This window comes from Panicum hallii, chromosome 7 (assembly GCF_002211085.1).
Source record: "Panicum hallii strain FIL2 chromosome 7, PHallii_v3.1, whole genome shotgun sequence".
NCBI classification, from domain to species: Eukaryota; Viridiplantae; Streptophyta; class Magnoliopsida; order Poales; family Poaceae; genus Panicum; species Panicum hallii.
Window position 1 is genome coordinate 1,882,303 of NC_038048.1, and position 71,315 is coordinate 1,953,617.

A 71,315-nucleotide genomic window follows, 5' to 3' on the forward strand; every position below is an offset into this window, starting at 1 on the left:
AAGAAGAGCGCGCCATTGGGAGCGCACGAACGATTGCGAAGGCCCTGGAACCCTCCCGTCGCCATCCATCAGCCACCGCCTCGCTTTTGTCCGTCCCTATAAATCCGCCCAGTTGTTCGTCCCACCTGTCAATCGTGACAAGAGAACAAGCATACATCCGGCAATCCATCGCGTTCTCGCAGCGACTGACACCTTCGATTCCCCCCAACTCGAGCAGAGGCAGAGCGATCAGCAATGGCGGCAGCGGACGTGCACATGGCGGGGGGCGCGGAGACGGAGACCTTCGCTTTCCAGGCCGAGATCAACCAGCTGCTCTCCCTCATAATCAACACCTTCTACTCCAACAAGGAGATCTTCCTACGAGAGCTCATCTCGAACTCATCAGATGTACGTTCTAAATTGCTCTGTTTGGATTTCCTCTGTTTTCTAAATTGCTCTGTTTCCTCTGTTTTCCTCCCCTGCACGTGTTCTTGCATAGCTGAAAGTTGTGGTGAATGCAGGCGCTTGACAAGATCCGCTTTGAGAGCCTGACGGACAAGAGCAAGCTGGACGCGCAGCCGGAGCTCTTCATCCGCCTGGTGCCCGACAAGGCCTCCAAGACGCTCTCCATCATCGACTCCGGCGTGGGCATGACCAAGTCCGACCTCGTCAACAACCTCGGCACCATCGCGCGCTCCGGCACCAAGGAGTTCATGGAGGCGCTGGCCGCCGGCGCCACGGACGTCTCCATGATAGGCCAGTTCGGCGTGGGGTTCTACTCCGCCTACCTCGTCGCCGACAAGGTCGTCGTCACCACCAAGCACAACGACGACGAGCAGTACATCTGGGAGTCCCAGGCTGGAGGGTCCTTCACCGTCACGCTCGACACCACCGGAGAGCGCCTCGGCCGGGGAACCAAGATCACGCTCTTCCTCAAGGACGACCAGCTCGAGTACCTCGAGGAGCGCCGCCTCAAGGACCTCGTGAAGAAGCACTCGGAGTTCATCAGCTACCCCATCTACCTCTGGACGGAGAAGACCACAGAGAAGGAGATCAGCGACGACGAGGACGAGGAAAAGGATGACAAGAAGGAGGGCGACGTGGAGGTGGTAGACGACGACGACAAGGGCAAAGACAAGAAGAAAAAGAAGGTTAAGGAGGTGACCCATGAGTGGGTGCAGATCAACAAACAGAAGCCCATCTGGCTGCGCAAGCCTGAGGAAATCACGCGCGAGGAGTACGCCTCCTTCTACAAGTCGCTCACCAACGACTGGGAGGACCACCTCGCTGTGAAGCACTTCTCTGTGGAGGGCCAGCTTGAGTTCAAGGCCATCCTCTTCGTGCCCCGCCGCGCGCCCTTCGACCTCTTCGACACCCGCAAGAAGCTCAACAACATCAAGCTCTACGTGCGCCGCGTCTTCATCATGGACAACTGCGAGGAGCTCATCCCGGAGTGGCTCGGCTTCGTCAAGGGCGTCGTCGACTCCGACGACCTGCCGCTCAACATCTCACGGGAGACGCTGCAGCAGAACAAGATCCTCAAGGTCATCCGCAAGAACCTCGTCAAGAAGTGCATCGAGATGTTCTTCGAGATCGCCGACAACAAGGAGGACTACGCCAAGTTCTACGACGCCTTCTCCAAGAACATCAAGCTGGGCATCCACGAGGACTCGCAGAACCGCGCCAAGCTCGCCGACCTCCTCCGCTACCACTCCACCAAAAGCGGCGACGAGATGACGTCGCTCAAGGACTACGTCACGCGCATGAAGGAGGGGCAGAAGGACATTTACTACATCACCGGCGAGAGCAAGAAGGCCGTCGAGAACTCGCCGTTCCTGGAGCGCCTCAAGAAGAAGGGCTACGAGGTGCTGTTCATGGTGGACGCCATCGACGAGTACGCCGTGGGGCAGCTCAAGGAGTACGACGGCAAGAAGCTGGTGTCGGCGACCAAGGAGGGCCTCAAGCTGGATGAGGAGACTGAGGAAGATAAGAAGCGTCGGGAGGAGCGCAAGAAGCAGTTCGAGGACCTATGCAAGGTGATCAAGGAGATCCTGGGCGACCGTGTCGAGAAGGTGGTGGTGTCGGACCGCATTGTCGACTCACCGTGCTGCCTGGTCACCGGCGAGTACGGGTGGACGGCCAACATGGAGCGGATCATGAAAGCGCAGGCGCTGCGTGACAGCAGCATGAGTGCATACATGTCCTCCAAGAAGACCATGGAGATCAACCCGGACAACGGCATCATGGAGGAGCTTAGGAAGCGTGCCGAGGCCGACAAGAACGACAAGTCCGTCAAGGACCTCGTTATGCTGCTCTTCGAGACGGCGCTGCTCACCTCGGGATTCAGCCTCGATGACCCCAACACGTTCGCGGCCAGGATCCACAGGATGCTCAAGCTCGGCCTCAACATCGACGAGGACGCCACCGTGGATGAGGACGCGGACATGCCCGCGCTCGACGAGGGCGCTGCTGAGGAGAGCAAGATGGAGGAGGTTGACTGAGTGAGGCCATAAGGACCCGTCCAGGTTCCCTTCCGGTTGGTGTGTTCATTTGCTGATGGTGATGCTCCAGTTAGTTGGTGTGTCCCGTGTCCTTGTACTGCATGCATCCTGAGGAGTCGTTCTGTATTCTAGTAGAACACTAGGCCAATGTGTCGTTTTGACCTGAGTGTCAAGCTTGTGCATTGTCTTGGATGTCACACTTTGGGTCATGCGGTGTCTCTCGTGGCATGATGAGAACGATATAAAGGTTTTTTCCTTTATATGAGCTAATACTTACATCTGAAAAAGATGTGTGCCTCAATCCCTTGCTTGATCGATGTTGAATTCGTTCGCATGCTTCATGCCTTGGTATGCTTGACTACTAGAATTTGAGATGTGGAATTGGAATTAAATGGATCAACTGAAGCACGGACTTGTTATGGATTTGAAGATGATCCTTTCTTTAAGAAACGTGGAATTATGCTTTCTGGTCGTCTTTTTAATGAATAAGTACTGAATCTCTGTCATCATGCTTTTTATCGATGTTGAATTCGTTCGCATGCTTCATGCCTTGGTATGCTTGACTACTAGAATTTGAGATGTGGAATCGGAATTAAATGGATCAACTGAAGCACGGACTTGTTATGGATTTGAAGATGATCCTTTCTTTAAGAAACGTGGAATTATGCTTTCTGGTCGTCTTTTTAATGAATAAGTACTGAATCTCTGTCATCATGCTATGTTTCGTCTGAATTACAGTACAGCAGGATAACTGCATGTGCTTGGTACGCTCGCGATTGACGGACATTTCAGAAGTCCAACCGGCAAGGAAACGAATTGGATTCTGTCGTCATTTGCTTCTCCCGGTCATAGAGGAGATCTTCACAGTATTTGAACTATAATCCTTCATCTTTGTAGTAGTTCCTACCATAATTAATATAAAAGTGCTGCCATTCTTCCGTCTGTTAATCCTAAAGCATCTCTAGCTAGATTCCTACTCAGACTCAGGCTTAGGGCCAAGAGTAAAAAATCTACTCCAGCGGAATTCCTGCTCGGATCACTTTAGGAGGCCCTTGCTTCCCCCACCCAAAACCCTTCTCCCACGGGTCCGTAGGGAGGCCCCGACTCGATCCTGTCGTCTCCGCGTTTGCTCGTTCCGCTCCTTCCCTCGTGAGTGCCGCCGCCCGTTCCGCTCCTTCCCCGTGAGTGCTGCCGCTCCATCGACAGCCCCGGTGTGCAGAACAAGCCGACGGCTGCCCTCCGGTCCGCAGCTATCCGAGCTCCTCGTCGCCAAAACTGGAGCCAAAAGCTGCCGCCGCTGCGAGCTGCCCAATGTTCCCCCCTCGCAGGTGTCCTTTCCCACGTGAACTCGAGCCACTCGACGCATCCCTGAACCACCTCCACTGCTCGCGCCACGGTCCACATGCAGCCGTAGATTGAGCAGCATGGGGAAGACCACCAGCAACCTCCTGCTGGTACTGCCACTGCCATTTCTTGCTCCGTCTGGACTTGGGTAGCTGCTTAGCTTCTGGATAAATGTGCGCGGCTGGTTTGGTTGGCTGTGTAGGCCGGCGAGAAGGCAGTGAGCTGGGGCGCCCCGAAGGTGTCCGAAATCCCCGAGCTCTCGGTTCCAAAGGAGCTGCATCTTTTTGGAGCGATGAGTCTTGAAATTCCATTGGTTTGATTTGCCAGGACAATTGATGAGCTTGGACTAGATAGGTAGACTGTTTCAGGACGGGACCATGAATATTCGTGGTCTCAGCTATCATCTTGCACTATTGGAAATGTTTTGTTGCCTAACCAAACCCTACTGGTTCTATAGTAATTACTGGTGGAAGCTGAATGTAAACAAGTATGATTTCTTCTAAATTGTGTATGGTGGTGACAGGCCTTGAGGTCGTTGCCATCCATCCAGACCATTTTCAGCAGAGTACCTTTCTATTGTGTGTGCAACAGGGGACATTTAAAAAAAATTTATTAGTGCCTATACCCTACCCTTGTTAGTTTAACTATGTGTTTTGACTCCATAATTGTTTCGTAGTTTAAACACATTAGTCAACGAATCTATTACTTAGGTGGCAAATTAAAAAGCTCTATTTTTGGCATCAACACAGAAGTGAGATGGAAATACGTTGCAAATCATGGGCTTTATCTATAATGGGTTCAAAGTAGATCTACAATAGGTTCGTAGCAACGCACGGACATTAAGCGCACCATTCCGTTTAGTTTCGTATTTAGTTTTCATTTACTACACAAGAAAAGTTAAAGTTTACCGTTACATATAGACATAATACATATGTTTTTATTTATTTTTTATTGATTTACAAAACTTTTAGCATCTTATGAAGTTTTCGGCGGCCGTGGCAACGCTCAGGTATTATCCTAGTTTGCCTTTGAATTTCCTTTTCACAAGTATTTTTGTCTATTAATCTGCTGCCAGTTTATGGCGTCGGCGTTTGCACAGAGTATTCGAACATCAGGTAGCATGTGCACAAGAGTTTATATGCGAATATCCATCCAAGGGAAGCAGACGGTACCAGCTCTGCACGCTTCATATATAAAATCTAATCATCATCTTGCTATCCGATCGTAAATCAAATAGTGATTCTCAAACTTGGCTATGAGCCAAAATTGTCCTGGTAAGTACAAGCCAGCCTTTTCACCTAGCTGAGCAATATGAGGGCGATCCTAATGACTGAACATACCATTAGCAAGAATAACATCAGCTACATTTGGGTAAGTCACTAAAACCTACAGTACATTTAGACAGGCTGCTGATTAACAAATAATGTACACATCCGGGGGCATCTTCAAAGGGGAAAATGCAAATTCTAACCTTGGTTTGAAGAAAAGCATGCTCTGGCAAGTTTGGTTTCAGAATATTAGTCTAAAGGGGAATTTTAACTATTAGTCTAAAGTAATTTTCTCTCCTATCCATCTCACTCAGATACTACAACACAGTAATGTCATGCTAGCAGATTTGCAAGGAATGGCAAGCATGCACCAAAAAATGCACTGAACATATCTCACAACTTAGCATTCATAATGCAGAAACATTATCTTATGGCATAAAACAAGAAAGTTCACATAAATAGATTTCATCTTGTGGCCCTAAGGAGAGTTTTGGTTCAGCCAGCAAGTTGGAGCAACATATATATAAGCATTTAGCAAGTAGAGATATATAGAATTCTTGTCTAGGTCATATGTCTTTCAAAACAAGAACTGATAAGCATTTGATGCTTTCCTTTCATTTAGCCTAGCACCAGTATGCATATATTACACCACAAAAGGAAGCTGCGATACTAAAGTTTTGCCATACTTTGCCAACTAGGTGAGTAGTACCTTCGTATAAGAAAGCTACCTTATATGAAGCCAAAAGGAAGGGAGCAAAAGGAATAAAAACTCGTCAACTTTGCTCCTCGCTCTGCAGCCAAGCAACGAAAAAGAGTTAATATAACTGGAAGAATATTTGGGAGAACAGGGTAGGGTATTAGTATCTTTTTGTAGGTACTCTTTAATTATATATACAATTATATATATTTCTTTGTTATGGTTAATTCAAGGTGCAACAAGGGGGAGAAAAGATACATACTTTAGGCTAGCCAGACTTTGTTCACACGTTCATAGAGACGAGATTGAGAGGGAGAAAGACGTCTTCTTCTCTTGTGCAGTTCTTTGCATTTTCTTTTTAATGCCTTCACTTTGCTTGAAACTCTCTCAGCTTCGTAACATCTTGAATCTTGAAAAGTAGCATTACTAATGATACTCCTCCTCTCACTCGCGGTTGGCAGCCTACCATTTTGAATCTTAAAAGACGAAAAGAGGTCAATAAGCGTATTCATGTCATGTCTAGACCAAGTGAAATTTGTGTCGATGGAAGATATTGTTAATAGCTCGTTGTCTTTCGATATTTGATAGACCCATTGACGTGGCTACCTTGTTGATGCCCTGGAGCTTTGACCTGTTGACTGCCGCCTTGTTGATATCCGTGTTGATGGTTCGGCGGTTGGTAATGATGGCAGCATGCGGTCCGGACGATGCTTACATTCAGCACATCCATTTGCAGCCGCTTCCTGCGCGCGCCTGTTGAAGCAGTAGATAAAGGAATGGATTAGAGGAAACTATTAGCGCTATGACACAACCAAAAAACAAAAAATAAAAAAAAGACTATTGCGATTGCGATTAGTATATACCCGATCTTTTTATCGCGCAAATGAGCCCGAAAATTTTGAACTACGTCGGAGAAATTGCGACTGCACAAATCACAGCGGACATCCATCCTCGCGGTCGCGGCAGGAGGCGGATGCGGCGGAGCGACGAGGGAGGAGTTGCAGCGGCGACGAGTATCGACTCCGGTGGGGAAAGCGTGCCGGCTCGCTTGGTGAGAATCCGGCTTCTCCTATCGATTACGTTCTCTGGACCGTTGTTGGGAGCGACGAATTCTCACCAAGCGAGCCGGCACGCTTCCCCACCGGAGTCGGTACTCACCGCCGCTGCAACTCCTCCCTCGTCGCTCCGCCGCATCCGCCTCTTGCCGAGACCGCGAGGATGGATGTCCGCTGTGTTTTGTGCAGTCACAATTTCTCCGACGTAGTTCAAAATTTTCGGGCTCATTTGCACGACAAAAAGACCGGGTATATATTAATCGCAATCGCAATAGTCTTTTTTTGTTTTTATTTTTCTTTGTCGTAGCGCTAATAGTTTTCTCTAATCCATTCCTTTATCTACTGCTTCAACAGGCGCGCGCAGGAAGCGGCTGCAAATGGATGTGCTGAATGTGAGCATCGTCTGGGCCGCATGCCGCCATCATTACCAACCGCCGGACCATCAACACGGATATCAACAAGGCGGCAGTCAACAGGTCAAAGCTCCAGGGCATCAATAAGGTCGCCACGTCAATTGGCCTATCAAATGTCGGAAGACAACGAGCCATTAACAATATCTTCCATCGACACAAATTTCACTTGGTCTAGACATGACATGGATACGCTTATTGACCTCTTTTCCTCTTTTAATATTCAAAATGGTAGACTGCCAACCGCGAGTGAGAGGAGGAGTATTATTAGTAATGCTGCTTTTCAAGATCCAAGATGTTACGAAGCTGAGAGAGTTTCAAGCAAAGTGAAGGCATTAAAAAGAAAATGCAAAGAACTGCACAAGAGAAGAAGACACCTTTCTCCCTCTCAATCTCGTCTCTATGAACGTCTCAATAAAGTCTGGCCAGCCTAAAGTATGTATGTTTTCTCCCCCTTGTTGCACCTTGAATTAAGCATAACAAAGAAATATATATAATTGTATATATAATTAAAGAGTGCCTACAAAAAGATACTAATACCCTACCCTGTTCTCCCAAATATTCTCCCAGTTATATTAACTCTTTTTCGTTGCTTTGCTGCAGAGCGAGGAGAAAAGTTGACCAGTTTTTATTCCTTTCGCTCCCTTCCTTTTGGCTTCATATAAGGTAGCTTTCTTATACGAAGGTACTACTCACCTAGTTGGCAAAGTATGGTAAAACTTTAGTATCGCAGCTTCTTTTTATGGTGTAATGTATGCATACTAGTGCTAGGCTAAATGAAAGGAAAGCATCAAATACTTACCAGTCCTTATTTTGAAAGACATATGACCTAGACAAGAATCCTATATATCTCTACTTGCAAAATACTGATATATATGTTGCTCCAACTTGCTGGCTGAACCAAAAACTCTCCTTAGGGCCACAAGATGAAATCTATTTATGTGAACTTTCTTATTTTATGCCATAAGATAATGTTTCTGCATTATGAATGCTAAGTTGTGAGATATGTTCAGTGCATTTTTTGGTGCATGCTTGTCATTCCTTGCAAATCTGCTAGCATGACATTGCTGTGTTGTAGTAACTAAGTGAGATGGATAGGAGAGAAAATTGCTTTAGACTTCCTATACTCACCATTGCACTTCCTACATGCTGACCCTTACCGACATTGTACACCACTGCCATCCCCAAATCCTAGTAATAGGTCAAAATTACAATACGGTATTGGGATGCCAGAAAAAAAATAAAGCATATTAGATAAAAACTCAGTAGGCATACAGCACAACAGCACGTACCTGGTTTCTGCCCATATGGCATTGTGATCTTTGCTTCCCTATCACAGGGTAGTGTCTTAAAGGCGTTCTCAGCCACCCTTTTCACAGCCTTAGGCTACAGTGAACAAGCAAGCTCTCTTAAAGGGTACAGCACATGCCGAAATCCAAGAAACTCATTTAATAAAGGTGCTATATGAGGGGCTAGGGTACATAAGATTCATGTGAATAAACTGATATTAAAGATGCACATAGAGAAAAGTACAACCACCCAACACACCTTTTCAAGTTCCTCCCCTTCCTCCACTGAATCATCTTCAAAACTGAACACATCCTCACTCGTGCCCTGAAAAGTTAAAGGATTTTTATCCATAGATCAAATGTGGCACATCATCCAATGGTAAGTCCACGTACCACTTTGGGCCTAATCATAATGAATCAGCGATCCTAGTTTAATCCTTTAATGGATCATAGCGATCACTTTGAGAGCCGGCTGCAGAGGCTCCTGCTGCTGCTACAGATGCACCGGCAAGCACTATTGCTTGCCATTTGCTCTCTGGCTTTCAGCAAAATCAAAACAATGGTGGAGCAAATGAATATATAGCCCATAACCAAGCAATGAGCAACAACAGGCCAGCAGAAGCAGAGGCCGGCTAGCAGCAATACGCCAATACATACTAGCAGGCAAGCAGGAAGGCACTAGCACTAGCAGAATAGCAGCGAATCCAGTGATAGAGTGAGAAAGGAGCGGGTACTAGTGGCGCAGTGATTTGAAGCTCCAGGCGGAGGAGGGTGGACGCTCAGCGGCAAGAGAGCTTCGGCTTGAGGACTTGAGGTGTGGCGGCTGGCGGACGAGCGCAGGGGGGCAGCAGCCGCCTCTCCTTGCGGCGGCGGACGGGCGGAGGGCAGGCGCCAGACGAGCGCAAGGGTCGCAGCCTGTGGCCTTATCTCTTCCTTGCAGCGGCAGACAGGCGGAGGCCAAACGAGCGCAGGGGCCGCGGCGGCCTCCTCTTCTCCGGGCGGTCGGACGGCCGGAAGGGGCGGCGGCGGCGGACGGCCGGAAGGGGCGGCGGCGGCGGACGGCCTGGCCACACGCAGAAGGGGTGGCGGCGGATCTGGTCGAGCCCGTGCGCTCTCTACGGGACCGTGCCCGTGACCTACGGCCTATCTTTCGTGGTTTCCCCTCTCCCTAAATCGCCCCAAACCAGCGCCTGGAAAACGTCGTCCACCGTATTATAGAGGGTCCTCCATGTGTGCTGCTGCCCTAAGTTACCAAGTCATCTCTTTGCTTGGAGCGCTGAACGCAGAGCGGAGAGAAGAATCGATTCTTTCACCCACTTGCAGTCTTGGATCAAGTGAAGAAGAACTAACTGAACGGAAGAAGAAAAAATGTTGGTTGGTGCTGACCTTGGACGGGAGGAGCGAGGCCTTGAGCAGCGCGAATCTGGAGGGGGATCTGCGCGATGCCGGCGCCGACAGCGCCTGCAGCAGCGGCATCCGGTGCTTCCCCATGGGCGCCGGCGCGGAGGGCGGCGTCACGGACGCGGGCTCCGCCGGCTGCTGCAGGGGCTTGGTCCGGCAGCGCAGGGTCGGCGTCGAGGGGTTGCTGCTGCTGCTGCTGCCGCCCCCGGTGGCGGCGCTCTTGACGGCGGAGAAGAATCCCCCGCCGGCGGAGAAGAATCCCCCGCCGGCGCCAGCGGTGGGCGTGTGTTGCGGGCGGCGCTTCTTGTTCTTGGCGTCGCGGTGGCCGTCGCCGCCGTCGTCCCACTGGACGGACGTGCACAGCGCCCTCCGCCACCCCGTCCCCATCCTTCTGCTCTCACTTCTTGATTGGTCAAGGCGAGAAGAAACCGGAGAAGAAGAAGAAGAAGAAGCAGGGAGGAAGGTGGCGAGCTGCAACTGGCCTGCTGCTGCTGGTGGTTCTCTTAATCGCTACGCGCTGCTGCTGCTGGTGCTGCTAATAATATGCAGGGGAAGGAGGAGCATCACATGGCAATGGCATGGCAAGGGAATCCCGGGAGCCAAGGGAAGCGCTCTCTCTCTCTCTGTCACAGCTACTCAGTCTGTTGGGTGCCCTGTGCTCGACTAGTTAAGCGTGTGTTTGCTTGGTGGAACAAGGAGAGACGGAATGGAGCGGTTCCATTTTTATGTGCGTTTGGTTGAAGAACGGTGGAGCGGAGCCGCTCCCGCAGGGGAATATACCCCCAAGATCCGGAACGAGACCGCTCGGTAAAAATGAGCGGACGCGAGCGATCGCCTTCCACGTGCACTCGAGCCCCGCTGCCCATCACCGCCCGCCCCTCTCCCCTCTGCAGGTGAGTGACCGGGCTCTCCCTCCCCTCCGCCGCGCGGCGCCGCCCCCCCCCCCCCCCGGCGGATCTGCCGCCTACAGCAACCCCCACCCTCGCGGTGGATCTGCGCCCGCGCCCGCGCCGTGCGGCGGCCTGGAGCCACCCCCCCCCCCGCGGCGGCTGGAGCTCCCCCGCGCCCACGCCGTGCCCCCCCCCCGCGACGCCCCTGGAGCGCCCCCCCTCCCCGCGACGCCCCTGGAGCCCGCCCCCCCCCCCCCCCGACGACGCCGCCTGGCTTCGCCCTGTTCTTGTTGATCTTGATCTCTCAGTGATATTTGTCTCTGATTTTGGCAGCTCAGTGATCTTTGTCTCTGATTTTGGCAGCTCGTAGGAGAAATTTGGCTGGAGGAACGAAGGCAGCGTACACGCCTCGGAAGGTAGAAGGTTACGTCTACTGAATATATGCTTTGTGTGATTACTTGAGTATCTAAATAATAAGATATGGAAGAATGATGTAACTTGTGTAAATATGCTTAGACTTAATAGAGCATCTTTTTTCCGATTTTGTAAGCTTTTTAGGGACCAGGGCCTTTTGCAAGACACCATACATTTGTGTGTTGAGCAGCAGGTTGCAATGTTTTTAAACACAGTAGGTCACAGTGTTCGAAATAGGTTAGTTGGCACCAATTTTGATAGGTCCGGTGAAACTGTTAGTCGGTATTTCAACAAAGTAATGCACGCTATTGGAGAGCTACGAAACGACTTCATTACACCACCATCGACATCAACTCCAGCTAAAATTGCAGGAAACCCAAGATGGGATCCTTACTTTAAGGTGTGAGGCCTATCTCCCCTTCATTTTAAGGGTGGAGTTCAGATTGTAATTTCTGATATTATTTCCATTCTAATTGTATAATAGGATTGTATTGGAGCAATAGATGGCACACACGTGCGGGCCTCTGTTCCTAAACACAAGGAGGCTTCCTTTCATGGTAGAAAGAGTTATCCTACTCAAAATGTCATGGCAGCTGTAGATTTTAATCTTCGATTCACATTTGTGTTGGCCGGTTGGGAGGGGACAGCCCATGACGCTCTAGTCTTACGGGATGCTTTAGAGAGGGAAAATGGTCTTCGTGTTCCACAAGGTAAAATAAAACTTGTGTAGCTCATTATTTTAGTTATGAAATTTAATACCTAGCATAGCTTATATACATATCCCTTGTATGCTAGGCAAGTTCTACCTAGTTGATGCCGGATATGGAGCCAAACCTGAATTTCTGCCCCCTTTTCATGGTGTTCGGTACCACTTGAACGAGTGGGGCAACAATCCTATGCAAAATGAGAAGGAATTATTCAATCATAGGCACTCATCGTTGAGAGTCACTGTTGAGCGGGCATTTGGTTCGTTGAAGAGGAGATTTAAAATTCTTGATGATGCTACACCATTCTTTCCCTTCTCTACACAAGTAGAAATTGTGGTTGCTTGTTGTATTATTCACAACTGGGTTGTACAAGATGGAGGTGATGACTTTATCATTGATGCGAGTGAGGAATTGCCTACCATTAATCATCATACATCTTCTCATGGACAAGCATCAGAGCATGCCTTTATGGTTAACTTCAGGCAGGAACTTGCCAATGCCCTGTGGGAAGACTATCATGCAAACAATATATGATAGTTATGTATTTCTTTTAATGTGCCTTCACTTGTATGGACATGTACAACATGAATCTTTTATTTGAGTGCACATGTATCTTTTATTCATATGAACATGTATCTTTTATTCGTATGCACATGTACACTTGTAAGACGTTGAAATATGGACATGTACTTTGGCAAACTTGATGCAATATGGACATGTGCTTTGGCAAACTACCTGAATTTAATGTATTTGATGTCATGATTTATAATGTAGGGGATGGACACGGAGGCAAGCGGTGCAAAAGCTGCTAGTGGACTGTGTCAATGGACTCCAACTCAGTCCACATTTGTGCTCACCTTTCTTAGTAATATTGTAGCTGATGGCACTAAGACCTCTACCGGCTTTAAGAAAGTTCATCTCAACGCTTGTGCTAAGGCTCTCAACGATCATTTTAAACTCACAAGAACAGATGATCAAGTTAGTAATCACTTGAAGACATGGAAAAAGAAGTACGCTAGGATCAACTATCTTAAGAATTTGAGTGCTGCTCTTTGGGATGAAGATGAATTCATTGTCTCTCTAGATCATCACCACTACAAAGGACATATGGCGGTACGAATTTCACTTGCCTTTTCTATTTGATATCACTATATGCTGGATATCGTACTTAATTAGTGTTGCATTCGCTGTTAGGATCCAAAAAATAAAGCTGATGATGAATATTTGAACAAGACTCTTCCATAATATGGTTTTCTAGCTAAAATCTTTGGCAATAGAGTCGCTACCGGTCAGTATGCAAAGAGCTCCAATGACCCAATTGGGACTGATAGAAGTGTGGTGTGAGCCATGGGGGTGATGCCACTGCAGAAAATGATGGGCTGAACCATAGTATTGATAAAAGTGTTGTCAATGATGATATATCTTCATCAGCTAGACCAGCTAAGAGAGCCAAGACTATTGATGATACCGGGAAAAAGACTGATTGCTTGGTTGAAGCATTTCAGTGTGGCACCCAAACGCTAGTAAAGGCAATAGCGCAAGCAAGCAATGCTTTACCAGATGGTTTGTTCGAAGCCGTGGAGAGTCTCCCAGGTTTTGAGCTTCACCACAAGACTCGATACTATCAATACTTGGTTAGGCATCCCAATGATGCCCATGCTTTTGTGAATCTACCGTCCGATTGGAAGCTATCGTGGTTTTCGAGTTTCGTGACTGAGAACTTCTAGCTTATGGGTCATGGTTAGTGTCATGGCGGCTGCTGCCCTTATGTTTGTTAGTTTAGTTATTTCGGTTGATTTGAACTCATGTATGTGTTATTTCGGTTGATTTGAACTCATGTATGTGTTATTTCGGTTGATTTGAACTCATGTATGTCATGATTTATTATGTTATGTTGAAACTTAGTTAACTATATTGCATATTATGTCACGTTGAAACTCAGTTAATTATATTGCATATTATGTCATGTTGAAACTCAGTTTATATTGCATATTATGTCATGGTGGTAACCTCACCCCAATAAAGGAGGAGGTAACCTCACTCACCTGACTCTCCAACCAAACACAGAATGGAACGGTTCTACTCTAGCGCACTCTCTAACCAAACAAAAAATGGAACGGCTCCATTCTCCTTACCAAACGTAGAATGGAACGGCTCCATCCTCAGAAATTGGAATGGAACCGTTCCATTCAACTTGGCTCCCCAACCAAACGGACCCTAAGGGTGTGTTTAGATTGGGAGTGGGTGGAAAGTAGTTGAATGAATAGTGCATTGGGAAACGTGTTTTCTGAGAGGAATGAATAGTGTGAATAGTAGAAAGTAGATGATGAATAGTGGAATTTTGATGAAACTAAACAAGGCCTGAATAGGCCGGTATATGATCTATGGGGACATATACACCCTAAGACCGACTCCAGCGGCCTCCCGATGTGGATGCAGAATGAGGGCGCTCGAGGACGTGGGCCCCACATCATCCACAGCGGGCGAGCCCAACAACTGATGCGGAACCACATCTCCATCCCCGTCCTCCTCGTCGCGCCTCCCACTAGGGCTGGGCATTCGGTCTATTAGGGTAGTTCGGTTCGGTCTATCCGGGTTCTGAATATTTCAGGTTCTAGAAAATGAGAATCAAAGAATCTAAAAAATTCAAAGGAACCGAACCCTAATAGATCGAAATTTTCGGTTTGGTCTGTTCGGTTCCCTGAACTACCCGAACAGATAAAACACCATCATCACACAGTGAGAATATGAGAAATAGATAGATACTGAACCAGTGAACCGTACCACAGCAGTACACAAGCTGAGACTGACATACAAGTTCACGTCTCAAGCATTATAGAGTTTAGACAACCTGATACCTGACTGGGAAATAACTTAACAAGTTCATAACAAACAAATTTAGGCCTCGTTCGGCAGCCCAGTTTCATAGCCAGGACTGGTTTCCTTCCACGCCGGGATTGAGTGGATCCTAGGTTGGCACTCAAACCTGGTCAAGGATTGATTCCGGCCCGGAATGGTTTCTAGTGTGTATTTTCTACCGTTCGGCGGGAATGGTTCCTGGCCACTTTTTTTCTTCAGCTGTTCCTAAATCTAATCTACCTACCATACATTTCAGTCAATTTAACAAGAGACAAACAAGCCATCAATCAAAAAAATTGGCTTCCTCACGGATCCTTCATCCGTTCAAAATTCACATGAGCATGCATCAGCCAAATTTAATAGGGAAGCATTTCATTTCCGAGATAAATGATTTTGCTCCTTCAAACCTTGTTTCCTTGGTAAGTTCAGGCAATGCATTCCATACTACGGCCGCCAAATTCAACCAAGCAAAGCTGAGACATTGCAGTTAACTAGCTAATTTGGGTTTCAAAAAGAGCTACAACCAAATCATGCCCAGCCATCACAAGGTGACAAAAGTCTAGTCTACTGGCTACGTGCACTTCATCAAATGTGCAAAACCATTGTAGCTACTTTATGCAGCATATCATCGCCTTCCTTAACCTGCATGAACAAATAAAAACCATGCAAAATATATTAATGTACAAATGACTCATCAGATGGTATAATAGTGTAGAGCAAATGTGTCCAACCTCAATGAATATGCAGTGAAATCAAGTAAAGCAACAGGTGAAGTAGTGAACTTATAACAAACTTGCTCTTAGATCAACCTCAATAAATATGCAGTGAAATCAATTTATGACTACTTAGATGGATCCCAAGAAGGGGGAGCTTCACCTTCTCCAACTCGAACCGGTGCGGGAGGGATCTACAAGTAAAAAAGAGTTGATAGAAAGGAGCATTTTCAGATTAGAGAACCACAATATGACTGGATAAGTTAGTGTCTAACCAATGGGCTGCAATATCATACATACCTGCTAAGCCATCTCACTTCTAAGCCAAATCAAGGCCGATTCTTGATCTACTTCACAAGCACATAAGAAAGCCTCTCTATTTTCTTTGCTCTTGATGAAGATTGCATATGCTTTTGCCTTTTCTTCTTTCGTCACTTCCATTGTGTTCAGAACTGAGATGCACCTTTTGATCAAGAAATCAAAAGCTTGAGCAGCATCCTTTTCTCTTGCCTCCCTTTCTCTTATCTCCCTTTCTCTTTCCTCCATTTCTTTTGCACAATCTGCAGCTTCAGCTTCTGCTTGCTTGGTCCTCATTTCTAGGTACGCCCCCATCATGCCTACTATGTTTTCATTCTTCCTAGGCCTCTTTAGTTCCTTTTCTTGTTTGTTTCTTGATGCAGCAAGTCTTTGTTGTCCACTTCTTTCAATAGCTGGAGCATCATTTTTTTTCATCTCGTGACAGAGTATCAGCCATTCCTTGAAGCCCCTCTTCATTTTTTTCAGTGCCATCACCACCTTCATCATTTACCTCATAAACCACATTGTCATCAAAGCCTTGTGGCTCATCTTCAGCATCCTGAAGTTGCTCAGGGGGTTCTTTCTCTTGCGGTGTCTCAAGAGAAGTGACAATGTAAATCCCTTCAGCCAAGTGCCCTACACAATAACAACGAAATATGAGGTCATCACAACAAGTAGGTTACAAGGCATCTATTATGGCAGAAAACTTACCATCATAAAGCTCTCCCAAAGCATCAAAGAGTGGAAAGGTTGCCTTGTTGTTGTTAAACTTCTTAATTTTAGGGAATGTCTGCACAATTAAAAAAATATTGATCAAATACGAGGTCATCACTATGAGGTTATCTACATTGATAAAACAATTCAACTCCAAGAAATCAACTCACCACCATGAGATTTGTCCACATAGCTGGTGGTCCTTCAATCATATTCCTTTTCTCGTTCCAGCTCGACCCGCTCTGTTGAATTGCCGCTTTGAGCATCTTGTAGTCTCTCTTCAACTGACCTTCTTTCTCTTGAATCTGAGCCTCTGTGTAGGAAACATACTTGTTCCTCAGATGGAACTCCTTGACCATCTTGTTCCACCCTTCAGAGTTCCATCCATTGTCACCTCTATAGCCACTATCTTTATACTCATGGAGAATGTCAACAAGGGACCTCTCTAGGGCTGGATTCCAATCCGCTCTTTGTTTCACTACATAAAACAATGGTCAGGCATCAATAATAGAAATTTCATAGCATCAATAATAGAAAACTTACAAGAAAGCATGAAAAAATATTAAACACCATACCTTTTGGAGAACCTCCACTCTTTTTTGCCCCACTGCATTTAGGAGAAGGCTTCTTTTTACTAGCATTTGTTGTAGGCATGTACCTACACACCTTTGGTGAACTGCTCATATTGAACCTTGGGGAGCCTTTTCCAACCATAGCTTTGTAATGAAAAAGCTTATTCAACAACTTATTCATGATACAAGCTTATTAAATTATTATAACCATAAAAGACTAATTTACATGATACAAGACTATTAACTTATTATAACCTATTCAAAGACTAATTTAAATGTTGCTGGTGCCGAGCCCACATTTCTTGGGCGATGGTATCTCTTAAAGCATTGCCTTGTGTAGTTCCTGGGTCACTTATTTGATCACCATTTGGTAGAGCAACAAAGTTTGATGGATCGATATTATCCGGCTGATGATCTAACCATTCTTCATCTCCATGAAGTAATCGGATTAGATTGTGAAAGATGGCAGCAGCTATAGGTATCTTTACTTGATTTTCCAACTTGTGGAATGTGGCAACTTTGAGTACGGGGAAGCGCTTCTTAAGCACCCCCAAAGCCCTCTCCACATGGTTCCTAAGTAGTGTGTGGCGGTGGTTGAAAAGCTCCTTTGGGTTCTGTGGTCTTCGATGTCCAGCCCCAAATTCTTTCAAATGGTACCGAACTCCTCGGTATGGAGCAAGGAAAGATGTAGTATTTGCATACTTTCCATCAACCAGATAGAATTTTTCTGGAGGTACCTGGAAGCCCTTGCTCATAGCTGACCTTAGCACTCTGGAATCTGTAGCCGATCCTTCCCATCCACTAGAAACAAAACTTTTGATGGTAGGATAGGGGCCTACCATGGTGGTGACGGGTGACGGAGAATTAGGGTTCGATTCCGGAGAGGGAGCCTGAGAAACGGTTACCACATCCAAGGAAGGCAGCAGGCGCGCAAATTACCCAATCCTGACACGGGGAGGTAGTGACAATAAATAACAATACCGGGCGCATTAGTGTCTGGTAATTGGAATGAGTACAATCTAAATACCTTAACGAGGATCCATTGGAGGGCAAGTCTGGTGCCAGCAGCCATGGTAATTCCAGCTCCAATAGCATATATTTAAGTTGTTGCAGTTAAAAAGCTCGTAGTTGGACTTTGGGCTGGGTTGGCCGGTCCGCGTGACGGGCGAGCACCGACCTACTTGACCCTTCTGCCGGCGATGCGCTCCTGGCCTTAATTGGCCGGGTCGTGCCTCCGGCGCCGTTACTTTGAAGAAATTAGAGTGCTCAAAGCAAGCCATCGCTCTGGATACATTAGCATGGGATAACATCAAAGACGAATAGAATTTTAGAATGATTTGACTGCTGAAGAATATGCCGCACTAATGAGCGACAATGTGGAAGACATTACAGAACTCAGGCTTTGGTCGCTGGAAAAGATCAAGGAAAATAAGGCCAAGGTAGCCCACACGTACAACAGGAAGGTTAAACCAAAGGAATTCTAAGTTGGAGATTTAGTATGGGAAGCGGTGCTACCATTGGGGACTAAGGATGCGGCGTATGGTAAATGGTCTCCGAATTGGCACGGGCCTTATAGAGTTGATCAAGCTCTGCCAGGGAATGCATACATGCTTGAAGAATTGGATGGAGTTAAATTTCCGGTGGCTGTCAATGGTCAGCATCTTAAGAAATATTTCCCGAGCATGTGGGAAGATGAGTAATGAAGCCGATGTAAGGCATCAGGCTATGGACCAATACAACCAGGGTATTTGCGAGGAAGGCCGACATGACACATTGGGCTGCAAGATATAATCGAGTACTTTGCGGTACATCGAGTTGATCTGATCGGGTACCCCGTGGTATACTAGGCTGCAGGACATTATCTATCGGGTACTTTGCAGGACGGTGCAATGCATCAGACTGTAAGGTGGAATGAGATGAGAAAGTCAGATCTGTAAAGAAAAAGCAGTGTCGGTCCATGCACAGAGCTGAAGGTTGAACAGCCGATGTTAAGCCATCAACTTTAGAGGCAGTAATCGGGCCTTGCAAATCCTGGGTTTCGATAAAAGCAGAGAGGATGGTTGCATGAATTTCTTGATCTTCAAAGAACAGGTTCGGCTTCTTCACGGGGTTTTCTTGGTACTCATATTTTTCAACCTGATTGGGGATCAGGATTCAACAACAAGCAAAGAAGTCGACTGCGGAGTACTCTTGTTATTGGCGAGATCATTTGAAGGGTACTTGAGTTCTTGGGATTTTTTCGATCCGGAATAAAAGAAAAGTTTGAAATTGGATTGGGCAATCCAAGGAGAGAGGCCGATGCGATGCCATCGGACTTTAGAAGATTAGATTTTTAGACACTGGCTCGCTGAAATAAAAGGGTTCATTTATAAGAAATTATTACAAAAGAAGCCGATCTACCGGCTATGCGCACAACGGCGGAAGACCCTACGAACTACCACCAGTGAGTCCCTAAGGTCTTGGGGCACTTGTACGGGGGGGGACGCGCTGGTGTCATCGTCGCTGCTGCCATCGCCGCCGCCAGTGCTGCTGCTGTTGCCATCATCATCGCTGGTGTCGTCGCTGGCGTCCCCGTCGCCTTCTGAAGTTGACGATCCACTGCGCAGGAACCCTCTTGCTGCTGAGTCGTCATCGGTGGAAGTGTCCTTGGCATCTTCTTCTGAGAAAGAGAAGAAATCATCATCCCAGGAATCTTCATCGTCGCCTTCGTCCAGATCCCCATGAAGGAGAATCTGGAGGTCCTCATCGTCGGTCAGGGGCTCATCGTCCTTTGACCAAGTGCTGAAGTCCCACTCCTCTGCTTCCCAATGCAGAGGAGCGAGAGCTTCATACGAAGCTATTGGATCGAACTCCGGCATCGCCTCCCTGGAGATTTTGGAGTCAGGAGAAGTGACGGAGATTATGGAAGAAGACAAAGGGGAATTGGAGGAGACAGAGGAAGAGGAAGCCATTGTTAGGGGGATGCAGAGTGTGCTGGTGCGGCTAATGCACGGGGAGAGAAGACGGATAGAAATAAATCTGCCAATGACAGTTTATAAAGGCAGAGATGGAAGGCAAATCGGCGTTATCGCGATTCCCAAGGGAGAAGTCGAAGGGTCGCGTCCGATGGTATTGGAAGGCAGTGCGCGTGTACAGGCCTTGGAAGTCGAAGGGCCGTGTCCAATGGCATTGGGAGCGGTATGTGTGTGCACAAGTCTGAGAAGTCGAAGAAGCGATGGTTTTGGAATTATCATTTTCAAAACTAGGGGGGCATGTGTTATCACCATAATTTGACTGGGCCAAAGGATGGGCTGAGAGCATCATGGGATAAAGGAAAGCATGGTAACAGTCTGCAAATCGGCTCCTGTGCGAACATGTTAAGGGCCAGGATGGCCGTGTATCTAAGGATAGTTTAAATATAGTAAGTTAGAGATTGTATCGTAATCAGCTAGGGTTAGTTAGAAAAGATCAAGTCTCCGGAGGGCTTTCTCCAGGTAATCGACATGCTGCTCCGATCATGTTCCGCATGATCGGGGCAGCGTTGCGTTTATCTATTTATCTTTGTGTTTCTCGTACTGAAGCGTTTTTGATGGTGAGTAACACTAGTTATCTTAAACGATTATGATGCTGCATTGGTTTTATTTAGTACATTCATGCTTAGCTTGCTGTTTGTAATCGTTTAGCTGTCCTTGTACGTGATTCTAGATGCAAGGGCAGCACCTTGCTCTGTTCTTGCTTAGTAGATCTAATCTGTTATGGTAGTTCTTGTATCGCAAGAATTGGTTTAATATCTGTATGATTAGGCCCTTCAAACGGGTTGAATGTTCCGGCTGCATGTTGGTGCATTATGTAATCTAACGAGGGATTGTTCTGGGAATCAACTTGTTAGTTTGTTTTAGGCCTCCTTTTGGGTTAGCATGTTGCTATCTTTCATGTTTATTAGGCTTAACCACGCGTAGGATGTTCCGGTTATACGGTGAAAACCTTTACCGTCGCAGATTGGATTAGCTTGGTAATTACAGAGCATGTTTTTATCTTTCGTATCGGATTCGTACAAAATGTTTAAGTATTAATAGATCCGATCTGATTAACATGGCAATCGGCTTCTCTTAGCCGATTCTGAGAAGTACCCGAAGGTTCAACCTAGCACAAAGTTGGGTCCGACCTAGTACAGTGACTCCATCAGCTTCTTTAGCTGATTTCAGGAGTCGTTGTAAGAGCCGATCACGGCTCGGACTAATGTTTGATATGGCTGTGCATGCAGGAAAATAGCTGACAAGGATTTCCACACCTTCCTGATCAGGTATAGGTCAGGTGGCACGCCTAGCACTTCACCAAGACCGGGGCCCACCAGAAGTCCCGGAAGCCTCCCGGCTCCTCGTGTTGCCTGTCGCTGCTCGCTGGTGGGTTTTGATCGACAACAGGCTGATATTTCAATTTTTACTCTGCAGAGGTTGTACACTTTACACACAACTCGTGTTTCCCTTGATGCCCGGGTTTGCAAGGCCCTTAAACACTTCCAAGGAGAGTGGCAGGCCTTTACAAAAATTCACTAGCTTGCAATGGTCTGCTAAGGTTTCAGGCCGCAGTGGTCATAACCCTTCCTAATGAGGCGGTACCTTAGCCATGGAACATAAACAAAGCCTCCAAGAGGACCGAGCTATACCCTATCAACGCACTCCTCTCTTGCCCTTTCGGTAAGACCATTACAAGCTAAAGTTTCTAATTAATTAGACAAGACTAGAGCCATGTAGTATTGTGGTTGCACTGTTTTCCTGGGTGGTTCTCCATGTTCCAATTAATGCAATGATCTTGCAACTCGTGAACGGAAACTCCCGGTGGGATATAAGCTCGATCAAAACCCAGTTTGGAGAGCATATCCGCGCCCACGTTGTTGCCACGAATCACATGGTGGATTTCCAACCCTGAGAACTTGTTCTGAGCTTGCGTATCTCCGTGACATACGCGTCCATGGTGTCCTTATTGATGTACCACTCCTTGTTGACTTGTTGGACCACAAGTAGGGAGTCACTGAAACGAGTAGTCGCTTGATGCCAGAGAGACTGCTAGGCGTAGCCCGTGCAATAGTGCTTCATACTCGACTTTGTTGTTAGAGACCTCAAATAGTATTTGGAACACGTACTTGAGTTGTTCTCATCTTGGACTGATGAAAAGTACTCCCGTGCCACCGCCACCAAGCTTGAGTGAGCCATCAAAGTATATGGCCCAATGCTCTAGCTGGTTGGCTGGGCTTCCACTTGGTTTTCTCACCATTCCACCATGAAATCAACTAGTGCCTGCAACTTGATGGCCGTCCAAGGCTTGAAGTCGAGGGTGAGGGCCCCCAGCTCCACTGCCCACTTGGAGATGCGCCCGGTGCGTCCCAATTGTGGAGGATCTTTGCCAATTCGCCAATGGGAAGTCGGTGACCACAAAGATGTTGTATGCGACGAAATAATGGTGAAGCTTCCTGGAGGTGATGAGTATACCATAAAGTAGTTTCTGAATTATCGGGTAACGAACCTTGGATTCAGAAAGAACTTTACTGATGAAGTAGACTGGTCGCTGCACCCCAAAGGCGTGGCCTTCCTCCTGGCATTCCACCATGATTGCCGTACTAATGATGTGAGTAGTCGTGGTGATGTAGAGTAGCAGGTTCTTGCCCAGTTAGGGAGCCGTCAGGATGGGGTGCGACTGCAAATGGTGCTTAAGATCTTGTAGCGCTTGCTTTGCCTCCTCAGTCCACTGGAACTTGTCGTGTCGCTTGAGCAATTTGAAGAAAGGTAGTCCCCGCTCCAAGTCGGGAGATGAATCTATTCAAGGCTGCTATGCTGCTTGTGAGTTTCTGGACATCCTTAATTGTCCGTGGAGCATCCATAGCTGTGATGGTGGTGATCTTCCGGGGTTTGCTTCAATTCCTCGGTGACTAACGATGAAACTAAGTAGTTTTCCTTATGGCACGCCGAGGACGCACTTCATTGGGTTAAGCTTCCATCAAAACTTCCACAAGCTGTTGAATGTTTCCTCAAGATCAGGGATGAACTCGTCATGGGATCTGGGCTTGTTGACCATCTCATCCATGTAAGCTTCAATGTTGTGATGTAGCTGGTCCACAAGGCATAGTTGGATGGCCTGTTGATAGGTGGCTCCTGCATTCTTCAACCCGAATGTCATTGTTGTGTATGCATATGCTCCAAAAAGGGTGATGAACGCCATTTTGATCTGATCTTCTTCCTTGAGAGCTATCTGGTGGTAACCCGAGTAGCAGTCGAGGAAGAAGAGCAAGACACAACCAGCCGTAGAGTTGATGACCTGGTCAATGCGTGGGAGCGCAAAAGGATCCTTTAGGCAGTGTTTGTTGAGATCAGTATAATCTACATACATCCTCCATTCATTATTATTCTTTTTCAAAACTAGTACATGGTTAGCTAACCGCTTGGGGTGGTACACTTCTTTAATAAAACCAGCCGTGAGTAGTTTTGCTAGCTCCTTCTTGATAGCCTCCCTCTTGTCGGGGTGGGGGGAAGCGTCATAGTCATTGCTTCTTCGGAGTGGCTTTAGGGTCAACTTTTAGGCAATTCTCAATTAACTCCTTGGGCACCCCTGGAATATCCACTGGCTTCCACGCGAATATGTCTCGGTTAGCCCTAAGGAAGTTGACGAACGCGCTTTCCTATTTGTCACTCAAGCCGCCTCCGACCAAAACAGTCTTGGATGGGTCGCCTTCATGCAGCTGGATGGCCTTGATGCCAATGTTGCTGGGGTTGGGTTTAACCCTCGACGGGCTAGGCCGCTGGCTGGAGATCTCCATCTCTGAGTCGGTGAGCTTCTATGCGGCCGTGAGTACTTTGCAGATGGCTCTGGCACGTGTGATGTTGTGGTGTACTCGATCGTCTCCTAGTCGTAGTTGTACGACTTCTTCAGGTCACCACGGAGCGTGAGTACGCCTATCTTGCCTGGCATCTTGAGTAGCAGGTAGACGTAGTGGGGCACGGCCATCTGCAAAAGTTATCCTCAAACTTGATGTACTCGGTGAGGTAGTTATCCTTCATCCCAAAGGTAACTGGCAGGATGACTGGGCTGAGTGGTGTAGCCGCGTTTCCCGAGATGATACCATAGAACGGAGCTCTGCTAGGGGTGAGCATCTTGCACATGTCCTGTGGCAGAACCAACCTGAATTACACCGTCTCAAGTACGCGAGTCCACTCTTGAGGGCTTCAACGTGCTTCAAACGGTATAATCCTTGGGTCTGTCGGGTAACGTCCCGATAAACCACCGAATGCAGGATCAAACAAGGTACCCCGCACGAAGGCGAGTCCAGAGATACAAATGCCATCACATTTTACATCACAGGCAGATATATTACAGGAGTGTTTAAAAGTGACATAAATTTTCCCAACTAAGGGAATTTATTACAAAACAACCATAAGTTTTAAGTCATGCAATGGAGTTTAAGGTACGGCATTGTACACGTCGTCAGTGCATATGTCATGCTCGCCCTTGCATGACATCACTCGGAGGGGTCTGCGTTGGCCGGGGACGGGTCCCACTCCACGAACCAACCATCAGGCAGAGGGTAGGGCCATGGTACAGGCAGAGCTGAGTCATCAGAAGGATTACCTGAACAAAGTTACAAGGCAAGACTGAGTATTCTAATACTCAGCAAGGCTTACCCGGTTATGGTATACTTAACCATGTAGCTAGACATTATGAAGGCTTGCTCTGGTTTTGGATTTAGTTTTTAGCTGAAAGCAACTAAGAGTGAATCCTTAATTTTAACTTTTAGCTTCTAGATTCTAGTTGATTATCCATTCTAGGTAAGCACCTATAACTAAGCAAGCATGGTAGAAATTTTAGCCAAACATCATCTTTGACAATGACAAGGTTGCTCTTGTTACTCTATGTGGTAAAGGGATCAAGCAGTCCCAATCTTCGTGAGAAGCGGACGATTCTGAATTGAATTCAACCTTGCAAGGATAAACCTAACTCACACGCTTGGAATACCAAAGGTTCGTTCTGAAGTAACCGTGAACTCTTGCGCACCTGGAGGCACTTGGAAATCGTGTGGGGAAGCTTGTAGCAGTGGCGCGACTAAGACCGTCGGCCTGCGGTGGGGGAGCAATGTGGAGGACGGTGCTCCTGTGCTCTTGGGTGACGGTGGAAGGGTCGAAAAGCTTCCTGGTGGTGTAAGTAAGCTCGAGACGGGGTCAATTGGGGTTAGGGGAGGCCGGGAGAGGAGGTTCCACGGCGAGGCCGAGGCGGCGGCGGCGGTGCTTCGTCGGTAACCAAGTTCCGACCAAAATTGGGGAGCACCGAGGGGTTGGCGAGCATTAGTAGGGCACGGGGAAGTTCCTACGGGGGTCGATGGGGCGAGGAGTGCTTGGTGGTGGCTGCCCACGGCGATGCCGAGTGCGGCCGGAGTTGGGAGGGAGAGGCGACTGCGGGATGTGGGTTGGGCATTTAGGAAATGCCAAGGAAATTAGGGAAAAAGATGTATAGACCCTCGCGGTGTTAGTGCGCGCAAGAGATAGAAGTTCCAGGGCTTGCCCGGGGGTTCTCCATGGTGGCGATGAGGTGGCGGCCGACGGGCGTTCGGGACAGCCGTGGCGCGCACAGAAGAGGACAGCGGGGAGGGGCTACGGCGGCGGCCAGGGGTAGGGTGACGCGTGGGGAGAGGGCAGGCAGGAGCTGAACGACGACGAGGGCAGGGCAGTGGCCAGGGGGGAGGTTCTGCGCCGGCGGCAGAGCGGGAAGCAGAGGAGCAGAGGGTGTTCAGAGGTAGAAGAAGAGGGGAAAAAGTCCAAGGACTGGTTTGGAAAACTTAGAAAGCTCAGGGGTCTCTCAGTAAACTAAGAATTCTCACTGATCTAAAGATCAAATGAGGAAAAGTCCAAAATGAAAGTTTTAGAGTTTTTCAAGATCTACAAACTTGCTTTAGGACTCAAATTCGAAAACTCAAAGTTTGCAACATTACATGTTGAATTTTGAGCAAGGTAGAATTTAAATTACCCCTGTCCTTACCAAAAGAGGTTTTGATCAAATTTTTGATATATTTGCAAATATTCATGAAATGTCATGATGACTAGTAATTTTACAAGTAGGCCCTCAGGTAAACATGAAAGTTACTTTTATTCCACAGTTATTTTGCATAAAAGACCCTATGGCTTGTGTTTATTTACAAATAGGCCCCTACTCTTACTTAAAGGCTTATTTTCCTTATGATAACATAAATTTAACACCTAATGTTATATTTCTCCTAAGTTTCAAGGCTACCTTCCAATCCACCCATCTTACACTTAAAGGCCTATATTGTATAGAAATTACAAATACACCCCTAGCCCTTTGTACTACCCATATCAAACATGCCTATTTCACACTAGAGTTTAGTGTTTATATCTCTTATTACCTGGATGTCACATGTCCAGGCCCATCTTGTTCAGAATACTTGCGAAAAGCAGGTTGAGGCCACTCCCGCCATCGATGAGTAACCGGGTTAGCTGTGAGCCCGCCACGACAGGATCTTGGACAAGAGGGAATTTTCTCGGCTCGGAGAAGTTGGTCCATTGATCATCCCTAGAGAAGGAGATTAGGATCTCGCTATATCTCAGAGGCTTTTGCGTGGCTGGCTCTACAGAGAGGATTTCACGCAGGGTCAACTTCTACGCGCGCTTGGAGGGAAATCCGACGTTCTTCAGATCCTGGAAGTCCTGAGCCCCCGACTTGTCACCCTCCTCATCGTCCTCCTTGTCCTGTCACTTTCCTGCTTGGGGAACGGGTGGGGTATTGACTGACTTGTGGAGGCTGACGCACTCGAAGAATGTGTGACCTGACTTCGGGTGCATCGCGCATTGTTTGTGCAAGACTTTCTCAAATTGTGTGTCATTGTTCCCCAACTTCTGGCCACGCGGATTGCGCTCAATAGCCATGACTTCTTGGTCTCATTTGCGAGTTTGGGGGTTTGGGGGTTCCTCGAGTGGTTCCACTGGCCCTTGTCGAAGTGGCCGTTGCTGTTGCCCTACTTATCGCTGTTGTGCTTGGGGAAGCGGTCGTTCTCCTCATCCTCCTGGTCAGCCCATCGTGCCATCATGTCACGTAGCTCCATGGCAGTAGACGGGCGATTGCGTCGGAAGTTGTGGTATGTGTGCTTCAAGAAGAAGCCGTTCTGGAAGCAGCGGATGACGTCCTCGTCAGTGATATTGGCGATGGTGGCGCGCATCTTGAAGAAACACCAGGTGTAGGACTTCAGGGTCTAGTTCATCTCTTGCTTCACCTAGGAAAGATTGTGGCGAGAGCCCACTTTGATCATGGATCCTTGGAAGTTGTTGATGAAGGCCCGCTTGAGGTCCTCCTAGAAGTTGATGGAGTTTGGCTTGAGGCTTTCAAGACAAGTGATGAGCGCGGACTCCAAAGCTACCGGGAAGTAGAGAGCTTTGGTGGAGTTGGATCCCCCTGAAACCTCGATGGCAACGGAGTAGCATCGAATCCACTGGTGCGGGTCCTGCTTGCCATCGTACTTGGGGATTTCGACTGGTTTGAATTCCTTAGGATAGGATTTCTCGGTGATGTTGGAGGTGAAGGCGGGGAAGCGGTCGTTGTCGTCGTCATCGTGGTGCCTATCGGTACGATCCCTTCTCCTTGCTTTGATAACACGACGTGCGTCACGGCCGTCATTGATCTTTTGCCTGAGGTCAATCGTGGGAGCATCGGGAAGGCTGGCCTCGAGTGGAGCTTGGCCTTGAGGCCTTGCACCACGCTGGTTGCGAGGTTGGTGAGTATATTGTTGTACTTCTTGTTCATCGTTGACACGCGCGGATGGGTGGCCCTTGTTGCCCTAGCGACTGTCGTTCCTTTGGTTCCCGGGGCCTCCTCCCGGGGTGCGACTGATCAGCGTAGTTTCGCCATGGCGATCAGACCTTGAGGGCAGATTCCGAGTGGAAGACACTGGATTTTGCCCATCGAGTTGCACGAGCGCGCGCTGGGTTAGATACTGCAGCCTTTGTATCTGAGGGTTGGGTGGTAGTTGTCGAGCTAGTAGAGCTGCTTCTACGATGGCGCCAATCGGTGTACAATACTTCCGATCCGCGGCTGCTGCAAAAGCGTTGTTGTGGTTCCTTTGGTACATTAGATTGCGAGCACGATTTTCCGCGTTCCTCCTGCGCTGGGCACGTTTAGTGTTCTTCACCCACTGGATCCTTCGGTGCTCCTCATTCTCATCCTGGAGGGCATCAGCTGTGGGCTCATCGGCAGAGACATCCATGAGTTGCTTGTCCTCGAACTCGAGACCCAGCTCGTCGTCATCCGCATCGCGAAGGGAGGCCATGTACACTTGATGATCCGACGAGTTGTTAACCGTATGGCTGTACTCGAGTAGCTCTGTGCTACTGTCTCCCTCTTCCGCAATGGGAGAGAGAGGTTTGCCCTCCTAGAATGGCAGTTCCTGCATGAAGGCCACAAGGCGGGACTCGTAGTCAAGTAGTTCGGAGGGCTCTAAGCCCTTCCAGTACATGAAACAGCCTTGTGGCATAGATGGTATGGTTAAACCCAGATGGTTGCCCAAAAATAATTTGGGGTAGCCATCAGGTTGCGAGTGGTTTTCAAGAGCGGGGGCCACCCGACGGGCGGTGGCTCCCTCATCTCCGAGTCCTCCTTGGCTCGGGCTTGAAGGTGTAGTATTAAGTGACGAGTACTCTTCGTTGGAGTCCGAGTAGTTGTCAAAAATAGAGGCCACCCAGCAAGCGATGGCTCCCACGTCCTTAAACTTGAGCAGCAGATCTAAGTCCTCCTCCAAGTCGGAGAGAGACTTCAATTGCGTGGTCCCCTCAGATCGGTTTGAGTCCGATCCGAATAGTTCTGGTGCGTCACAAGTGGAAGTCGCGTCAAAAATGGACATCTTTTCAATTTGCAGGGCTAGATCGGGGAGCAGCAACTCATCAAGGTTGTTGATGAACTCGTCGAGGTTGTTGCTTTGAGTTGATGCGGAGGTCTCCAGCTTCCTGGAGTTGACTAGGTGGTTGTTGAAGCCACCCAAGCCGTTGGCGACATAGATCCAAGAGTCGAAGATGAAAGTCGTGCCCTCGTCGAGCACGACGCTGGTGAAGTTGAAAGACGCCATCGAGTTCTCCAGTGGATGCTCGATGAACACCCCTACCTGGGGCGCCAGCTATCGGTGTTTTACTGCCACGCCCACTGAGGGATACCCCGAGGTGGTGAGTTTGTAGGTAGGGTGTCACCGAGATCAGAAACTCAAAGGTTCAAGGAACATAAGGTTTAGACAGGTTCGGGCCGCCGAGAGCGTAATACCCTACATCCTGTGTGGTTTGTCTTGCCTTAGGTGATGATCGGGTGATCTCCTGTTTGGAGGGGGTCCCCGTCCGCCCTTAATAGTGTGGGGGGATAGGTTTACATGGAAGTCCTAGTCGGGTACAAGCCCAGGAGTCCTACCCGAGTACTTTTCGGGTAGTTTTCTACCGTGTCCGACTAGTTTCACTACTGTATGAGTAGTCCTACTACACTACGAGTAGTTATAACAGATGTAGGGCGTGGGCCATATCCCATCCCTTATCCTAGGAGAAGTACACTATGTGCACAGTCCCGTGTGTCGGGGTCTAATAGAGATCACCACATAATGTCAGCAGGGCGGATAGCTTCTGACCTGTAGACGAGAAAGAAGGGTGACTGTCCTGTGGCTTTACAAGGTTGAGTGCATAGTGTCAGAGATAGATCCCCTAGTACTGCAAGGAAGCTACCCGTGAGGTAAAAGAAGTCTGATTCCTACTAGGATTTCACTGTAATCTTATTAGGACTCATACCTTGTAATCCTACTAGGACCCCTACCTTGTAATCCTACTAGGAACCCCGTCCCTAGGGATATATAAAGGAGGGCAGGGATACCTAGATAGGCAGAGAACCAACAGAGAACCAACAGAGAGCAGCCAACCGGCAACTCAACACCCAAGCGCAGGGCGCAATATACAACACCCCAAAACAGGACGTAGGGTATTACGCTACCCTAGCGGCTGAACGTCTCTTCCAAGTCTGCAATCAGGTCGTCGAGATTCCTTGGTGCACTTTTTTCTGCTCTTTAAGCTGTTCTTGGAGCTCGGAGTTGGACTTCTCAAGATTGCGAAGATTATTCTTGAGAAGCCATGTTTCTCGTGTCCGCTCCTGCTTCAACTTGTCGAGTTCCCTCTGAGGATACATGTTCTTTCGGTGTTCTTCTGATATACGTTGATCCTTTGCTTGGAGTTCCTGGAGGCCACTCACGACTGCTTTCAGCTTCTCGGATTTTTCTTGGAAGAGTTTGGCCACATCCTGCATAAGGGGAACGACTAAGACAAGCAACTCGGCAAAGTATAATGGCAGAAGAGCAATCATGCCTTACCAGGGTAAATTTGTACATCTCCTTGGAGATCTTCTGGAAGTATCGCATGTTGTCGACCGTTAGGAGAGGATCATCCACTAGATCTTTGGTGATGATCTACTATCTATGTATGTCTCTCGACGGGCATTGAAACCCTCCAGAGCTACACTCCGCCGACTACTTACCTGTGTACATCTCTCGACGGGCATTGAAACCCTCCAGAGCTACACTTCACCAACTATTTATCCGTGTACGACTCTCGATGGGCATTGAAACCCTCCAGAGCTACACTTCGTCGACTATTTTTTGCGCAACGCGCATTCATTCTGTCGCAATGTCGACTACTTCTGCGCACTGCGCATCCTCTTTGTCGCATGATGACTACTTTCTGCTCATTGTCTCCTCTTAACGGTCGCTAATCTACTCGAGTAGCAAATGCCTTAATCCGTGAAACCTCGAGTCTCCAGTCATGACCTAAGCGACCCGTCCTGTATGAGCGAAGGCAAGAGACCTAAGCGACTCGTACATGCTATGGGCGAAGGCTAAACTGGGACCGGGTGAACGTAAAAGGTGGACTACTTGGGAGATTTAAATGGCCTAAAAAAGAGCTCGACACAACAATTTTTACACCGAATAAATTTTGGTGTCCTCATATTATTACTGAGTACTACTCGGTATCTTCGCATTATGCTACATAATGTATGCGTTGTGTTTTTTCAGATCAAGCTTGAGCAACAACCCACCAGGCAGCACGGCGTGCCATCACAGTTCTGCTAGTTCCCAAGCTCGGGGGCTGGGCGATGCACACTACTCGACATGGCTCCTTCGGCTCTCCTGGCTCGAAGCTCGGGGGCTGGACACCGTAAAACTACTCGAAGATAACTCATATGAAGGCTAAGAGTACAGAAGAAACCCTAAGTCACCGTGCGGTTAAATAAACCAGCGGGAGGCTCAATTTCACTGTGCAGAAGGCGAAGAGTTTTTCTCGGGATTTTAGAGTAACACCAAAGCCACGATTCTTGGATCCTTTTTCCGAACCTAAGGGTTTTTGATTCAAGGCTCGGGGGCTGCAGGATACGTGTCATCGACTACTTATTTTTCGAATGTACTTGAATGATAAGAAAAGAAGATTTAAGACTAATTTGACCCTCAGCTTGATTCTTCGATTCAACCTAAGGCTCGGGGGCTACTCCATATCGAGTGCGATTTTCCATCGCACCCCATACAAAAGAAGACTTGAAGCTATTCGGGATATGAGCACCTCATAGCCTCGATGCAACCAAGAAAGTACTTGAAGAAGACCTTCAAGTCGGAGTTTCAGAAGAAGCCGAAGACTACTTCAGAAGTACTCGAAATGCCTACAGTACTCGGCTTTGAAGAGCTCGGGGGCTTGTCAGGGATAGATCCCCTAGGTACCGCAAGGAAGCTACCCGTGAGAAAAAAGAAATCTGATTCCTACTAGGATTCCACTATAATTCTATTAGGACTCCTACCTTGTAATCCTACTAGGACTCCTACCTTGTAATCCTACTAGGAACCCCATCCCCTGGGATATATAAAGGAGGGTAGGGATACCTAGATAGGTAGAGAACCAGCAGAGAACCAATAGAGAGCAGCCAATCGGCAACTCAACACCCAAGCGCATGGCGCAATATATAACACCCCAAAACAGGACGTAGGGTATTACGCTACCCTAGCAGCCCGAACCTGTCTAAATTTGTGTCTTGTGTCCTTGCGTTCACCTTCAAGTTCCAGATCCGGCGAACCCTCACCAAATAATCACCTATCTTAGGGTATCCCTAGGTAGACTGATGGTAAAAACATCAACACGTAGCCCCCAAATGACACGTGTTAACTCGTAAATCCACTTGCCACCCTTTTTGTTGTTCGCATCATAGAGTCTCTTCTTCAGCCCATCAAGAATCATGCCATTGGCTTGCTCAACCTGGCCATTGGCCCTCGGGTGTGCGACTGACACATACTTGACCTCTATAGATGAGTTCTCACAGAAGTCCCAGAACTGATGCGCTGTGAAATTGGAGCCTAAGTCGATGATGATGGTGTTGGAGAAGTCGAACTGATGTAAGATATCACATACGAAGTCGACTACTCTATCTGCAGTGAGAGTTGTAAACGGTTTGAACTCGATCCACTTGTTAAACTTGTCGATGGCCACCAACACATGAGTAAATCCGCCTGGCGCTGTTGTTAAAAGCCCGATCATATTGAGGCCTCAGCAGGCGAACGACCAAGATGGTGGGATGGTGATGAGATTATGAGCTTGGACGTGTGATTGCTTGCCGAAGAACTAACAGTTGGGACACCGACGAATGAGGTCTTCGCCATCTGCCAAAGCTAACGGCCAGTAAAAACCTGATCTGAATGCTTTCCCGACTAGTGTTCTTGATTCTGCATGTGCCATAGGCCCCATCGTGGATTTCATGGAGGATATCATAGCCTTCTTCCATAGTGACACACTTCATGAGGATACTTGAGGCTGATCCATGTTTGTATAGCCTGTCGCTAACCAGAACATATCCCTTGCTCCGCCTTATGATGTGTGCTGCTGCTGCACCTTTCAGGGAGACACCTAGAGGTAGCTTCTAGTCCTTGATGAAGTTGATGAAAGGTTGCCTCTAGTCTAGCTCCAGCATCATGACCTCCCGATTTGGTCCTAAAGGTCCTCGATCAGTGACGCTTTGCTTTGGTGCGTTGATGGATGGGTGGTGATGAATACACCAATCGGGACTTCCGCTCGAGTAGATCGTACATTTGAGAGTATATCTGCCCCGACGTTGTTGTCCCATATCACATGGTGAATTGCAAGTCCTGCAAACTTGTTCCCAAGCTAGCGTACTTCCATACAATATGCATCCATTGTCTCCTTGTTGCAGTCGCACTCCTTGTTGACTTGTTGAACAGCCAGCAAGAAGTCACCTTAGACAAGTAGTCGTTTGATCACGGGAGAATTGCCAAGCGTAGCCCGTGCAATAGGGCTTCGTACTTAGCCTTATTGTTGGATACCTCCCAAAGGATTTTTAAGACATACTTCAACTGCTTGCCCTTTGGTGATATGAAGAGAACTCCCACGCCGCTGAAAGCATCTAGGTGACGGAGGTAGACCCCAGGTACCCTCGAGAAGGGCCTAGCCGACAACCAGATGGGCCGAGCCGATTACACAAGGAAGACATATTGTACCTAGATACAACTGTAATCCGACTAGATCTTATGTATAGTAACCAACTAGCAGACTTGCCATGTAAACCTTATCCCCAGAGTATATAAGGAGGGGTAGAGGTACCCCTAGGGCATACTGTCCTCGACGGCCACCAACGCAATTAGCCTACTCCAAACCCAAACCCTAAGCATTCAGTACAACCTAGAACACATGACGTAGCGTGTTACACTCTCAGCGGCCCGAACCTATCCAAAATCCTTGCGTCTTGTGTTACCACCAAGTAATTGTCCATGCGATCTCCCTCACCTCAAATCTACTACCTGAGGACACCCAGGTGGATTTGTTGAAGTACAAATCCGACTGCGATCTCCCTCACCTCAAATCTATTACCTGAGGACACCCCAGATTGATTTGCTGAAGTAATAATCCGACAATTGGTACGCCAAGTAGGGGATCTCTAGGGTCCTTACAGCGAGCTTAATGGCAGCAATCATCAATGAACGGGTGAGTCGTTCTTAATATCAGCATTAGATCAATTTGCTTTTCCACATGACTAATCAAGATCCAATCTCCTGTTTCTGATTTTTTGATCGAGCACTGCCCGGCGTCGGTGGGTGCAGCCGCCGCAACGCGCACAACTGCACAAGCAGGCAGGTTTCGTGATTTAATCGCCCCAGGGGTACACGAGCAGGCGAGCAGGCAAAACGGTATCAGGCTGTTTTAATTTGATTAACACGAGCCTTCCTACGCATGCATGCAAGCTATGGCATGTGCTCCACAACCACGTCAACAGGGAGCGTACTCCTTCCTTTCATTACTTTAGTTTCCGTTTGCATGTGCAATCAGCTAACGCATGCTAAATATCCCTTTGTTTCTTCCATAAAATCTTATGTACTCAAATCATACATACTGGACTGCACGTACCGGATTCATCGTCTGCTGCTGCCGAGAGCAATGCCGCACTATTGAACGACGCTCACCGACTGCTATTATGGCGATAACTCCGACTCGGCCACGCACCGACTACTTCGACAACCGTCTACTCGGCCGTGACGACCACTCCGATTCTGTCATGCCGACTACTTTGACAACCGTTTGGTCAGCCACGATGACCCCACTGATTTGGTCACGCCAACTACTTCGATAGCCACTCACTTGGCCACGACGACTGCTTCGACTCGAGCGCGAATCAAGCTAAGTCATATTTTAATATTCTCTAGTCTCCGTGACTATCGCCAACCATATCATATATTTTTCCAACTGCCTACACGGGCTGCCTGCTGCATGGGCAGTCAGGCTACGCCCTACGAGTGCGCTCTAAGCTCACTCTCTTCTCTTGCACGTCGCCAACTGCTTTATATTTTCTCCTAACAGTTGCTAAAGTACTCGGGTAGCACATGCCTTAACTCGTGAAACCTTGGCTTCCCTTGCAACTTTCTCATCACATGTTTGATGACCCGCTCTCAGCACAATGAGTTGAGGTCGTGCAGAGCTAAGTGCTTAAACGTAACAGGCTAACTACTCAGAAAAATTACATGACCTCACAGGAGTAAAGATGGAAAAACAATCTTATTACATCGGATCAATTCTGACACCTCCAATCGTTTAATATTATATATTGAGCTATATAATGTTTGCATTGTTCTTTCACAGTGTCAACCACTATATATGCCTTCGGGGACTCATTTGGCTTGCATGCTCGAGGGCTGAGCGCGACAGGGCACTCGACGTTCCTTTGGCAGCTCGTTTAGCTCCCATACTTAGGGGCTGGGCGTGACAAGTCACTCGGTGTGCCTTCGGTGACTCGTCTAGCTCCTATACTCGGGGGCTGGGCGCGACAGGGCACTCGGCGTGCCTTCGGCGGCTCTTCTAGCTCACATATTCGGGGGCTGGACGTGACAGGGCACTCGGTATGCTTCAGACGGCTCGTCTGGCACCCATGCTCAGGGCTGGGCGTGACAGAGCACTCAGCGTGCTTTTGGCGGATCGTCTAGCCCCCACGCTCGGCGCTGGGCGCGAGAAATGACTCGGCCACCAGACCGCTACACTTCACGAAGATCGTCAGCCGAGTGCTTTTAGTACTTGGATGTCGTTACGCTCCAGTTGATTTATCTTAGAAAAGATTTTTGACTCTTGAATTGATTATTCTAATTAATCCCAGGCGGGAGCAGTCTTTGGACAAGTCAGAAAAGATGGAAAGGATATTTTTCTCGTTATGAGCACCAATGGGCTTTTCGACCGCCGGACAGAAGATCCACTCAGCTGCCCGTCGGCGCTCGGGGGCTTGACTGGTTAGCTGCGAGCTGTGACGTGTGCGAGTCCGATCGATGTGAGTGGTACTGGCGCTCCAGCGGCTGGCAGCACATGTGGCCCCAGAGCTGAGCTGTGAGCCCTAGCGCGTGCGGGCACATATGGAGTGTCATGAGCTTTTATTTGTTTTTAGTTGATTTTTAAGAGCGGACCATAATATGAACCACCCGTAAAAATCCATTCTCTGGAGATGGGTAATACAAATATATTTGTAAGAGCGGTATTTCAACCTTCTTTACAAATAATTTATTTTTAGCTGCGAAAAGCAGCAGTGGATCGGCTGACCGCTAGTAGAAAAAATATTTTAACCGTCCCTGCAAACTATTTCTGTAGTAGTGAAATATTTCTTTAAATGTGTGCCTATATGTGTGCACGTGCACACTACAGGAAAATAGTGTATCTTCGTCGGCCAGAAACCGACGAAAATAGGCCTAAAGCCGTCGAAAATAGTTAAAATTAGGCCGACGGAATAAAATAGACGAAACTAGGCGCTTTTTCGTCAGTTGCCGACGAAAATAACTCGGCTAGAAAGGCCGACGAAAATATGTTCATATTTTCGTCGGCCCAAGTAGCAGACAAAAATAATGGTAGTATTTTCATCGGCTCTGATGGCCGACGAAAATTCGTGAACATATTTCGTCGGCTATCGGGGCCAACGAAAATAAGACAATTATTTTCGTCGGCCACCTGGCCGACGAAAATACTGGGATCCTGCAAAAAAAAACAGCTGCATATAATAGCAGTTATGAAACGCACTCATCCATAAGCAGTTACTTAACATATATATATATATATATATATCCATAAGCAGAATTATGAAATACATCATCACACAATCACCAAATACATCCAATAAGTACAATCATGAAATCCATAGTCCAAACGATATATATATGTCAACGAAACGCGAAAACACAAATCAAGGAGAGGTAATATTATATCCGCTGCCGCAGTCACCTCCAGAAATGTTACGCGCTATCGATGGTGGCGTGGACGGGCTGGCAGAAACTCCTCGAGGATGAGTACTCGTCGAACCCTGATTATAGAAAAAGTTAAATCTATATAGTATGCATATATAAGAAAATCTGAGCATTACTAGTTAACGCTATAATTACCACTTATGGAGACGGTAGATGCACATATGGTACAAGTCGGCGGTGGAGGAGGAGGTGAAGAAAGAGGCGACAAATTAAATTGTGAGCCAAGGGTTGCCGCTAGCATTTCCTAAAAATTGATAGTATATCAAATATCTTATAGCAATGAAAAGTGCACAAGAACTTGAAAAAATATCAAACTTGCATAGTACCTGAATCTGTCGTTGCTGAGCAAAAAAACCTTGTATGTACTTGTGCTGTTGCCTTGCCCACTCCTTCTATCTCTGCATCGCCTCTCTATGCTGCCTTATCTCCTCCTGCAGTCGACTTTCCCTTTCACTTTCCCGTTGGTAGCCTAGAGAATTCTGAGAGGACTGGGAACATCTAGCCTCACTCAAAGCACCACTTGTATCAATAACGCCATTCAACATGCTGAACCTGCCATGTTTGTTCCCTCCGCCGCTTGAGTACAAGGCACCAACATCCACATCACTCCTCCAATCGTACTCCTCCCCATGACGTGCCACCATTTCATCACCATATCTCACCTACCATTTAGGCAACCAATAATAAGATTATATTTGAATCATCGCTGAATTGAAATCAAATTATTTTACTAACCAGAGTCTGTGTGGCATTCACACTGCAAAGCAACTCTGGCTATGTAGGATCTGCATCGTGGTGGCCTCGAATGTATGTCTAAATATAGCTTGGGGCCACCCCACTTTGTGCCTCCTGGCAAAGAAGAAATTGTGATATTGCAAGTAAGTACATAATAATCAAATTGAAATAATAAACACCTACCATTCGACGAGCCAAACGAAGGTGTCCATCAGCCCCATATCATTGTGTAACCCGTGGTCCTGCTTGACGATCAGCTCTCTTCATCCTAGATTTTTCCACAAAGCTAGGTGAAGCCCAATAAGCACAAAGTGTTTGCCAAGCATTCAGACACTTTCTCAACCAAGGCAAACCGCTAATATCAACTTGAAGGTACTCATCCTCTCGGAGATATATCTCAGAAGCCCCCAGTTTCTTGTTCATGTCTTGCAGCTTTATTTTCTTATAGTACAAACAAACACACTATATACGAGCATTGGACATCATGTCCCTTACCACCTTCGTCGCTGCCTTGTCGAACACAGAACGAGCCCTATCTTGTAGGCACTGCTCCTCCCCCTCCGGCAAATGATACCTCTCCTAAAAAGGAAAATAAATTTGTTAGATAACTTATAAATGAATCAAATAGATAGTAGTTATACAAGTTAGACAAGTTATGATAAAAAAGTATCCAGAACTCATTCCAAACTCTCACTGCCGTTGTGACGCCATGATCATCCGATTGCAGTTTATAGTGCTCCCACTTCAATGCAGGCTGAAGCACACCTCCAACTGTGACCATTCCTAGGTAGTGAAATTGACAAAGTGTTCCCAATGTTGCATTCACAGGTCTTAACCTATTTCTTCCCTCCCAACAAATGTCATCCCACTGCCTGCAATTAGAACATGATATCCATCATATTTCTTACTTGAACTATATAATACATTAAATATAACAATCACAACAATAAAATATATTACTTACCAATCCCCATGTGGCCTAATCTGTCGATGATTTGCCGGATTGGTTGGTGCAGGAGTTATCACATTGTTGCCTCTAAATCTAAATGTATTGTATTAGTTAGCTAGCTCATATAAAATTTTTCATGAAATGATCATAAGTACCTGAACACAGATTATGCAGCAGTATCCTCCTCTTCATCCTCCTCTGCATCTCCATCTCCATCCTCGCACTCTTCTCTATCCTCGCACCCATCTCCCTCTCCACTACCTCCATCTCCATCGCCATCCACATTCGCGACATATTCTTCCTCATCCGCACCCCTACCTTCCTATTCTTGCTGTTCAAAGACAAGTATAAATTTATTGTTATTAAAAAATTAAATTACACATGCAAACTAAATATGACTTACTTGCATAGCCTCATCTAGACATCGCTGAAGTGCACTTCTTCGGCACAGATGAGAACTGCTGCCTATCCGAAGATGCGGAGCCATCATTCTTCTTTTCCTGACTCCTGGAAGATGAGGATACATCCTTTTTTTTCCTTCCCCTTCAGAGAGTGCACAAATGACCTCATCCTAAAAAAAATAAAATATGGTTAGTTAATATCATATAAAGCAATAGTAAATAAAAGACAACAAGTTTCATAACAACAATTAGCAAATAAAACACTATTAAGAAAAACTACATATGACATCACATTACATGTTAAAATTCCTCGGGGTCATCTTCTTCAGCTACGGAGCCACCATGCGTAGTACCATGCCGCGTTTCATATGTTGTGAACATTACTTTACTTGCACGACGTGGTCCTTTTTTCTTTCGGACCACAGAAACTATTACATCACCGGTGTCACCATCTAATCTGTCAAGTGCCATCCCAATATCAACTTCAAAGGTTCCATTACACTCATCTTCCTGAAATGCTTCAGGAACAGTACGATCAAGCTCACATTCATCGTAACCTTCATCTCCAGGAATAGGCAATCGACCTGGAGGACATACTCTCTAAACAATCCACCATGGTTCTAAACTTTCCGAACGGCATGGATACGACATATAATAGACCATCTCAACTTGATGTGCGAGGACAAATGGTAACTAGAAAGTCGCAATTTGTGGTTCACCTCCACTAAACCAAGTATTTTGTTATGCTTTACCCCAGAGCCTAATTTACTATTGAACCAATCCCAATAAAATAACATAACTCTTAAATCTTTTGAACCTTCAAACTTCAGCTCCACTATATTCTGAATGACATTGAAATACTCCGTGATAGAACCATCTGAGGCACTCGCAGTGGTCACAACTCCACTATTTGTTGTGGCGGCATGTGGATTTTTTGCTTCAAACTTGGTTGAACGGAACCGAAATCCGTTTATATCATAACAACCATAACTCCCTGCAGTCGTGCTTCCATGTGAAAGCTGTCTTAGATCATCATGGACATTGCTATCCCTCATGCACTACAAGTTTTAAAATTTTGTTAACTAATGACGAGTTATATAAATAAGGTAGTTAGAGTAAGGATGCTTACATGTCTTCTAAACCATGTGACAAAATTGGGACCACCATGTAAACCCTCACGCCGTAAGGTTTCGAGCTGTTTAGCAGTTGGTTGTCGTGCATATCTCCATTGTTCTTGATCAAACAACCTACATATTCTTTATTTAGCACAAGTACATCGCTAAATGTGATTCACATATGAGATATATATCATGGTACTTACACGAAATATTTTTCCATCTCCTCCATATTTATGTACATATACAACAATGCAATATTCCATTCTTGTATGCACATTTCATAGACCAAACTAGCACCGACGGCCTTGCCAGTCCACTGAAACAGCTTGAGATTGCTCGTCGGTGTCTCATTCGAGGTGTGGTAGCACGGTATATGAGCATTAGTGTTATTTTCTTCTGCAAAATATGTGCTCGTGTAGTGTGAGATCTCCTTAAGATAGAATGCCTCGGCAATGCATCCCTCCACTCGTGTTTTATTTCCAATGGTTGCTTTCAGCTTCTTTAAGTCTCGTTCAACAAAGTAAATCCACCTGTATTGTACGCGGCCACCCACCTCAGCTTCCTAAGGCAAATGCACTAACAAGTGTTGCATTACATTCATGAAACCCGGGGGGAACACCTTCTCCATCTTACATACTAAGACAGGTATTTCCTTACTCAGTTTTCTCATTGTATTCTTGTTAATTTCTTTTGCGCATAATTGCCTGTAGAAAAAACTTAACTCGGCCAACATTATCCAAATGTCTTCAGGGAGGTACCCACGTAGCATCACAGGCAACAACCTTTCCATGATGATATGGTAATTGTGACTCTTCAAACCATTCATTTTTCCACTTACAATGTTCACCGCCCGTTTCAGATTAGCTGCATATCCATCAGAAAATTTAAGGTTCTTCAGCCACAAAAGAACCTCTTTCCTCTCCGCAGGCTTAAGATAATACTTGGCACGTGGCTTCCCCATATAGCCAGCTTGATTGGGTCTCAGATTAAGGGTTGGCACCCATGCATATCGGACAACATAGACGACCGTGCGTGCTCCATACCAAGAAAATTCCATATGCAGGGAAATCATGAATAGACCAAAGAAATGCTACTCGCATATTGAAGTATTCCTTCCGACTGCTGTCATATGTCCTAACTCCATTCCACAAGTCATGCAGCTCATCAATCAATGGTTACATGAACATGTTCAAACGCTTACCGGGATTGTCAGGGCCAGGTATAATGAGCGTCAAGAACACATACTCATCTTTCATGCATAATGATGGTGGAAGATTGTATGGAATTGTTATCACTGGCCAACATGAGTAGGGGGCAGCATTTGAGTTAAAGGGAGTGAAGCCATCAGTGGCCAACCCAACACGCACATTCCGGGGGTCACTTGCAACACTTGGATCATAATGGTCAAGAGCCTTCCAAGCCGTACCATCAGACGGATGGCTCATGCATCCTGTATTTTTACGAATTCCCTCTTTGTGCCATCTCATATGTTTTGCAGTCTTCTGAGATAGGTACAACCGTTTGTCGGTGTTTAACCGGCTGCCCACCGAGGGATATACCAAAGGTGGTAAGTTTTGGGTGAGGAGACACCGAGATCAGGAACTCGAAGGTGCAAGGAACACAAAGCTTAGAAAGGTTCGGGCCGCAAGATGCGTAATACCCTATGTCCTATATGGTGGTTTGTATTGCCTTAGGTGTAGAATGGTCTGGAGATCGTCTGTTTTGAGAGGGTCCCTGTCCTCCCTTATATATCCTAGAGGCCAAGGTTACATGAATCCTAACCAATACTCGCCAGGGAATCATACCAGAATATATCTCTAGTAGATTTCCTCTGTATCGGTTAGTTTTATCTCCTATTCATACAGGATAAATAAGAGATAAATAAGATAAATAAGAGATAAGATGGACTTAATCTCTTAAACTACGCTATGTACACAGCCCCGTAGCCCCGGGTCTGACAAGCCCCCGAGCTCTTCGTAGCTGAGTACTGCAGGCTTATCGAGTACTTCCGGAGTAATCTTTGACTTCTTCAAAAGCTTCATCTTGAAGTCCTTCTTCGAGTACTTGCGTGGCTGCATCGAAGCTATGAGGTGCTCATGCCCCGAATTTTATTTTTGATATGGTGTGCGATTGAAAAATCGTACTCCATATGGAGTAGCCCCCGAGCCTTAGGTTGAATCGGAGAATCAGGCTGAGGGTCAAATTAAGCTTGAATCGTCCTTACCTACTCTTCGAATAAATTCAAAAAATAAGTAGTTGATTCCACGTACCCCGCAGCCCCCGAGCCTTGAACCCAAATCTCCCAGGTTTGAGAAAAAGGATCCAAGAATCGTGGCATTGGTGTTACTCTGAAATCCCGAGAAAAACTCTTCGCTTTCTGCATAGTGAAATTAAGCCTCCCGCTGGTTTATTTAACCGCGCGGTGACTTAGGTTTCTTCTGCACTCTCAGTCTTCATATGAGTCGTCTTCGAGTAGTTTTGTGGTGTCCAGCCCCCGAGCTTACTAGCCAGGAGAGCCGAAGGAGCCATGTCGAGTAGTGTGCATCGCCCAGCCCCCGAGCCTGGGAACTAGCAAAACTGTGATGGCACGCCGTGTTGCCTGGAGGGTTGTTGCCGAAGCTTGATCTGAAAAAAGACAATGCATACATTATGTAGCATAATGCGAAGATACCGAGTAGTACTCAGTAATAATATGAAGAAACCAAAATTTATTCGGTGTAAAAATTTCGCGTCTTGCTCTTGCTAGGCCATGAAATTTCCCCGGGCAGTTAGCCTGTTACGTTTAAGCACCTGATCCCTGATGGCCGTAGACCATAGCGTAGGGAGCTTAGCCGCATGCACGCGAGGAGCATAGGCTTACAGAAGAGTCGAGGTTTCACGGATTAAGGCGTGTGCTACCCGAATACTTTAGCAACCGTTAAGAGAAGACAAAGAAGTCGCCATGCGACAAAGAGGATGCGCGGTGCGCATAAAGTAGCCGGCGAGAGCGCGTGTGGCAACACGCAAAGATCTATACTTCCATAGGGTGTAGTCCCATGAAGCCTCCAGCACTCAGAACACAACCTTCTGGCATAGCCTCCATAGTCAGTGTCCTAAGACCGTGGCAGAGCCGCCAACGCTCGGTGCATTAAGTCTGTGGCAGAGCCTCCAATACTCGATGCACCAAAGCTGTGGCTGTCGGTCCAGCATCCCAGGAGTAGTCGATCACGACGTAGCCCCCGAGGGTTTCATGCCCGTCGAGAGGCGTACCCAAAATGGTAGTTGATCTTGCGGAAAATAAGTCGAGGAAAGGTATAAGTGACTTAGCTTGATTCGTGGATGAATGTCGATGAAGCTGTGGAGCTTGCTAATGGAGCTGCGACGATTTGTTGATGAAGCTCGACTAGTCGGAGTCGATTCTGACTAGTTTTCAAGTCGAGATGAGTAGTTGATGTAGTCGTTGCTGTGAGGCTTGTCCTCGACTAGTTTCTAGTCGAGACGAGTAGTCGACGTAGTCGTCGGCGTGCCGCCGATCGTCCTCGCGAAGTCGAAGTAGTCGAACTCATCGCTGCTGCACGCAGACATTGCGGCACAAACCGAAGTTGAACCGGATCATCGAGGTCGGTCGCGCGCGGTGTTGTAGCACGAGCTGGAGTTGAGCCGATCACGAGTAGAAGCCGGGTTGGATCTGGACTCGTCCTTGTGGTTCCCTTCTCATGTGTATGTGGCATAATATTCCAAGATTTTATTTTGCGGCAGCAGAATAGAAGCTGATGGCCTGCTCGCCTTGATGCATGCGTGGAGCTTGCTGCCATACCCGTACTGGCTGAAATTTATTCTTATGCGGACTCCAATCCGACATGGCAATCAGCTCCGCATCGACTTCGAATTGCTGCTTTGATTGGATCAGACTCCACCTTGGACTTGACGTTGCCAGAAAAAATCCGCCGATTCGAAGCAGCAATAACGTGCTGATCAGATCAACTCTCCAATCTTGCTTGCGTAGACGTAGTCACGGTCCTTCCCGATTATTGATTATTGCATCGACGAGCGCCCAGCCGTTGGTTATTAACCTTCTATCCCCTACCTGGCGCGCCAGCTGTCGGTGTTTAACCGGCTGCCCACCAAGGGATATACACAAGGTGGTAAGTTTTGGGTGAGGATACGCCGAGATCAGGAACTCGAAGGTGCAAGGAATACAAAGCTTAGACAGGTTCGGGCCGCAAGATGCGTAATACCCTACGTCCTGTATGGTGGTTTGTATTGCCTTAGGTGTAGAATGGTCTGGAGATCGTCTGTTTTGAGAGGGTCCCTGTCCTCCCTTATATATCCAAGAGGCCAGGGTTACATGAATCCTAACCAATACTCGCCAGGGAATCATACCAGAACATATCTCTAGTAGATTTCCTCTGTATCGGTTAGTTTTATCTCCTATTCATACAGGATAAATAAGAGATAAATGAGATAAATAAGAGATAAGACGGACTTAATCTCTTAAACTACGCTATGTACGCAGCCCCGTAGCCCCGGGTCTGACACCGTTGAAGCCTTGGTTTCAATGGTAGGTACCATAACACCTTAACGGGCACACTTGTTATCTGCATACTTCCATCTTTTTTCACCACCTTCTTGTATCTGCACTTCTTACAAAACGAACAGTACTTGAGATTTTCATTGTTCTTCCAAAATAACATGCAATTGTTCTCACACACATAGATTTTTTGATACGGCATCCCTAAACCAACTAACAATTTCTTTGAGTAGTAAAAGTCTTTCGGGAACTTATGAGGTTTCGGAAGCATGTCCGAAATTAAGTCAACAAGATCATTGTAACAACTTACTGAAAAGTTGTACTTGGACTTTATAGCCATTAACCATGTCACAGCAGCAAGCTGTGATAAAGTAGTGGCCCCATGTAATGGTTCTTTTGAGGACGCAAGCAGACCAAAATATTCTGGTACCTCAGCAGCATTCTCAACCTGTTGGACAAAATCATCCATCATTGCATCCATCCTATCTTCGTTTTCCTCAAAGCTATCAACTAGGTTGTATGGCTCCTGCTCCTATGACACCCCATGCTCATACCACCTCTCATAATTCGGCATGAAACCCACTTGCATAGGTGACGCTCCATATCAATCTTGACTTGACGAGAACAATTCTGACACTTGTTACATGGACACTTTACCAAACCACCGCCAGGAGACAAGGAAAATATATGATCAACAAAAGCTTGTGTGTTGACCATCCACTCTCGCGTAGGCATTCCGTTACTTGTCCAACCATCATACATCCAACTTCGATCGTCTCTCATTTTCTCAAACTAGCTACTTCACAACGAAAGTGAGAAATGTTACTTCATTAACGATACTAAGCAAACAATAATTATCAAGGAAATGTAACACAAATATTTTAAGAGTAATACAGTTTCTGGTCTTAGAGTAATGGACAACAATGCATCACTAAGTTTAATAGTTATTCGGTCAGTTCAAAACTAGCTGGAAAGATAACGGGCAAGCATACCTGTGGGCGGCGGTGGGCCGCGGGGCGCCCGCGGCGGGCCTCGGGGGCACGGCATGGGGCCTCGGGGGCAGCGGCGGTAGCCTGCGGGGCGGCACGGCATGACTAACTCTGAACAATTACAGTAGAAACAATGAAAATGATCTTTTTATTTCCACATCATGAGTTGTGATCGATTAAAAGGGAGGCTTAGCTTCAATATATATGACCTCCAAAACAATATACCCCTTTCTCAACTTTAACAGGAGATAGTGCTAATCAAGTTCCTCAGTGATAAACATTGTTCCAAGAAGCATTTTGTTGTTCCTGACTGTCGGAGGAATTCTCCAACCGGGTGGCGGAAAGCACCCGCCTAATCCTAGTTAAGGATGGGTTTGGAGGAGACTTAGGAGCGCTCGATCGGTGGACAGGTGAACACAGGAAGGACACGAAGATTTAGAGTGGTTCGGGCCGCCGGAGCGTAATACCCTACGTCCACTTTGGTGTTGTATTGGCTGTGTTTCTGATTGTTGAACCTTGGACGGAACTTAGCCTGGACTAGAGCTTGTGTATCTGTCCTTGACCTTGGATGTTCGATGTGTTCTAACGAGTGCACTCTCCCTTTTATAGTGCAAGGGGAGTGCTTACACCGTGCGGGACCCCGACAGGTGGGCCCGGCCAATAGGAGCTGTTCTACGAGAGATATAGAGGTCATCTCCTCGAGCTCCTCTCCGTAGTCCTCTCGATCGAGAAGTTGATGTGCGTATCTACAGCCAGGATATGGCCGTGTACAGCCTTGTCTTGTACAGTGTCCGGCGTCAGCGTTACCCAACAGTGAGGCCGTGCTGTCACTGTTGGGATGGGACCTTCGGTCAGAGGGCGAGACGGGGCTGTCCTGTGGCGCGCGCACTGTTACAGAGCACGCCTTGGCTTGCCTATTACAGGCCATCATCACACGCGCAGCGCCGTGACGGGACTGCACACAGTCCGCGTACTGTGTGCGGTGATACGACGCGCCGCCTTCAGATCAGGCGGGCTTGCCGTGGTGTCAGCTTACCTGCCCCGTGTGTCAGTGGCAGGCCGCACCTTTTGACTTTGGCGCGCCGGTCACAGCCACCGCATTAAATGCTGGTAGGTGGAGTGGCGACCCGCAAGGGGCCACCGGCCGCAGGCACGCGGCGGGGCCAGCCCCGCTCCTCCCGCTGGGCAACACATGGCGACACCGGACCCCTTCCCGGGGGAAAGGAGTCCGGGGCCCCCGAGACCGGTCGGAGCGGGCTGGCCTGTGATGGTCTGGCCATCACACGTGGCGGCTCCGGACCTCCCAGGGGAGTCCGGGACCGCGAGGCTCCCCGAGAGCTCTCCCGCCCACCTGGGTGTGCAGAGTCCCCAGACCTCATGTAGCACGGGGAGGGTCCGGAGACCATGGTCCCAGCAGTCAGGCCCGGAGCCCGTATGCCACGTGGCCCAGAGGTGAGGGGGAGTATGGATTATGGGAATCCGAAGGCCTGGACACCCTAGCAGGAGGTACCCCTATCTGTATGTACCGACACTGTCTCCTAACTAATTAGGAAGTGTATAGCTACTTGTTAACATATGCATATCAGTCTAGAATTGACTCTAAATTCCCTGTAAGTAAGGCAACACAAAGAAGCACATGCATATCAGAGCATTTTGTTATAGTTAGCAGAGCAGCTGCTTGCACAAGAACTATTTGTTAAATTTTAAAACTAAAACATGCTACAACAGAAATTCTTTGTGTTAAAACATGCTACATTATTTGTGTTAAAACATGCTACTATTTCTACCGGGGGCGCGGGGCAGCAATAGAGAGGCGCGGGGTAGCCGCGGGGGCCGCGCGGGGCGGGGGCGGTGGCGGCGGCTGCGGGAGCCGCACGGGCGCGATGCGGCAGCGGCGGCAACAGGATCTGCAAATGGATTTTCTTCAATTTGTGATGAAAGGTCGACTAGTTTTCACCGAATCTTCAATTACGCACTGGTAACTTTATTCCATTTTGACCTGATATTATCAGTTCTGAAGGCTAAAAAGTTGACTTTACGAAGGCCTAAAAACAATTATTTGCTAACTAAAGTGGAGAAAGCGGAACCTTTCTTTCCCCCGGCCGCGGGGGCTGCGTGGGCGTGAGGCGGCGGCTGGGCAGAGCCGTGCGGGGGCCCGCGGAGCAGAGGGGCGCGGGGCAGCTGTGGCAGAACCGCCTAAATTATTCCGGCTCAAGTGCGCTAGTCATCGTTATACTGCCGATACTAACTCAACGCATTTCAAACGGAACAACTCATTGGTCTGTCGGGTCTCCGCCCGATACAACCACGGTTCAACAGGGTCGAAGCAGGTTTACCTCACACGAAGGCGAGTATACAATCACATCACAGCTCATTAGTTTTTAATTTACGGAAACTTAAACATTATTACAAACTGTTTCACTTAAAATAAACTTATACAAACATTGTTTTAAAACGACAAGCTACACAGCTTGTCCAGGTTCACAGCGGAAGAGCATTAACACGCGACTACACGTCGCGAAGGTTGGCACCGCGCTCAGCCCAAAGCTTGGTGTCACTCCGGAGGGTCACTGCCAGCCGGGGACGGATCCCACTCCACGAACCAGCCAAGAGGAACAGAGGTTGGCCATGCAGGACTATCCGTGGGGTTCTCGAAGGTTATACCTGAAAAGTTCACTAGCAAGACTGAGTATGCTAATACTCAGCAAGATTTAACCGAAATTGGGTATACTTAGCCCGTAATTAGACTCATGAAGGTTTGGAATGGTTCTGGATTTAATTTCAGCTGAAAAGCAACAAAGAGTATGATCTACTTTCAAATTTTAGCTTTCAAATTCTACCTGATTAGCCATTCTAGGTACGCACCTACACTAGACAAGCAAGGTAGAGATTGGCATTCATCCGGATTATTCCAACAATAGTTATACTTCTTACTCTATGTGGCAGAAGGAATAAGCAGTCTCAATCTCTGTGAGAAACGGATGATTCTAAATCGAATTTTCAAACCTTGCAAGGCAAACCTAACTCACACGCTTGGAACATCCAACGATAGTTCCGAAGCAACCGTTTGCCTTTCATTCCGACTCGTGGAACAGGGCCACCACAAGCGACTGTAGGACCGTACGCACACCAATTGTGCAGGACATACGTCTGTAGCGCGACTACATGATCATACTCCTGTCCGCTGTGCGGAACGCACTCCCGCACGTCGGTGCGTGAGAAAAACCAAATTACGAGTGGTGGGAGGTATGTGTCGGTGTTTAACCGGCTGACCACCGAGGGATATACCCAAGGTGGTAAGTTTTGGGTGAGGAGACACCGAGATCAGGAACTCGAAGGTGCAAGGAACACAAAGCTTAGACAGGTTCGGGCCGCAAGATGCGTAACACCCTACGTCCTGTATGGTGGTTTGTATTGCCTTTGGTGTAGAATGATCTAGAGATTGTGTTTTGAGAGGGGTCTCTGACCTCCCTTATATATCCGAGAGGCCAGGGTTACAAAAATACTAACCAACACCAGCTGAGGAATCGTACCAGAACATATCTCGAGTAGATTCCCTCTGTATCGGTTAGCTCTACCTCCTATTTAAATGGGATAAATAAGAGATAAACGAGGTAAATAAGAGATAAGACGGACCTAATCTCTTAAACCTCTTTAAACTACGTCATGTACCCAGTCCCGTGGCCCCGGGTCTGACAAGCCCCCAAGCTCTTCGTAACTGAGTACCGCAGGCTTATCTAGTACTTTTGAAGCAGTCTTCGACTTCTTTTGAAGCCTTATCTTGACGTCCGTCTTCGAGTACTTGCTTGGCTGCATCGAAGCTATGAGGTGCTCATGCCCCGAATTTTATTTTTAACATGGTGTGCGATTCAAAAAATCGCGCTCTATATGGAGTAGTCCCCGAGCCTTAGGTTGAATCGGAGAATCAGGCTGAGGGTCCCATTAGTCTGTAATCCTCCTTATCCTTCAAAGAAATTTGAAAAATAAGTAATCGATGCCACGTATCCCGCAGCCCCCGAGCCTTAAATCAAAATCCCATAAATTTGGAGATAAGGATCCAAAAACCGTGGCATGCAGGCTAACAAATGACGACTGGAGAGATTACCAAAATGATGATGCAAATGATGGAAATTAGATCGTGGACCCGAAAAACCTTTTTTTCGGGCTAGTTAGCCCAGAAAAAATGATTAATCAAATATTTAATCCAAACAGTCCATGAAATGACCTCTCATCTTCGGAATATTCCCAAAAAATGACCCTTGAACTTCGGAACAATAACTTTTCCCCACTCCGCTGGTTATTTAACCCCGCGACAACAGTGGGAAAAAATTGTGCTTTCAATCTGCATTTTGCCAAGAACCGCCAAAATCCCCAATCAGAGCCAAACGCCGCCGCCATCCCCCCAAAGAAATCCTCCCGCTTCGACCTTCCCACCCCTCTCCCCGCAGCCCCCGAGCATCTCGTGGCCAGCGAATCAGAGATGGTGCCTAAGAAGGCAGAGATCGAAGGGAAGAAGAAAGAGGCGCAGCCTTCGACTGCGGAGTGGACACATAGTAAGTGCTCCCTCAACAATCTAAACAACCTGGTTTCCGAGGGGTTGCTGCAAGAAAACAACCTTGTCAACTGGCGCCCCTCTTACCGTGAGCCTTTCCCCATGGAAAATATTAACGAAATCATCACATTTCTCCATTTTGCCGAACGGGGATTGGCCCTCCCCTCTTGCTCCTTCTTTCGGGGCCTTCTGTATTACTACGGGCTTGAGCTTCATCACCTCAACCCGAATTCTATCTGCCACATTTCAATTTTTATCTATTTCTGCGAAGCTTTCCTCAGAATCAAACCCCACTAGGATCTTTTCCGCTTCCTCTTCCGCAGCAAACCACAGCCCACATCTAAGAATCTTTCCGTTGTGGGGGGCGCCGGCATCCAATTGCGACAGCAGGCCGGCGACAAATATCTCACGTACAAATTCCCCTCCAACCTTCCCGGGTGGAAGAATCATTGGTTTTATATCGAGAACCATGCTCCCCACCTCCCAATGAAATCAAATAGACCACCTGTAGTGAGGCCAGAGTGGAATCTTGAACCTTCCGGCGGGGAGATGGATCAGGTCAAGGAACTGCTGGACATCATAGAGGCACAGAAGAAGAAGGGAGTGACCGGTGCCTCCGTCATGTTCGCATTTTTCAAATGCCGCGTCCAACCAATCCAGCAGCACCATCGCCTGGGATTCGAGTACACAGGCCCCGCTGATCCTTCTCGCAAGTGCGCAGAGGATTTGTCAGATGAAGCCGCGCTCCGGCGAGTTCAGCGGGTGTTGCTGGACGTGGACGCCGTGCCATACGTGCCATCATTATTCTCCGCGCGAAATCCACCCAAACCAGTGAGTATTCGACTTCTTTTTGTTGAAAATAACCTCTTTTACTCCATTACTTAACTGAAGAACCTTCTGTAGGGACACACAGAGCTGTACCGCAGCTATCCGCCATGGCCCGACATCTCCCGGCCAGACCACCTCCTCCCCAGTACTGCTGTTGAGGCAAAGAGAGCTCGCATTGCTGCAGCTCAACGCTGCAGCGGGTCCGCCGAGGACGTGAGCTCTCAGGCGGGGGAAGAAGCTAAAGGAGAAGCGCGCCGGGACAACTCCTCCGAGCAAAGCGTGGAGTTGACCGGCGCTTTGCCGCTGGTGCCGCAAGGCCATCGGCAGGTGCGCAAACGAACGGCGCAGGAACTCGAATCCGCCGGGTAAGAGCCTGCTGATTTGTTGTATTGCTATACATTGATACTGTGTCGTACTTACAATGTCCTCCTGTAGTCCTTCCGCGTCCTCCTCTCGGGCCGAGCCCGAAGAAGAAAGAACAAGCCCATCGGCTGCTGCAGGCGTCACCATCGCCGTGGCGGGGACCATGCCACAAGCTGGTGAAACCCCGCCCCCGGCAACGGGGACGCCGCGCCAGGCTGTGCGGATGAAGAGAGCCATCAAGAAGAAATCTGTACTGTAAGTCTGCCTATGGTTGCACAGCAAATATTTTGATCTTTCGACTTGTGTGCTAACTGGCTTTGACTACGTTAGAGCTGCAAGTGCCGCGGACCTCCAGCTGACACCATCTTCGACTGCCCCAGCCCCCGGGTCTTCGACCCGAGAGGAATCCTCAAGCGCTGGGCCAGTTACAGCTGCGTCAGCCCCCGAGCTATCAGCCCTAGAAGGGTCAGCGCCAGCGAAGCCAGCCCCCGGGGCGGAGACGACGCTGCCCGACCTGCCGCCTCCCGAGCTCCGACAAGTCGAGGCCGGGGCCGGTGGCAAAAAACAAGTCGAGGCCCCCAGCACCGCTCCTACAGATGGCACAGGTGAGCCTCTGACCGCCCCGGCTGGCTACCGGGACCCGCATGCTGTATGCTGAGAATATTTGTGATTGCAGGTGCTCAGCAGCCGACTACTGAAGAAGCCGTGGGAACCTCCGGGAGACCCGTTGAGCTGCTGCTGGCCGAGTCAAGTTGTCAAGATGCTGTCGCCGCCGACCTGGCGGGTGACCTGCTGCTGACAGACGGCAATATAAAGAACCTCAAGAAGGCGCATGACTTTGCCATGGTAAGACCTGAACACTTTTCTGCCAGTGACTATATCAAGTTGCTTATCCGGATTTCCCTTTTTATGCAGAGTGTGATCGCCCACTCCCGGAAACAAGCAGAAGAACTGAAGACCCTTGCCTTCGACCACAAGGAACTTGCTGCCCTGAGAAGACGCCTTGATGACGAGAGGACGGAGAACTCGCATCTCGAGAAGGTCAACGTCGAGCTCCAGCAACAACTCGAGGAACAGAAGAGGGAGCTCGAGGCACAGAAGCAGGCGCACCAGGAGCAGCTCAAGGAGCAACAGAAAGTGCACCAAGGTAAACCATTGCTTCCCTTGGGTACTTGCATTGTATGACTCAACCTGGATTCTGAAAAGCTTTCCACCACAGAGCTTAGGAGAATCTTAATGAGTAAAGAAGAGCTACTTACTAACATGAAGAACCTGCTCTATCACTGTACAGATGACATCGAAAGGCTGCAGAAGGTGATCGGCGACATTGAGCGACAGTTCGTCGACAGCCTTCAGCGAATCAAGACGCTGGGCGAAGAACTCGAGGACCTCAGGGGGGACGCCCGGGAGCTGGTGGATGTGGTGGATCCACCAGAAGAAGGTGAAACAAAGCCCCGGCCCCTACTAGAGCGGCTCCGCGAGGCCCCAAAGAAAGTAATCAAATTCCTCTCCGAGGCACCTGTTACATGCGTCAACAACGCCCTCGCAATCGTGAAGTCCTTCCTGCCAAGCGCGCAGCTGGAGATATTTGCTCAAGGCATGGCGGCGGACTGCACCGAGGATCAATTTGACAGATATCTCCTAGAAGCCCAACCTGTATCAGAACGTATAGTTCAAAGTGTAATGCAGGATTAGGGTACTAAAAACAAGTATTCACTTCCTTGTATATATGGTTTCTTTTGATGTCTCTACTTGTGTATGTGCCTAGGCTGAATTGGAATCCAGGCTTACAAGGCTTAAGTAGTAGACGCTACCCTGGGTGCAACGACCCTAAAGGTAGCCATAGCTCCCTGTAGGAACTTATCTAACAAGTTGTCCACAACCCGAACTCGTGGGTCTAAAACTGTTAGAAAAGAACGCGAGCATCGTCGCGCGATTGCCAGGCTTAAGGCAAAACTACCCTGAGTGCATTGACTCTGGGCGTAGTCGGGGTCGCTCATCGTAGGAGCGCGCTCCGCAAGTTAGGTAGGACCCGGATAGACGGATCGGACTCGTTGGGAGCAAATGCGGGCGCCGCCGCTGGTATGCCATGCTCCTTGGCAGAAACGAGACTACTCTGGGTACAACCACGCAGGATGTAGTCGAGGTAGCTCTTTATACGAGCTCATCCAACAAACTGGGTATAAACCAGTCGAACGGATCGATTATGTTGGGGATTCGGACGGAGCCGAGGGTTCCGTCAGAAAATGAAGTCGATAAGATATGAACGTGGCCGTAACCTCCGTAACATTCACGACAAGAAGACAATTTATATAAGTATTTGCACGTGACCGCGGCCATCGTGCACTTATGAAGGAATGTACAACCCGAATCTTGTGGCACATAGCCTCCAAATTGATTCGAGGAAAAGAAATCTTCTAAGCCCCCGGGGATTCAACTATCACCAGGCATCTTCTTATGGGTAGAACTTGTGCAGGTTCTGAATGTTCCAGGAGTTCGGGGCATCCTTACCCTCGGGATATTGCAGCCGATATAACCCGAGCCTTGTAACCTGCTTGACGACGAACGGGCCCTCCCACCTTGAGTTGAGCTTGTGTAGGCCGGATTCGTCCTGAATGCGACGCAAGAACAAATCGCCAACGCTGAATGACCGCTCCCTCACGTTGCGATCATGATATCGCCGGATCCCCTGCAGGTACCGGGCTGACTGAACAAGAGCGGTGCAGCGAACCTCTTCAACGGAATCAAGCTCTAACTGCCTCGCCTCGTCCGCCTCGCTTTCATTGTACATTTCGACCCTTGGAGACTTCCACATGATATCGGCTGGTAAAATAGCTTCATATCCGTATACGAGGAAGAAGGCGTTTGTCCTGTGGCTTTGGACGGCTGAGTCCGAAGCCCCCAGACGACATGTGGCATCTCATGCACCCATTTTCCTCCCTTCTTGCTGTTTTCATCATAAAGTCTGTTCTTGAGGCCGTCGATTATTAAGCCGTTCGCCCGTTCGACTTGTCCATTGGCCCTTGGGTGTGCGACCGAGACATATTTAACTTCGATGCAAGCATTCTCACAGAACTCCCAGAACTGGTTGGCCGTGAAATTTGATCCCAAGTCCGTGATGATGGTGTTGGGGAAGCCGAAACGGTGCAAAATATCTTAGATGAAGTCGACGATCCAATCTGGCGTGAGCTTGGCTATCGGCTTGTACTCAATCCACTTAGTAAACTTGTCGATAGCCACCAGAACATGGGTGAAACCGCCTGGCGCCATTGTGAAGGGCCCAATCATGTCGAGGCTCCAACAAGCAAAAGGCCAGGATGGCGGTATGGTGATGAGGCTATGGGCTGGAACATGAGTCTGTTTGCCGAAGAATTGACAATTTTGGCACCTGCGCACGAGATCTTCTGCGTCGGTCACTGCGGTGGGCCACCAGAAACCAGCCCTGTATGCTTTCCCCAAGAGCGTTCTTGAAGCCGCATGGTTTCCGCAGACGCCCTCGTGGATCTCCCGCAGTATGTCGTAGCCATCTTCCTTTGTGACGCACTTCATGAGAACTCCTGACCGAGCGCCGCGCCGGAAGAGCTTGCCGTCGACCAGGACAAAACCCTTGCTTCTGCGCAGGACGCATGTTGCCTCCGTGCTCCTGGCATCAATTCCCACTGGTAGCCTTTGATCTCAGATGAAGTCGATAAAAACCTCTCGCCAGTCCTCCCCCAGCACCATAACCTCTCGATTGGGTTGTTGGGGACCCGAGTCGACGGTTACCTGCGTAAAAGACTTGATGGATGGCTGCTTGAGCTCCTGGACGAAAACTCCCGGCGGGACCTGAGCACGTGTTGACCCCAATTTGGACAGGATATCCGCGCCAACATTGTGCTCCCGCAACACATGGTGAACTTCCAAGCCAGAAAATTTGCTTTCCAACTTGCGCACTTCCTGTACATACGCATCCATCATCTCCTTGTTGCAGTCCCATTCTTTGTTGACTTGTTGAACGACGAGAAGAGAGTCGCCATACACAAGTAGTCGCTTGATCCCTAGTGATATCGCCAAACGAAGCCCGTGAAGCAAGGCTTCATACTCGGCTTCATTGTTGGATACCGCCCACAGGATCTAAAGGACATATTTCAATTGTTCACCTCGTGGAGAAATAAGCAGGACACCAGCGCCGCCGCCGTCGAGCTTGAGGGACCCATCAAAGTACATGGTCCAGTGCTCTGGCTTCTCTACTGGAGTTGGGACTTGATTTTCCCTCCATTCAGCCATGAAGTCGACTAGAACCTGTGACTTGATTGCAGTGCGTGGCTTGAAGTCAATTGACAAAGCCCCCAGTTCCACTGCCCACTTGGATATGCACCCCATGGCATCTTGATTATGAAGAATATCCGCCAACAGGAAATCCGTGATCACAGTGATCTTGTACTCATCGAAGTAATGGCGTAGCTTTCTTGATGTGATTAATATTGCATATAAAAGCTTTTGAACAGCTGGATACCGTACCTTGGATTCGGAGAGGACCTCGCTGACAAAGTAGACATGCCTCTGCACTCCAAACGCATGGCCTTCTTCGCCTCGCTCGACTACAATAGCACTGCTGACAACGTGAGTTGTTGCCGCGATGTAGAGTAGTAGATCCTCCCCTGGCAACGGTGCTGTAAGGATCGGAGGTGACTGAAGTGATGTTTCAGATCCCGCAGGGCCCGCTCGGCCTCCTCCGTCCATTGGAATTTATCTTGGCATTTCAGGAGCTTGAAGAAGGGCAGTGCTCTCTCCCCGAGTCGGGAGATGAACCTGTTCAGGGCCGCCATACAACCTGTTAACTTCTGCACATCCTTGATTATGGCCGGAGCCTCCATATCAGTGATGGCCGTGATCTTTACAGGGTTGGCTTCGATGCCCCGGTTACTAACGATGAACCCGAGCAATTTCCCTGAAGGTACTCCAAAAACGCACTTGGTAGGATTGAGTTTCAACCGAAATCTGCGCAGACTGCTAAATGTTTCCTCCAAATTTGTAATCAAGTCGCTGGACTCCCTGGTCTTGATGACTACGTCGTCCACATAAGCTTCAACATTCCGGTGCAGCTGATCCGCGAAACACATCTGGATCGCACGCTGATAGGTCGCTCCTGCATTCTTCAACCCGAAGGACATAGTTTTGTATGCATAAGTCCCGTACGGGGTGATGAATGCAGTCTTGATTTGGTCCTCCTCCTTGAGCGCGATCTGATGATAACCTGAGTAACAATCAAGAAAACAGAGAAGGACACAACCAGCCATCGAATCGACAACTTGGTCAATGCGCGGCAGCCCAAAATGGTCCTTTGGGCAGTGCTTGTTGAGATCGGTGTAGTCGACACACATTCTCCATTCATTGTTCTTTTTCTTTACAAGAACGGGATTCGCTACCCACTCTGGATGGATTACTTCTTTAATGAATCCAGCCGCGAGAAGTTTAGCGATCTCCCGTTTAATGGCCTCACGCTTATCGTGGGCAAACCTTCGCAGGCATTGCTTTTTAGGCGTAGCCTTCGGGTGTACATTCAAAGCATGCTCGATCAACTCCTTGGGCACCCCTAGCATATCCACTAGTTTCCACGCGAATATGTCTCGGTTAGCCCGAAGGAAGCTGACGAGCGCGTGTTCCTATTTGTCACCTAAGCCTGCACAGATGACAGCGGTCTTAGATGGATCTCCCTCCTGAAGCTGGATCGTCTTGAGGGCCACATCATCAGTCGACTGGATGCTCGACTTGCTGGCCTTTTTGGAGGGAATCTCCAGCCCGGACTGGGAAAGCTGCTGCGCGGCCGCGAGTACTTCTCCCGAAGCATCTAGCACGCGAGTAGTCGAAGCATACTGGATCGCCTCCTGATTGCAGTCGTACAACTTCTTCAAGTCGCCTCTGTGGCAGAACCAACCTGAATTATACCGGCTCAAGTACGCGAGTCCACTCTCGAGGGCTCTAACGTGCTTCAAACGGTATAATCCCTTGGCCTGTCGGGTATTGTCCCGATAAACCACCGATACACAGGATCAAATAAGGTTACCTCACACGAAGGTGAGTCCAGAGATACAGTCACCATCATATTTTTACATCACAAGGGATTACATTACAAGAGTTCTAAAAGCAGTATGAAGTTTCAAATCTAGAGAAAACATTACAAACTGTTAAAGTTAAGGTTCTTAGCAGCGGAAAACATACGCGACGATTCCTAACACGTCGTCCAGACGGATGCCATGCTAAGCCCGGAGACAACATCACTCGATATCACCAGTGCTGGCCGGGGACGGATCCCATTCCACGGACCAATCATCTGGAAGAGCACAGGGCCAAGGCAAGGGAAGAGTAGGGTCTTCACAGATATCACCTGAAAAACATACAACTAGCAAGGCTGAGTATACTAATACTCAGCAAGGCTTACCCGGGATTGGGTATACTTAGCCCATAACTAGACTTATGAAAGCTTTTAATGGTTCTGGGTTTAATTTTAGCTGAAAAGCAACAAAGAGTAGATTCTTAATTTCAACTTTTAGCTTTCAGGTTCTAGTTGATTATCCATTCTAGATAAGCACCTATAACTAAGCAAGCATGGTATAATCTTTGGTCAAGCATCATCTTTGATAACCATAATATTGCTCTTGTTACTCTATGTGGTAAAGGGATCAAGCAGTCTCAATCTTCGTGAGAAGCGGACGATTCTGAATCGAATTTTCAACCTTGCAAGGTAAACCTAACTCACACGCTTGGAACACCAAAGGGTCGTTCCGAAGCAACCGTTTGCCTTTCATTCCGACTCGTGGATCAGAGCCACCACAAGCGACTGCAGGACCATACGCACACCCTATATGTGCAGGACGTACGTCTGTAGCGCGACTACAAAACCCGTACTCCTGGTTGCCCTTGCAACACGTATTCCCCAGTCGAACCAAGTAACCAGAAGAACCAAATACATGTGGTGGAAGGTATGTCCACTCCTCGGGCCGATTGGCTACTAGGCTTACCGCTTACCATATTTCACGGGATGTGGCTAGTACTTTCAAACGCTTAACCACCGCTACCACACCCTACGGCCTTATCCAATTCAACAACACAGACGGGGTATCATCTCAACCATGATACCTCACAAATCTCCCGTCCGTCATCCTTATAGTGATTACAGGAATGTAAACATTACAACTCCTATATCGCGTGAGTGACAGGAAATCACCCGACTTCTACCGGTCCTATTTAGCAGAGCATCTAAATGGTATGGACTCGGGTACAATACATTTGTTTCCTAAGATCTTATGCAGCTAGGGTTTCATCTCAACTCCTAGACGTAATGCAAGATATATAATATAATAATGAAATTGTAATAACTTGAAATATTGGGATGTGCACCGGGGCTTGCCTTTACTAGTGGGGCTGGAGTCAGAGATGTTAGTATTATTATCTTCCGAACTTTGGTTCGGGGCTTCAAATAATCCCTTGGTGACGTTCTCTTGGTCTTCAGAAATATCCTTTATAGACTTCTGGGAGATCTCGTAGATATCGTACGCGGAAGTAGTCGTATCTACATGCAATGCAGTAGCACATTCAAAAAGGTGTACATAAAGCAATCTTAATTCACGATAAAGTTGCAATCCAAACAGTTAACATACATAAAATCATGAACTAACAGGGGGTTTAGATTTGAACTATCACTCCTAATTGAGTTATAACTATAGCACTGAATTTATAGCCAACAGAAACTAGAACATTCGTATTTGAATTTTAAATCCTAAGTTCTAAATTCAAAACTTAGGTAAGCAGGATCATAAAGTTTTGGAACTCTATTGCACACTAATCATCAACACATTAGAGTATGACAAAAGATCTTAATTAGTTGGGCTTGTAGAACATGCTTAGCTAGCATTTCAAATTTGAAAAGCTTAATTCAAAAGAAGTTAAGTTATAAAACAAATCTAGGTTTGAAATTTCAACACAAGGTTACATATAGCTCACAGAATATACATGCCAAAAATTATGAGAAGCAAAGTTAAAATATGGAAGCTATATATCAAATACCTTTTACCCTTAGATTTAAAATAAGTACAAGAGTATTGGGTTTCATATCAAACTTCATAAACAAAAGTTGTTACTTGAAATCTAGTTTCTAACAAAACTAATTTTGCAATTTTTGGAATTTCCTACAATTTTCTATTGAATTTACAAGTCAGCAATACCACTCACATGAAATAACAAGCATTCATTTACTTCTATTTTAAACACAGCACAAACCATATACTTTCATAACATGGTCACAAAACAAGAGTGATAGAGTTTGAAATAAGGATTCAGATCCAAGTGGTTTTACATTTTTTTGAATTTTCTATGATTTCCTAGGAATTTTCAAAGTTCAGCACATTGGAAAGGAGAAAGAATGAAAAACTCTCATTTAAACCCTCGGAAAGAATTGAAACCTCGCAGATAGGCCCTTCTGCCATGGCCGGCCGGAGCAAGCTCAGTTGAGCTCAAATCCGGCGATGGGAGGGCTCGGGTAGTAGGGGAAAGGGGGTGGGGAGTGAGAGGACATCGAGACACACCCGTTTGAAGGCTTGGCCGGGCTTGGGGAGGTCGGGAAAGGGGTCGCCGGCGTGAGGCTGAGGGGCGGCGGCGGGGTGGTACTGGGAGCAGCGCTCCGGCGAGGGAGAGGCGCAAGGGAGTGGGGGATTAGCTTCAGGAGGTCTCGGGGCAGCTACTTATAGGGAGGAGAAGATAAGGGAGGGGCGCAAGGCCGAGGACCACGGCGGCGTGGAGGGGGCAGTACTGGCGGCGCTCAGGCGGCGCGTGGCGCGCGCGTGGCAGAGCAGGAAGGGGCCACGGAGGCGGGCTAAGGCGGCGGGCAGGGCTAGGGGCGGCGCATGAGGGTGAGAGGGCAAGGGGGGCGGCACTGCAGCGACCGGAATCCGAGGTACGGCGGCGGCGGCGGGGAACAGGAAAACAGAGGAGCAGAGGACCTGCCAGAGGAAGAAGAAGGGTGGGAGAGCGCCAAGGACCCGTTTGCTAATTACAAAAACATCAAGGGCCTGAAAGTAAAGTTAAATTTCCCACTGTTACAGGGTTCTAATGGAAAAATGACCAAAATAGAAAATGTGTAACTTTTCAAACTCTACAACATTGCTTTAGGGTTTGAATTCAAAAACTCAAAGTTTGCAACCGTATAAATTGAATTTTAAGCAAGGTAAAATTTAAATCACCCCTGTCCTTACCAAATGAGATTTTAACCAAAATTTTGATATGTTTGCAAATATTCATGAAATGTCATGATGACAAACAATTTTACAAAGAAGTTCTCAAGTAAGCATGAAAGTTACTTTTACTCCTCAACTTTTTACACAAAAGACCCTATATCTTGTATTTTTTACACATAGGCCCTTATCCTTACTTAAGGGCTTATATGATCATATCCAAAGCACACACTTTGCACTTAAAAACCTATAGTGCATAAAAATTTACAAATACACCCCTAGATGCTATTGCTATCTTCCACTTCACCCTATTTACATTCAAGGACCTATATCTTATAGAAATTACAAATATACCCTTAATCCTTTGTACTATACATACGTAACAAGCACACACACTTTACACTAAATCTAGTGTCTAACTTTCTAATTACTTGATTGTCACAGCCTTAGAGGGTGAGTACTCCACTGAGTCCTGGCATCTTAAGAAGCAGATAGACGTAATGCGGCACTGCCATGAACTTGGCGAGTGCCGGATGACCCAATATTGCATGGTAAGAAGATTCAAAGTTAGCCACTTCGAATTTGATGAATTCAGTACGATAGTTCTCCCGTGTGCCGAAGGTGACCGGAAGGACCACCGTACCAAGCGGGTGTGCCGCATTACCTGGGACGATGCCGTAAAAGGGGGACTTGCTGGGAACCAGCATGTCCTTAAAGTCCAGGCCCATTTTCCTCAGAGTGCTGACGAAGATGAGATTGAGCCCACTCCCGCCATCGATGAGGACCTTGGTGAGCCTAACCTCCGCCACCACAGGATCCAGGACCAAGGGAAACTTATCGGGCTCCGAAAAGCTTGTCCACTGGTCATCGCGAGAGAACGAGATGGGGACCTCCGACCAACGGAGTGGTCGTGGTACCGCCGGCTCGACGGACAAAATCTCCCGGAGAAGCAGCTTCTGGTCCCGCCTGGAACCGAAATCCTCATCTCCCCCGAAGATGACGTTGACGACCTTCGAGGCTTCTTGAAACTTCGGGTTGCGCCCATGGTCCTCTTGATCGTCGTCCTCAGGTTCTTTGTCCGCAAGCTTCTTGTTCTTCTTTCCACCACCAGAGTTGCTGAACGTCCTCCGAAGGTGGTAGTGGTCAATGGCGGCATGATTAGCACCTGGGTGCCACGGGCAATTCTTCTGCAGGAGCTTCTCAAACTCCTCCTGCGTCGTCAACTTCTTGCCCCGCGAAGGACGATCGATAGCCACGATGATACCATCTGGCTTTCGTTTCCGGGGTGGACCCGAAAAGTTCCGCTGGCCTTTGTCGTTGCGGTTGTCGTTTGGACGCCTCAAATTGCTATCTTGACACCGCGGGAACCGCTCCCACATCTTCTCCTCCTGTTCGGACCAATCGTGCATCATATCACGAAGGCCTGCAACAGTCTTCGGCCTGTTCCGCCCGAAATCCTTGTAGATGCCCGGGTCGGTGATGCCGTTGTAGAAACAATCGATGATGTCGTCCTCTGAGATGTTCGTGATGGTGGCGTGGACGTCGAAGAAGCAACACGTGTAGGACCGCAGAAGCTCGTTACGTTCCTGCTTACACTGAGCAAGATCATGACGAGTACCTGTACGAGCAATCGCTCCCTGGAAGTTGTCGATGAAGACCTTCTTGAGGTGCTCCCAGGAGTCGATTGAGTTGTTGCTGAGACTTTCCAACCAAGTGAGCGTCGCAGGGTCCAAAGCCATCGGGAAGTAGACGACTTTGGTGATATTCGAACCCCCTGCGACCTCAATGGCCGTGGAGTAGCAACGGAGCCACTGCTGAGGGGCTTGCTTGCCGTCATACTTGGTGATGCCGATCGGTTTGAAGCCCTCTGGATACTTGTAGCTACTGAAACGTGCAGAAAAAGCAGGGAATCGGTCGCTACAGTCAGTACCTTCAGTTTCGACTTCTTCGCGGACCTTGCGCCTGGAGGAGATCATGGTCCGCGCGTCGCGACCTTCATTGATGTGCTGGCGCAGGTCCTCTGGAGGAAGTCGATGATTGGCCTGTCGCGGATGACCCCCTTGCGGTGGCTGCTGCCTCCCGCCAGGGGCCTGGCTCCCGCGAGCATTGTCGTTGCTGAGCTGATGTCGAGGACGGCCGCCAGCCGTTCGGCTGTGAGCCTAGCTCCAACTCTCACCCACACGCTCCTCCCTGATGGTGGACGCCGGGTTGTGCTGATCCAACTGGATCCAAGCCCTTTGCGCGTAAAGGAGTGCTTGACGCATGTCCGGATCATGAGTGCGCTCGAGGATGGCCGTCACCCTGGCGATGTTGGCCACTGGAGTCCTGAAACCCCATTCACTTACAGCGGCGAACTCAGGGTCAAGCTCGCGATGCATAGATCGCCTACGCTCGTTGGCCCTCCTCTGCCGGATTGTGCGGGCCCTGTTCCTGGCCCTCCGCGCCTCACGATCGGCATCATTCTCGTCGCCAGCGTTGGCCGTGATCTCATCTTCGGAGATTGCTTCAAAGTTGATGATAGGGAGATCCCCGTCATCCTCGCCTTCTTCCGCCATTAGCACCTGGCGGGAGGAAAGGTCATGAGAGCTTGCGTCGACCAGTTCAGTCGACCCCTTCCGCCGCGGTAGCCAACGGCCTGCCCTCTTGAAAGGGCAAGGGCTCGAGGTGAGCCACAAGTCGACCCTCTGCCTCGAGTAGATCGGAGAGCAACATGCCCTTCCAATGCACGATGCGCCCCTCCGGCAAGGAGGTGATCACCAGATCACTGGCGCCAGAACAACCCGAAGCCCCAACACGCGGTGGCTTCAGGCTTTCCATCCTGGAGCAGAAAGTCCAGATCCTTCTCTAACATGGAGAGGGACCCAGAGACGTTGGCCTCTTGAAGATCAGTGGCTGGTTTGCATGATCCGAGTTGGGATCGGTTATGCAGATCCCTAGATTGGAACGAGTCCAACCCAGGGGAGGTTGCCGCAACTCTGGATGAAGTCGAGCCTGGAGCAGCTTCCGCCTCGATCTTTGTTGCGGAAGCATGGAGCGGCAAGTTGTCGAGCCTGTCGACGAACTTGTCGAGGTCGCTGCGAGGATCCGCAGCAAAGGTCTTTGGGCTCATGTCGACGAGGAATCGCTGAAAATTGCCCACACCATCTGCGATGCAGACCCACGAGCCAAAAATGAATGTCGTACCCTGGGAGGGAACTGACCTGATGAATTTGAAAGATGCCATCGAGCTCGCCGGTGGATCTTCGACGCGCACCCCTACCTGGCACGCCAGCTGTCGGTATTTAACCGGCTGCCCACCGAGGGATATACCCAAGGTGGTAAGTTTTGGGTGAGGAGACGCCGAGATCAGGAACTCGAAGGTGCAAGGAACACAAAGCTTAGACAGGTTCGGGCCGCAAGATGCGTAACACCCTACGTCCTGTATGGTGGTTTGTATTGCCTTTGGTGTAGAATAATCTAGAGATTGTGTTTTGAGAGGGGTCCCTGACCTCCCTTATATATCCGAGAGGCCAGGGTTACAAAAATACTAACCAACACCAGCTAAGGAATCGTACCAGAACATATCTCGAGTAGATTCCCTCTGTATTGATTAGCTCTACCTCCTATTTAAACGGGATAAATAAGAGATAAACAAGGTAAATAAGAGATAAGACGGACCTAATCTCTTAAACCTCTTTGAACTATGTCATGTACCCAGTCCCGTGGCCCCGGGTCTGACAGTATGTCCACTCCTCGGGCCGATTGGTTACTAGGTTTACCGCTTTACCATATTTCACGGCATGTGGATAGTACTTTCAAACGCTTAGCCACCACTACCACACACTGCGACCTTATCAACTTTTATCAACACAGACGAGGTAAACCTCCAAGTCATGATATTGCACATGACCTCGTCCATGATCCTTATAGTGATTATGAAATAGTAAACATTCAATTCCTATATCGCGCGAGTGATAGGAAATCACCCGACTTCTACCGGTCCTATTAGTAAAGCATCTATGCGATAAGGACTCAGGTACAATACATTGGTTCCTAGGGTTTATGCATCTAGGGTTTCATTTCAACTCCTAAACTTAATGCAAGATACAGACTATAAGCATAGAATCGCATAATGTAATAATTTAAAATACTGGGTTACGCACTAGGGCTTGCCTTCTTGAGTGGGGTTGGGGGCAGGAGCGTCAGGGATTTCCGAACTTTGGTTTGGAGCTTCAGTTAGAGTCTCGACGATGTTCACCGGGTCTTCAGAAAACCCTTGGTCTTGTTCCAGGACCAATTCGTAGTCTCCGTCGCCGAGTGTCGTTGATTCTACATGATATGCAATGATTTAAGTGAAATAGTGCTTGAGTTAAAGATTTCTCTTCATGATAAAGTTGCAACCCAATAAATTAACTAATACAAACTCATGAAGCAAGGGGTTTGGATCTCAAGTTACTATTTAAACTTAAGTCATGAAATTACGTTGAAGTAATTGACAAGTTTAAATTTTATTTTAAAACTCATAAAGATTCTAATCTTAAATTTTTGTGGTTCACTTTATTTGTAATAGATAAGTTTATTGTGAATTTTTCAAAATTTTCTAAAAACAGAGACTAAAGCATTTGAATTTGAATTTAAATTTCAAGTTTAAATTCAAATCTTGGGTAAATAGAATTATAAAGTCTTGAAAATTTAATTATGAACTAATTATCAACATACTAGGTTATGGTAAAAAGATCTAAACATAGAAGCCTTAGGAACATGCTTAATTAATTTTAAACTATTTCAAATTTGATTTGCAAAAGTTTAAAAGAATGTAAACTACAAAATAGCACTAAGCATAAAATTTTTACACTAGCTCACACATGACCCTAAGATGCTACATACCAAAAATCATAAGAAAATAAGTTAGTATGCAAAAGTTATGCATAAGATATCCTTTCACCTTAAGTTTAAAATAGATCAAAATGCATTTAGTTTCATACCAAACTTTATTAACAAAAGTTGTAGATTTACATTTCTAGATTCCAACAAAACTGGCTTGGCAATTTTTGGATTTTTCTACACATTCTTATGGATTTTACAATTCAGCTATTTGCACACATGAAATAATAAGGGCGTTTACAGAGGGGTCCCTAGGTTTCTTGCACATGGGTCCTTAGAACAGGAAAACTATTTACAGATGCGCGCTTGACTCTCCTCGACGGCGGCCGGTGGATCTGCTCCGACGCGTTCTCGCCGATGGTAAGGTCTCCGGCGAGGATGGACGGTCTCAGCATGACCTACGGGACATGTAGTGCTGGTTGGGGGGGTGATGTGCTCGATGAGCAGGGGTGGAACATGGCCAGCGACGATGAATGGCGGCGGCCGTGATGGGGTGCTCGTGGTCCCGGCGAGGGGCCGGCGAACATGGACCACTAGGACGCGCATGAGCATCACAGGAATGTGGGGGTGCTTTCCCCGTGCCTAATTTGGTCGGAGACAGGGCGGAGGGTGGTGCTCGACGGTGGGGTGGACATCGGGCTCTTACCGGCGGCGAGGGTGGCATGGTGTTCCGCAGGCTGGGACAGCAGAAGGCAGTGAAGGAGGGGCGGGATCGCTTCAGGGAGATGACGTCGTGCTATTGGTGCCCTTGGTCGAGGTGAAGAGGCCCTGTACTGGCGGGTCGACGGGAGGCCGAGCGGCGGCGGAGCAAGGAGCTCGTTGGCGCTGCGGTCCGGCGGTTCTAGTGGAAGAATTGGAAATTGGTTTGCTTTGTGAGCTTTTGTGGGTCGTGACAATGCTGCTCATGCACTGGATCGGGATCTGGGGATGATGGTGGTGGCTGTCGACGATGACCAGGGACGGCGGCGGAGGTCGGGTGAAGGGAGGTGATCGGAGTAGGAGAAATTGAGCGAAATGGAGTTGTGCAAATGCAAGGGCGAGTGCTAGAGGAGCTGTAGGAGGTGCTCGGGGTCCAGAAGAGGATGTGGCTGCGCGCAAGCAGGACCTGGCACGCCGGCGGCGCGCGTGGCGGCACGGGCGGCGGCGGTGCAACATGGGGGAAACAGGAGCGGGCCAGCGCGGGGTCGGGAAGGTGGTGGCAGAGCGGGGAAGGACGCGTGGATCTGCAGGGAGCAGGAGGTGGCACCGATCGGATTGCAACGACGGCGAGCAGCGGCCAGGGGTGGCTCGGGCAGATAGCCGGGCGGCGTGGCACGGCGGGGAGAAGACAGCACGGCTCGGGGAAGGCGATGGGGCTGGGCGGGGGCGGCACGTGGCTCGGCCCAGAGCAGCGTAGGGGCGGCGGGGGCGCATCACATGGCCGGCAGAGCGGCGGCGGCGCGGCGCAGAGAAGAACAGAGGAGGAGGGAGGTAGACGAAGAAGGACTGAAAAGTAATATCCCAAAAACACAGGGGCCCTACTGTAATGTCCCAATAACTTTTAAACCAGAGCTCAAATGAAGATGGGCCCAAAAGCAAAAATGTAGAGTTTTTCAAAACCTATAATTTTGCTTTAAGGTTCATTCATAGAAGAGCTTTGGATTTGAAGTTAATATAAAACTTAGCAAAGTTTCTAAACTTTATATAAATCCTATTTAAAAACTACACTACATATACATCCTATGTGTAGTTTCACCTGTATTTGCGATTTAAACACAAGTTTTTGACTTTTGCCAAAACAACCTTTATGTATTTGAATTCCACTTCCCTTTCTCACCCATTTAACACTAAAGGACCTTTATTAATTTATAATTATATAAAACCAACCCTTTTTCTTAGCATTTAAATTTTTTTAAACATACTTTCACCACATTTTGCATACAAAATCATACTACAATTTAGGGTGTGACAGTACTAATTACCTGAGTGTCACAGCAGCGGCAGAGGGGCGCGGGGCAGCGGAGGCGGCGGCGGGGGCGGTGGTGGCGGGGGCGGGGGGGGGGGGGGGGGGGGGGGGGGGGGGGCGTCTCGGGCGCAGGGGAGAGAAGAGAGTAGTGTGCGTGTGGGGCCTATTAGGGTACCCGTTTCGTCGGCTTGATTTTGGCCGACGAAATTATATTTGGCCGACGAAATTGAGCGGCTTTGGTGCAGTGGCAGTGATTGCGGTGATGATCTACATCCCTGCAAATTATTGAATGAACTTAGCAAATCACAATTTTACCGGAAACCTCCGATTGTGTAGGTTTAATATTCCTATTCATTCCAAATTAGCAATATAAATTATCATGAGAAAAAATGGCATGTATACGCATATATGAAATTCGTATGGGAATGCATATGTAGCAGGGCTAATCTGCGTGCATGGAGCTGTTCAAGCTAGTGGGAGCTGTTCAAGCTAGCGTCCCCACGGAACTAGGAATCCTTTTGTACGTGAGCCATCATCAGATAAAGGACCATAATGAAAGAAAAGATTTGAAGTGTCCGGCAGATTTTATTCTTGTTTGCAACATGCAAAAAGGAGAAAAGGTAGGGCCGTGCAGCCGACGCTTATGTACTACCCTGCTTTTACATCATGGCTTTCTCTGCAGTAGTCATACTTATGGATTCCACTGAATCAGCACACGCTTAAGAATTTTTCTTTATTAGTGTGTCAATCAACCCTTGGGTCCCACCGTGAAAAAGTATGCAGATGCATCAGCATTTTTAATCATAATCGATCATGCTGGGACGAATGCCAAGTTATGTAAAAGGAATGTTTACCTATATTTAAATATTATTTTTATCTAAATATGGCGCTATAACTCAGGGTATTTAGTTGCTATTGAGACTTTGTATTAGCAAAAATCATGGTCTATCAGTGTATGTAGAAAAAGAAAAGAAATAGAAAGGTGAAAAAGAAGCTTGCATGCTGTAGCAAGGTTCCACCACTGCTAGAATCCTTAGCATTAGTATGGAAAGGGAACCCACTATTAGTACCGGTTCCTCATCCGGAACAGCCTGGATGGTACTAAATTGGCATGTATTTAGTACCGCGCGCAATGCCCGGTACTAAATAGCACATTTAGTGCCGACTGGTAACACCAACCGGTACTAAACTCCTCGCCACGTAGGGCGGTTTGGGGCGGCAGTTTAGTACCGGCTGGAGTTCTGCCCGGCTGGATCCACTGGTTGCTTCGGCTCAGACTTCTTTGGCGCGAAGTGATCGGTAACCTCCTTTCTCATTAGTCATTTCGTATGCAATTCCTCATTAGTCATTTTGTATGCTAATTTCAGAGGTGGAGGCTTCTCTTTCTTCTTAGCTGGGTTCTTCTTTACTTAGGAGGTGGCAGTGGCAGGATCCAAGCCTTTGCGTCTTCTTCGCTTTAGAAGGCAGCTGGTGACGGTGGATCCATGCTAGGATCCCTTTGTGGAGTTGGTGATAGCAAATCCGTGCTGAGGCCCCTTTGTGCGGGTGGTGACGGCGGACCCATGCTGTTTGGTGGCGTTGGTGATCTTGGCCTTGCGTTCAGAGCCAATGTTGTGGAATCTGTGGTTCCTTGCGGAAATCTTATGTAGCGCTTATTCCAATAGATCCAAGTGTGGAGAGCATATTGTAGTTCCTCTTCTCCATCGCCTCTAGGGATCTCGAGGTCGAGGTCTTCCCATCCTTTCTCGACTTGGCAACCATGACTCTAGCATAACCTTCACGAATCGGCGCGCCATGAATTGTCCCACTTTGGACAGGTACTTCAGCAATACTGTGAGCCACTACTTTGATCTTTTTTCCTTTGCTGATAAAGAAGCTCGCAAGGGGTCCTCACGGTGATGTCGTCCACGAGGTAACGTTGTTGTCCGCAACTATTTCAGTTCGGTCTCCGGCTGGGTGCTCCGTGGAAGCGGCGCTGCTACAGCGTTGAGAGCCAGGGCTTCTCTCCATATTAGGAACAGATGGAGCTTCTTGTTGTCGTTGGCTAGCTGCCATTGCACCTTCAATCGAAGCTACTCGTTCTTCAAGGGCATGCATCTTCTCTTCTTGTTCAGCCTTCCTTCTGCATCGGCTTCGATAAGTCTCGATATCTGCACGGAAGCCATGCTTCCATGGAACTACGCCCATGCCTCGGACACGTCCTTTGTATTCTGTTGTCCCAAGAGCGTATGTCAGCTCATCTTTCTCTCTGTCAGGCTTCAAAGTGCCTTCAGCAACAGCCTTTAGTGCCGTATCAAGCCTCTCGGCCGTTTCTCTTATTCGATCCGTAGTCACGAGCATTCCATCTTCCATGTTTAGTTTGCCTCCATGAGCATAGAAGAAATACTTTGCTCGCAATGGCTAGTTGAAAGTCGTCAGTATGATTCCTCTTGCAATCAGGTCATCTTCCATCTTCTAACTATCACTCTAAAACCTCAAAAACATCTTGGTTCACTCCCAGGAGGATGCCACCAGCAGTCCCCTCAGCAGATAGATAGTTCACTCAAAATTTTTACTACCAGCCAAACCATTAAGATAACTATTGGTGAAGACAGCTTTTATTGTTTCTTGGATCCCAAGGAAATCCAAGTGGTATTGGCCAATGATTTCAGAAATTCTTTGTCTCTTACCCTCTTTACCAGACCCTCTGATATTTCAGAAGGCCCCTCTCATATTTTCACTCTTTTTCAGGGTGCTTGCCCTGTCTATTCATGCTTTTTCCTACCTTTTTCTAGCAGGAATGAACCTCTTGTAGAGATGTTTTGCCCTAGAGCATTTGCCAAATTTTTTCCACTCCTCTCCCTACTAGTGGATGTTCCCTCCAGGTCACCCTCTAGACTATTTACCCTCTCCTCACTACCAAAGAGAGAACTATCAATCTAATCAACATGAATATTCAAGCTATCACAAAACGACTTAATATTAGCACAAGCAGATTTTTTCACAGTTTTACCTTTTGTTTTGTAGTTGTCCTCCAGGTTCTTTATCTTCTTGATGTCTCTAGCTTTTTCTTCAGCAGTTCTACTATCCTGTAAGACTCCTGTACTTTTTCATTCTGCAACTACAGGCCCCCCATTTTTTTGTTGTTTTCCCTTTGGTTGCCTTCTTTTTGTTATCTTCCGTTTCCCCAGTCACTGTTCCAGCTCCTCCCTCAGGCAGCTCTTCTTCTGAGTTTTTCCTTTTACCAGCCAGATCAGACCCTGATGATTCACCAGCACGGCTAGATAGCCCCACAGCTTGGATCTGAATATTACCAAATGTTGGCATGATATCTTCAGGTAGTACAAAGTTATCAGCTCCTCTGCATCAGCATCAATTTCTTCATCAGCATCAATTCCTTCACACTCCATTTGGTGGATTGCATCCAAGTCTTCATTTTCATCTCATATGAATTCTCCTTCATCATCCACCATTTCCATTTCCCTAAGCAACTGAAATATCTGAGCTTCATTCATGCCTTCTTCTTGAATAGCCCTAAGTACCTCAGCAGGCATTTCCTTCATCTTGGACCCAGAACTTGACTGCCCCTGATTTTTTCCACCACTGCCAGCATGATTTTTTGCTGTATCAGCTTTGTCACTAGTATTGTTACCGAGGTGGCTCAATGTTACCTAAATCATCAGCATCCCCCATTTCATTCTCCTCCATGTCCAAATCATCTGGGTCATCATCACCATTGTCCCCCCACCATCATCAGTTGGTTTCTGTTCATTCAGCAGATCCAGGGGATGTTCAACAGTAATTGAAATCATGAAGAGTTTGTCTTCCATGCATAAGAGCCTCTGCCTTGGAATTTTGGTGAAATTCCTACATTTATTTTTAAGTCTTGCAACTTCATAGAAACTCTGAAACATTCCCGGCCAGTCCACACTATCCAACAGACCATAACTGGAAGCT

General features: G+C 47.8%; 3 protein-coding genes across 18 annotated transcripts; 2 read left to right on the forward strand and 1 right to left on the reverse strand.

The window, feature by feature from the left end:
* The first annotated feature begins 117 nt into the window (after positions 1-117).
* Positions 118-2,750, forward strand: LOC112900716 (heat shock protein 82). The gene is made up of 2 exons (XM_025969535.1): positions 118-387; positions 501-2,750. The coding sequence occupies exons 1-2, from the start codon at positions 235-237 to the stop codon at positions 2,478-2,480; spliced, it is 2,133 nt and encodes a 710-aa protein (XP_025825320.1). The 5' UTR covers positions 118-234; the 3' UTR covers positions 2,481-2,750.
* Positions 2,751-4,975: 2,225 nt separating this feature from the next.
* LOC112901378 (E3 ubiquitin-protein ligase WAV3-like) lies at positions 4,976-10,639 on the reverse strand. 16 transcript variants are annotated; one of them, XM_025970276.1, is made up of 6 exons: positions 9,930-10,639; positions 8,803-8,868; positions 8,547-8,640; positions 6,396-6,542; positions 6,052-6,265; positions 4,976-5,883 (listed from the first exon to the last, which is right to left on the reverse strand). In XM_025970276.1, exons 1-5 carry the CDS (start codon positions 10,329-10,331, stop codon positions 6,252-6,254), a joined length of 723 nt encoding a protein of 240 aa, XP_025826061.1. In that variant the 5' UTR covers positions 10,332-10,639; the 3' UTR covers positions 4,976-5,883; positions 6,052-6,251. The 16 variants fall into 16 exon arrangements, 14 of the variants coding, with proteins under 14 accessions (XP_025826061.1, XP_025826058.1, XP_025826072.1 ...); XM_025970280.1 differs by lacking the exons at positions 4,976-5,883; positions 6,052-6,265; positions 6,396-6,542 and adding exons at positions 6,994-7,363; positions 7,458-7,530; positions 7,632-7,718; XM_025970283.1 differs by lacking the exons at positions 4,976-5,883; positions 6,052-6,265; positions 6,396-6,542 and adding exons at positions 7,475-7,718; positions 7,800-7,950; positions 8,386-8,445.
* Positions 10,640-11,244: 605 nt separating this feature from the next.
* LOC112899444 (putative nuclease HARBI1) lies at positions 11,245-12,489 on the forward strand. Its single transcript, XM_025967927.1, has 4 exons — positions 11,245-11,250; positions 11,510-11,648; positions 11,733-11,958; positions 12,044-12,489. Exons 2-4 carry the CDS (start codon positions 11,547-11,549, stop codon positions 12,487-12,489), a joined length of 774 nt encoding a protein of 257 aa, XP_025823712.1. The 5' UTR covers positions 11,245-11,250; positions 11,510-11,546.
* Positions 12,490-71,315: the final 58,826 nt, after the last annotated feature.

Coding starts and splice junctions, on each gene's coding strand:
- LOC112900716 (XM_025969535.1), top strand. CDS start 235: ATGGCGGCAGCGGACGTGCACATGGCGGGGGGCGCGGAGACGGAGACC. Junction 388..500: donor TCATCTCGAACTCATCAGAT/GTACGTTCTAAA, acceptor TGGTGAATGCAG/GCGCTTGACAAGATCCGCTT.
- LOC112901378 (XM_025970273.1), bottom strand. CDS start 10,331: ATGGGGACGGGGTGGCGGAGGGCGCTGTGCACGTCCGTCCAGTGGGAC. Junction 8,641..8,802: donor AAGGGGAGGAACTTGAAAAG/GTGTGTTGGGTG, acceptor TGTTCACTGTAG/CCTAAGGCTGTGAAAAGGGT. Junction 6,543..8,546: donor GCCATATGGGCAGAAACCAG/GTACGTGCTGTT, acceptor CTGCTTCAACAG/GCGCGCGCAGGAAGCGGCTG.
- LOC112899444 (XM_025967927.1), top strand. CDS start 11,547: ATGCACGCTATTGGAGAGCTACGAAACGACTTCATTACACCACCATCG. Junction 11,649..11,732: donor GATGGGATCCTTACTTTAAG/GTGTGAGGCCTA, acceptor ATTGTATAATAG/GATTGTATTGGAGCAATAGA. Junction 11,959..12,043: donor TGGTCTTCGTGTTCCACAAG/GTAAAATAAAAC, acceptor CTTGTATGCTAG/GCAAGTTCTACCTAGTTGAT.